The 72,089-nt window shown below is 35.8% G+C and overlaps 1 long non-coding RNA gene across 1 annotated transcript; it reads left to right on the top strand.

The window, feature by feature from the left end:
- The first annotated feature begins 30,717 nt into the window (after window positions 1-30,717).
- LOC143666101 (uncharacterized) lies at window positions 30,718-49,415 on the top strand. Its single transcript, XR_013167394.1, has 3 exons — window positions 30,718-30,894; window positions 49,122-49,172; window positions 49,337-49,415. It is a non-coding gene; the product is annotated as an uncharacterized LOC143666101 (long non-coding RNA).
- Window positions 49,416-72,089: the final 22,674 nt, after the last annotated feature.

Below are 72,089 nucleotides of genomic sequence, written 5' to 3'. Positions count from 1 at the left end.
ATTATAAAAGTGTACTATTAGTGTACTATTTTTTGGGAAGGCCGCGGTGGCTCAGCAGGTAGAGTTCTCGCCTGCCGTACCGGAGATCTGGGTTCAATTCCCCATGCCTGCCCACACAAAAAGAAAAAATGTTTTCCGTCCATTTTAACAAATATGCCACTCTAATATAAGGTGTCAATACTAGGGTGGTATGTTGGAAAAATGTATACACTAATGCAAACAATGGACTATAGTTAGTTGTACATTTATAAAGTTCTTTCATCAGTTGTTTCAAAGGTAACACATTAATACATATTGTTAACAGGGCGGGGTTATGGAAATACTGCATTTTTCACATGATTTTTCTGTAAATCTATAACTTCTCTGATTAAAAAGTTTGAAAAATAATTACTAATTAAAATAAAAATCAATTGGCCAAATAGTGGGGGTTCATTTTTGTACTCTCAATTCTATTCCATTTGTTTATATTTCTGTCCTGTTGCCAGAAGCATGCTATTTCGATTATCCTTAATTGAAATGATAATTAATCCTTTGTAAATGGTTTCAAAATGCATATCTCTGGCCCTGTTCAGACAAGATGATTCAAATTTTCTAGAATTTAGTTATTTGTATATTTCGATGTTTGCACAGAGTTGAGAGACTTTAATTTAGAAATTCCTGCCTTTGATAAATGCACTCCAATTTGTTTCTTTATAAAGTACTTTAACTTACTCTTACTGAATAGTTTAGTTGATCATAAAATTCTTGATTGGCAGCTATTTTCTTCTGACCCTTTGAATGTATTACTTAACCATATTAAGGCTTCCTTCTGCTGTTTTGATTATTGTGTAAAAATACACTTTTTCTCTCCAGTTGCTTTTATGAAATAAAAATATTGAAATATATTACATATGCAGAAAACTACACACACATAAGTTTATAGCTCAGTGAATTTCCACAAACTGAATCCACATAACCAGCTTCCCCATGGAGAAACAATGCATTACAAACTCCTTTGATGTTCTCTTAGGGTTACTAACATCCCTTCCTCCAAATTGTACATTGTTCATCTTTCTAATAAACCTAGATTAGGTTTTTCCTGTTTAAGTATTTATATACATGGAATTATACATTTAGTTAAGCACCTGAGGAAAGAATATATTCTTAATCTTGTTCCTTTTCTTGTAGGTATGAACCCATTCTAAATAGGACCTTCTGAAAACATCATTTTTAATTAAGGTGTGGTCGACATAATCAGGATGTGTCTTAATCTTATTACTGCAGGCCTTATATATAGAAAGCCATGGCAAGCAGCTGGAAGCCAGAAGTCAGCAAGAAGCTGGAAGAGAGATGGCATAGCCATTTGATGAGAAAACCAAGGAGCCCAAGGATGCCAGGAGGAAAAAAAATCGATTTCTAGTTTCTGAAACCATACAGCAATTAATTCCTGTCATTAATCCAAACCACTATGTGGTATTTGTCATAGCAGCCCAGGTAAAAGGGCAGTACACTTTTGTTTCTGGCTTATTTTGCTCAAAATTGAAATGGTTAAGATGTAGGCATATTAATAATGTATTATTTATTCATTCTCCATGATGTATGTTGTGGCACAAACCGGCAGTTTGAAAGTTTTATTATGTACCGTAGAAAGTGATGTTTTGATCCTCATTCCACCTTATGGAGGCAGCTGTTTCTTTTACTATCTATTCAGTACTGTAGGTTGGAAACTTATTTAGATTATTTTCACAGAGGGGTGACACACCCAATTACGGGTATTGACTTTTGATTAGATGTGACTCCGCCCATTCCCAGAGGGTCTTGATTAGCTTACTGGAATCCTTTAAAAGAGGAAACATTTTGGAAAGAGAATCAGAAATGATGGAAATAAGCCTCAGAAACTGAGGAAATGATAGAAATTTCACAGCAGAGCTGATGCAGATGAGAGCAGGTGGGCAGCAGAGCCATGGATGTCTGGAGATGCTTGGAGCCCGGCAGATGTCACAAGGAGATGTTAAGCAAGCCTAAACCTGGAAAGGCAGATGCCAACCACGTGACTACCCAGCTAACAGAGGTTCTCCTAACCCATGGGGCCTTCCTTAATTAAGGCAACCTCTTGCTGGTGCCTTAATTTGGGCATTTTCATTGCTTTTGAACTGTGAAGCAATGAAATATATATTTCAATGTATATTCTATGTAGGATCAAGCTTGTTCAATCTTAGAAATGTTATAGAAGCCATTTCAATTCTGATGTATCACATTCTAGCAACTGGTAAACTAACTTATATATAAATATATTTTGTGACCATGTCAAAATATATTTATCCCCTCTCCTTTTAGTTAAATTTGGGTTCACAATAGTGGTTATGAATATGAGCATTTTTATTTATTTCTGGTAACCTATATATATATATAATTCTGTTGGGATTATATGTAAGAGTTAAATTGTTGGATTACAGGTAAGGCATAGTCAGCCTTAATAGATACTGCAAAAATGTTTCCTAAAAGAGCTGTACCAGTTTAATTCCTTCCAGCAGTTTATATGGATCCCATTTGTTCTGTATTTCACCAACACTTGGAATTTTCACCTTTTTAAATTGTAACCATTGTGATGGTAGTGAGTTTTATTAGATATGGTTTTCATTTGCATTCCCCAATGATAATGCAATTGAGTTTCTTAGTACATGTTTATTGTCCATAGGGATATCTTCTTTGTTAAATGTCTTTTTGCAGCTTTTCAAGGCTTTGAGTCTATTTTGTTGATTGATTTCTATCAAGGTTGTGCCTTTTTTCTGGGATGTTTTCTGAAAATTCTTGACATAACTTCCTTAATGAATATATGAATATATGAGAAAATTCAGGCACTTTTAAGATCTTGCAGTTTCCTTTGCTGTTCTTCAGTGAAACTGCCATGTGTAAATGTTTCAGTCAGTAACTCAAAAGTGGTGACATAAAACAATCTTTTTACAGTGCTGTGCTGGTTGGAAAGGATTCTGCACCTGAAAAAAGCCATGTTTTAATCCTGATCTAATACTGTGGGATCCACCATTTCTTTTAATTTCTATTCAACAATGTAGGTTGGAAATTTGATTAGGTTATCTCCACCACCCATTCCAGGAGGATTAATTCACTGGAATCCTTTAAAAGTAGAAACATTTTGAAGAGAGCCTTGAGGCTGAGAGCACACACAACCAGAGACCTTTGGAGATGAAGAGGGAAAATGCCTCTGGGGGAGCTTCATGAAGCAAGAAACCTGAAGAGAAAGCTAGCAGATATCGCCATGTTCACCACATGTCTTTTCAATTGAGAAATACTGAACTTCATTGGCCTTTCTTGGGTGAAGGTAACTTCTTATTGATGCCTTGATTTGGACATTTTTATAGACGTGCTTTAATTGGGACATTTTCATGGCCTTAGGAGTGTAAATTAGCAACTTAATAAATTCCCCCTTTTAAAAGCCATTCCATTTCTGGTTTATTGCATAGGCTTACAGATTTTATAGGGGTTGTGAATTCAGACAGAGCATAGCAGGGACGCTTGTCATTGCTCTGGAACATGCACTGCAGGAAAGAATTAAAGAGCTGAGAGTTAGAATCATCAGAGACTTCTTCACATATATATACTGTGTCTGGGCTGTGATCACTCTGGCTTGCACAGTTGAGTGGTTCCCCTACATGTGGTCTGTCCATGAAAATGATTCTCAAAGCATGGGGGCTGAGGGACGTCTGAGAGGGAAAGTTCTAACAAATATTTGAAGAGTAGATGAAGCTCTGTGTTCTTCTCTGAGCTAACTACAAAAGTCAAGCAGCAGCATCTCTTCCATATTCTACTGGTTACAAACAAGTCGAAAGACATCTTAGATTCAAGGGGAAGGGAATTACATTTTTCCTCTGGGTGGGAGAGTGGGATGGTCACATAACAGAAAAGCATGTGGAACGTGAGATGTGGTCATCGCCATTTTTGTAAAAATACAATCTGTCATAGGAAGGATTTTTTTGTACTATATGCTGTTTGGAATATATTGTTTTTCCTAAATGGAATGACCAATGGTTTTTATCAATTTCAGGTAATTTTGAGTTATTATTCCTTTTAATATAGATTCACCCCATTTTATCCGCTCTCTTTTTTCACTTTGAGCTCTAAAAGGCAATTTTAGTACTCTCATTTTATCACCGATTATTTTCATCGTCTCTTATTTATTCTTCCTGTAAAATTATGCTGCAAATCTAGATAATTTCTTTAAATCTCAATATGGTATCATTAATTCTCTCTTCAGCTATATCTACTTAATTATTTAACTTGGCCCTAGATATTACTGTTAATGATGATATGATTTACATTTAGGAAGTATAATTTGTTCTTTATCAAATATATCTGGACTTCGGTGATTGTGTTTGTTTCCAAATCATGGGTATGTGTATTGTTTCAAATTCTTACTTATTGCTTCCCTGTGTCTCTGAAGATTTAGGACTATAAGCCACATTTGCTAGGATGTTATCTGTGGAAATCTTGAGAGACTTTCATTAGTGTTGTGCCTTTCCAAAAGAAAGTGACATTTGTATGTGTCGCAATGCTACCTTCCCAGGTTTACTTTAGGCTAATTTCTTACTTTGAGATTTCTTGTAATAAACACACACGTTAAATTCAAACCTCAAAGCAACGTGAAGAAAGAGCAGAATTTACAAGTTTTCATGGATATTTTTCCCATCCACTGTCCAGTACAAACAGAAGTGTTTCTAGTAATACCATCTGCATATTTTTCCAAGCGCCCTTGTGGGTAGCACCGTTGTTTTGCACGGGTCTCAGTTTTAACTCCAAACTGCTATAAACCATAGTTCTTTCCTCCAGTTCTTTGAAAAGTGGTTAAACTGTAAGCCTCTTGGTTCTGATACTTGAAATATCCCCAAGACAGGGGTAGTTTCAGCATCTGTTTACCGCTGTTCTCCAGTACTCAGAGAATTTTCTTTCCATCTTATGAGTTCAACTATTTAAAAATAGTGCTTCTTATATTCAATCCAGAGTTTTTGGTATTTTTAATCAGAATAATTTTCAAGTGTCAAATCTGCTTTAATATCCAAAATGTAAATCCTTCCAAGGAAATGCTTTACCAAACACTTTTTAAATATATTCTTAAAATGCATATTCCATGTAAGATCAAGTTTGTTCAATCTTAGAAATGTTATTCAAGCCTCTGTATAACCAGGTTTTTTTTTAAAAATGAGAGGTTTAATTTTGTTTATTACCTTTAATCATTATTTTAAGCATTTTGAGGTAAAATAATGCTTAAAATAAAATAATGCTCAAAATTAAAAGTAAACAGATTTTAATTTCTCTGAGGACTGTTTGAATATATGCTATCATCAGTGCTTATATTGTTAATTATAGATTTTTATTAAGAAATACAGAGTTCAATTGTAATGATCCTGGGAATCCTATGTAACCATATGGAAGTATTGGTATAGGTGGTATAGCTTTTTACCATGTGTGCTGAACTAAGCACAATAGCACTGAGAAAAACCTACCCGTTATTTCTAGTGGTGATGGCTTGTATGGCAATACCCTAGCCTTGACCCTTTCATAAAAGATATATTAATATTGCCTTGTGAGTAGCCTGCAGAGCTGGGATTCCAGGAAACAAAGAGGGTGTTTTTGATGGCGAGACCCAGTTGGGAAATGTTTCATTCTCCCTCTATAACAAAGCCCATTGACCTTGGTAACCTGGGGCAGTACTAATCCTTTTGGTCTGACATATCTTAGCAGGAATTCACTAGAATCTCTTCATTCTTGATATATTTAGCTGAAAAAATTAGCAAAAGTGCTGAATTTGTATTCTGATTGTGTATGCAGAAGCCGTAAAGATATGAATACCTGAAATAAATCTAAAAGTTTGCTTCTCCCATTCTTTTATTGAGAACTACCTTTCTCTCTGTAGTACTAGAATGAAGAACTGGGAAAAATCTGTGAAAATTATGAAAGTTTGCTTTTCAGTGGAAGGATAACAATTTTAATAACCAAGACTCTTCAAAAATGGAATAAAATGTGGTGAGAGAATTAGATACCTTGTGTTGAATATAGGAAATTGATTTTAGAACAATTGTTTTTTTTTTCAGACTTGAAGAAGGACCTTTCACTTAGCCAAGAACAGATCAAATGAAAGTTCCATTTACAGTCAAGGCCTAAAATATTACTTAGGTATCAATTACTTACTATTGCATAACAAAATACCTTAATACTTGATTTAAAGAAATAAACATGAATAACGTCACACAGAGCTCCTAGATTGACCCTTCCCAATAATTCACATTCTCCAAGATAAACAGCATTCCAACATTTAAGTTTTGTTAATTTTTTAACATAAATTAAATGGAATTATATAGTGTCTACTTTTGTGTATGTGTTTATAACCATCTAAACTATTTTTGCCCAGTTTTTCCATTGCATTTTATGTGTAATGATAATTCATTCATTTTTAATTCTGTATAATATTTATTGTAGGAGCATATTACAATTTACTAACAATTCTAGTGATAATGGATATTTGTGTTGGTTTCCATTTAGCACTATTAGAATTGTGTTCCTGCAATGACTCTTGTTCATTTGTTTTCATACATGTATATATGCACGTATGTATGAGTTTTGAGCATGTTCAGCTTTAAAAGATACTACCAGTTTTCTAAAGTGGTTGTATTAAATTACATTTTCACCTGTAATATGTACAAATTCCTTTTGCTCCATATCTTCAAATTTACTGGCTTTTTTCCAGTTTCTTATCATGTGATTTTTATATTGTTTTTATTTTTGTTTTTGTTATTCTTGGCTGTGTGTGTGTGTGTGTCTATGTGTGGTTATGTGTCCCATTATGGTTTTAATTTGTACTTTTCTGATGTAGGTTGAGCATCATTCAAAAGTTTATTGACCATTTTGATATGTATTTTTTTATATGTGTCTGTTCAATTCTTCTATTTATCTATTTTAGTGATCTGTAATTTCCTTACTGACTTATAGGTGTTTGGTAAAAATATAGTAGACATAAATTCTCTTTGTTTTTATGTATTGCAAATATCTTTTCTCATTTTATAGCTTCCTTTTCTTATCTATTTTTTTTGCACAGATATTCTTATTGTAGTTCAGTTTTTTTTTTTTTTTTTAAGTATTTTGTTTATTTTATTATTTTTTGTTTGTTTGTTTGTTTTTTACATGGGCTGGGGCCGGGAATCGAACCGGGGTCCTCCGGCATGGCAGGCAAGCACTCTTGCCCGCTGAGCCACCGCGGCCCGCCCAGTAGTTCAGTTTTTAAATATTTCTTTCATAGATAGCACTTTGTGTATCACAATTAAGGGACATCTGGATAACTCTGATAATAAATATATACTCCTATATTTTCCTGTAACAGCTTTATTGCTTAGTTTTCAATTTTAGATCCACACACTGCATGAATTTTACTGCACACTTTTCTGTAGAATTAAAATAATTTTTTCATATGGATAGCAACTAAAAAATTACTGTTCCTCCATTCCTTCACAAACTTACTTTTATTATACATTGTTTCCAAATTTGCATTTTTTAATTAATATTTTGTTATTTTCTGTGTATGGGATAGTGTTCTTACATTAAATTTATGCCTAGGTATTTGATGGTTTTTGAACCATTGTAAATGGTAGAATTTGTTTGCTTAATTATTTTATTTATTAATTTAAAAAATTAACAACAAACAAACAAAAAATTAAGATATCATTCCATTCTACACATATAATCAGTAATACTTAATATCATCACATAGTTGCATATTCATCATTTCTTAGAACATTTGCATCGATTTAGAAAAAGAAATAAAATGATAAAAGAGAAAAAAAAAGATTATACAGACCATATGCCTTACCCCTCACTTTCATTTGTCACTAGCATTTCAAACTAAATTCATTTTAACATTTGTTCCCATTATTTATTTTTATTCCATATGTTCTACTCTTCTGTTGATATGGTAGATAAAAGGAGCATCAGACACAAGGTTTTCACAATCACAGAAACACATTGTGAAAGCTATATCATTGTTCAATCATCATCAAGAAACATGACTACTGGAACACAGCTCTACATTTTCAGGCAGTTCCCTCCAGCCTCTCCACTACATCTTGAACAACAAGGTGATATCTACTTAATGCGTAAGAATAACCTCCAGGATAACCTCTCAACTCTGTTTGGAATCTCTCAGCCATTGACACTTTGTCTCATTTCACTCTTACCCGTTTTGATGGAGAAGGTTCTCTCAATCCCTTGATGTTAATTCCCAGCTCATTCTAGGGTTTTTTCTCAATCCCTTGATGCTGAGTCTCAGCTCATTCCAGGATCTCTGTCCCACATTGCCAGGAAGGTCCAAACCCCTGGGAGTCATGTCCCACACAGAGAGGGGGAGGGTGGTGAGACTGCTTGTCGTGTTGGCTGGAGAGAGAGGCCACATCTGAGCAACAAAAGAGGCTCTCTTGGGGGTGACTCTTAAGCCTTAATTATAAGTAGACTTGACCTATCCTTTGTGGGGTTAAGTTTCATATGAACAAACCCTAAGACTGGGTGCTCAGCTTATAGCTTTGGTTGTCCACACTGCTTGTGAGAATATCAAGAATTCAACTTAGGGAAGTTGAGTTTTCCCCCGTTCTCACTATTCCCAGAAGGGGGCTTTGCAAATACTTTTCCAATCACTGATCAAATCACTCTGGGATTCAACGGGGCATCACTCTGGACAAGCCAACAAAATTTCATGTGCTACCTGAGATTCCAAGTAATTATGGCATTCAATCAAACTATCTACATAAGTTATATTAGGAAATGCACTAGTCAAAATATAAATTTGGTAACAAATAAAAATTTTTTGCTTTAGTCTCACAGAAAAGATGACATTTTAAAATATTAATTAGTATCTATTTTCAGCACCCTGCAATAATGACATTCCTTTGTTTTTCCTAATGCAAAAACATTTTTAAAATTTGTACATTGTACATTTCACTATTGTTATACACTCTAACATTCCTAGATTATACCATCTCGATCTTTAACATCTATCTTTCTTTCTTATTTCATTAATGTCCCCAGCCCTCCTCTCTCTGTCATTCTCACATGCAGCTTCATTCAGTGCTTTAACATAATTGTATTACAGTTAGGTAGTATGGTGCTATCCATTTCTGAGTTTTTGTATCCAGTCCTGTTGCACAGTCTGTATCCCTTCAGCTCCAATTACCCACTATCTTACCCTATTTCTATCTCCTGATGGTCTCTGTTAACAATGACATATTCCAAGTTTATTCACTAATGTTGGTTCATATCAGTGAGACCATACCGTATTTGTCCTTTAGTTTTTGGCTAGTCTCACTCAGCATAATGTTCTCAAGGTCCATCCATGTTGTTACATACTTCATAAGTTCATTCTTTCTTAAAGCTGCATAATATTCCATCATATGTATATACCACAGTTTGTTTAGCCATTCGTCTGTTGATGGACATTTTGGCTGTTTCCATCTCTTTGCAATTGTAAATAACGCTACTATAAACATTGGTGTGCAAGTGTCCATTTGTGTCTTTGCCCTTAAGTCCTCTGAGTAGATACCTAGCAGTGGTATTTCTGGGTCATATGGCAATTCTATATTCAGCTTTTTGAGGAACCACCAAACTGCTTTCCACAGTGGTTGCACCATTTGATATTCCCACAGACAGTGAATAAGTGTGCCTCTTTCTCCACATCCTCTCCAGCACTTGTCATTTTCTGATTTGTTGATAGTGGCCATTCTGGTGGGTGTGAGATGATATCTCATTGTGGTTTTGAGTTGCATTTCGCTAATGGCCAGGGACATTGAGCATCTCTTCATGTGCCTTTTGGTCATTTGTATTTCCTCTTCTGAGAAGTGTCTGTTCAAGTCTTTGTCCCATTTTGTAATTGGATTTGGCTATCTTTTTGTTGCTGAGTTGAACACTCTCTTTATAAATTCTGGATACTAGACCTTTATCTGATATGTCATTTCCAAATATTGTCTTCCATTGTGTAGGCTGTCTTTTTACTTTCTTGATGAAGTTCATTGATGCACAAAAGTGTTTAATTTTGAGGAGCTCCCATTTATTTATTTCTCTCTTCAGTGCTCTTGCTTTAGGTGTAAGGTCTATAAAACCATCTCTAACTATAAGATTTATAAGATATCTCCCTACATTTTCTTCTAAATGTTTTATGGTCTTAGACCTAATGTTTAGATCTTTGATCCATTTTGAGTTAACTTTTGTATAGGGTGTGTGATAGGGGTCCTCTTTCGTTCTTTTGCATACGGATATCCAGTTCTGTAGGCACCATTTATTGAAGAGACTGTTTTGTCCCAGGTGAGTTGGCTTGACTGCCTTATCAAAGATCAAATGTCCATAGATGAGAGGGTCTATATCTGAGCACTCTATTCAATTCCATTGGTCGATATATCTATCTTTATGCCAGTACCATGCTGTTTTGACCACTGTGGCTTCATAATATGCCTTAAAGTCAGGCAGCGTGAGACCTCCAGCTTCGCTTTTTTTTTTCAAGATACTTTTAGCAATTTGGGGCACCCTGCCCTTCCAGATAAATTTGCTTATTGGTTTTTCTATTTCTGAAAAGTAAGGTGTTGGGATTTTGATTGGTATTGCATTGAATCTGTAAATCAATTTAGGTAGAATTGACATCTTAACTATATTTAATCTTCCAATCCATGAACACAGTATGCCCTTCTGTCTATTTAGGTCTTCTGTGATTTCTTTTAACAGTTTTTTGTAGTTTTCTTTGTATAGCTCTTTTGTCTCTTTAGTTAAATTTATTCCTAAGTATTTTATTTGTTTAGTTGCAATTGTAAATGCAATTCGTTTCTTGATTCCCGCCTCAGATTATTCATTACTAGTGTATAGAAACACTACAGATTTTTGAATGTTGATCTTGTAACCTGTCACTTTGCTGTACTTGTTTATTAGCTCTAGTAGTTTTGCTGTGGATTTTTCAGGGTTTTTGGCATATAGTATCATATCATCTGCAAATAGTGAGTTTTACTTCTTCCTTTCCAATTTTGATACCTTGTATTTCTTTTTCTTGTCTAATTGCTCTGGCTAGGACTTCTAGCACAATGTTGAATAACAGTGGTGATAGTGGACATCCTTGTTTTGTTCCTGATCTTAGGGGCAAAGTTTTCAGTTTTTCCCCTTGAGGACGATATTAGCTGTGGTTTTTTCATATATTCCCTTTGTCATTTAAGGAAGTTCCCTTGTATTCCTATCCTTTGAAATGTTTTAAACAGGAAAGGATGCTGAATTTTGTGAAATGCCTTCTCTGCATCAATTGAGATGATCATGTGATTTTTCTGTTTTGATTTTTTGATATGGTATATTACATTAATTGAATTTCTTATGTTGAAACTTCCTTGCATACCTGGGATGAATTCTACATGGTCATGATGTATAATTCTTTTAATGTGTTGCTAGATTCAATTTGCTAGAATTTTGTTGAGGATTTTTGCATCTATATTCATTAGAGAGATTGGTCTGTAGTTTTCTTTTTTTGTAATATCTTTGCCTGGTTTTGGTATGAGGGTGATGTTGGCTTCATAGAATGAATTAGGTAGCTTTCCCTCCACTTCAATTATTTTGAAGAGTTTGAGCAGGGTTGGTACTAATTCTTTCTGGAATGTTTGGTAGAATTCACATGTGAAGCCATCTGGTCCTGGATTTTTCTTTTGGAAGCTTTTGAATGACTGATTCAATTTCTTTACTTGTGATTGGTTTGTTGAGGTCATCTATCTCTTCTTGAGTCAAAGTTGGTTGTTCATGCCTTTCTAGGAATTGTCCATTTCATCTACATTGTTGTATTTATTTGCATAAAGTTGTTCATATTATCCTGTTATTGCCTCCTTTATTTCTGTGGTGTCAGTGGTTATGTCTCCTCTTCCATTTCTGATCGTATTTATTTGCATCCCCTCTTTTTTTCTTTTTGTCAATCTTGCTAAGGGCCCATCAATCTTATTGATTTTCTCATAGAACCAACTTCTGGTTTTATTGATTTTCTCAATTGTTTTCATGTTCTCAATTTCATTTATTTCTGCTCTAATCTTTGTTATTTCTTTCCTTTTGCTTGCTTTGGGGTTAGTTTGCTGTTCTTTCTCCAGTTCTTCCAAGTGGACAGTTAATTCCTGAATTTTTGCCTTTTCTTCTTTTTTGATATAGGTATTTAGGGCAATAAATTTCCCTCTTAGCACTGCTTTTGCTACATCCCATAAGTTTTGATATGTTGTGTTTTCATTTTCATTTGCCTCGAGATATTTACTGATTTTTCTTGTAATTTCCTCCGTGACCCACTGGTTGTTTACGAGTGTGCTGTTGAGCCTCCACATATTTGTGAATTTTCTGGCACTCTGCCTATTATTGATTTCCAACTTCATTCCTTTATGATCTGAGAAAATGTTTTGTATGATTTCAATCTTTTTAAATTTGTTGAGACTTGCTTTGTGACCCAGCTTATGGTCTGTCTTTGAGAATGATCCATGAGCACTTGAGAAAAAGGTGTATACTGCTGTTGTGGGGTGTAATGTCCTATAAATATCTGTTAAGTCTAGCTCATTTATTGTAGTATTTAAATTCTCTGTTTCTTTATTGATCTTCTGCCTAGATGTTCTGTCCATTGATGAGAGTGGGGAATAGTTTCCAACTATTATGGTAGGTGTGTCTATTTCTCTTTTCAGTGTTTGCAGTGTGTGCCTCATGTATTTTGGGGCATTCTGGTTTGGTGCATAAATATTTATGATTGTTATTTCTTCATGTTGAATTGTTCCTTTTATTAGTACATCGTATACTTCTTTGTCTCTTTTAACTGTTTTACATTTGAAGTCTAATTTGTTGGATATTAGTACACCTACTCCTGCTCTTTTCTGGTTGTTATTTGCATGAAATATCTTTTCCCAACCTTTCACTTTCAACTTGTGTTTATCTTTGGGTCTAAGATGTATTTCCTGTAGACAGCATATAGAAGGATCCTTTTTTTTAATCCATTCTGCCAGTCTATGTCTTTTGATTGGGGAGTTCAATCCATTAACATTTAGTGTTGTTACTATACGGGTAGTAATTTCTTCTACCATTTTGCCTTTTGTATTTTAGATGTCATATCTAATTTTCCTTCTTTCTACACTCTTCTCCACACCTCTCTCTTCTGTCTTTTCATATCTGTCTCTAGTGCTCCTTTTAGTATTTCCTGCAGAGCTGGTCTCTTGGTCATAAATTCTCTCAGTGATTTTTTTGTCTGAAAATGTTTTAATTTCTCCCTCATTTTTGAAGGACAATTTTGCTGGATATAGAATTCTTGGTTGGCAGTTTTTCTCTTTTAGTAATTTAAATATATCAGCCTACTGTCTTCTGGCCTCCATGGTTTCTGCTGAGAAATCTACGCATAGTCTTATTGGGTTTCCCTTGTACATGATGGATTGCTTTTCTCTTGCTGCTTTCAAGATCCTCTCTTTCTCTTTGACCTCTGACATTCTGACTAGTAAGTGTCTTGGAGAATGTCTGTTTGGATCTATTCTCTTTGGGGTGTGCTGCACTTCTTGGATCTGTGATTTTAGGTCTTTCATAAGAGTTGGGAAATTTTCAGTGATAATTTCTTCCATTAGTTTTTCTCCTCCTTTTCCCTTCTCTTCTCCTTCTGGGATACCCACAACATGTATATTTGTGCGCTTCATATTATCATTCAGTTCTCTGAGTCCCTGCTAATATTTTTCCATTTTTTCCCTATAGTTTTTGTTTCTTCTCGGATTTCAGATATTCCATCCTCCAGTTCACTAATCCTAACCTCTGTCTCTTGAAATCTACCATTGTAGGTTTCCATTGTTTTTTTCATCTCTTCTACTGTATCTTTCATTCCCATAAGTTCTGTGATTTGTTTTTTCAGACTTTCCATTTCTTCTTTTTGTTCATTCCTTGCTTTCTTCATGTCCTCCCTCAATTCATTGATTTGGTTTTTGATGAGGTTTTCCATTTCTGTTTGTATATTCTGAATTAGTTGTTTCAACTCCTGTATCTCATTTGAACTATTGGTTTGTCCTTTGACTGGGCCATATCTTCAATTTTCCTGGTGTGATTTGTTATTTTTTGCTGGTGTTTAGACATTTAATTACCTTAATTAGTTTATTCTGGAGATTGTTTTCACTTATCTTCTTCATTTAGAGAGAGTCTAGTCCTTCTCTCTTGAATCTGGTTTTGTTTTAGTAACTTGCTTGACAAATACAATGTGGTAGATGTGAAATTCTGGGAATTCCAAGGCCAGTCATAAGAAACTTTGAAGTTTCCACCTCTTAATCTTAAACCCAACCATCCTTCTATGAGAAGTCCAAGCCTCATGGCAAGTACACACGCAGATAGTCAGCTCAAAAACCCCATGTGCACTCCCAGGGAGCAGTTGAATCAACTACCAGTATTCTGAGTGAGTCCTTTGGACAACCATCGCAAGTGTGTTTTTGGATGTCCGCAGCACCAGCAAGGGTAGGACATGAGATCTTGTGGAGGGATTAACTAGCTGAGCTCATTTAATCTTTAGAATCATGAGAGATAATGAAGTTCTTTATAGCCACTAGTATTTGGAGTAGTTTGCTTATACAGGAATGGATAACTGAAATGAGCTCTTATGTATTTTGATTTGTTTTGTCTTCCAAATAAACGAACTTCAAAATTTTTCATTTGTATTTTTACCTAATACACACTTTTATGATTACTAAATGAAACTTACTACATTATTATTCTAATCATAAACTATATGTTGTCTGATATTAGTATAGGCACACCAGTTTTGTTCTTTAAAAAGTGTGTTATTGGTTAGTGTGCTGGTTTGAAAGGATTATGTCCATAGAGGAGCCATGGTTTAATCTTGATCCCATCATGTGGAAGCAGCCATTTCTTTTAATCCCTAGTCAGCACTGTAGGTTGGAAACTATTAGGTTATCTCTACAGAGATGTGAAATAAACCAATTATGGGTATTAACCTTTCACTAGAGGGAAATGTGACTCCATCCATTCCAGATGGGTACTGATTAGTTTACTGGAATCCTTTAAAAGAGGAAGCATTTTGGAGAAAGCTTCAGAGTGATGACAGAACTGTGACACAGCCATAGAAACACAAGAGCCATGTAGCTGTAGATCTTTGGAGATGAAGAAGGAAAATGCTTCTTGGGGAACCTCATGAAACAAGAAGCATGGAGAGAGAGTTAGCAGATGTCACCATATTCACCATGTGCCTTGTCATTTGAGAGGGAAACTTTGAACTTCATCTGTCTTTCTTGAGTGAAGGAACCTCTTGGTGTTTAATTTAGAAATTTTTATAGATTTGCTTTAATTGGGACATTTTCATGGCTTTAGAACTGTAAACTTCTAACTTATTAAGTTCTCCTTTTTAAAGGCCATTCCAGTTCTGGTATACTGCATTCTAGCAGCTAGCAAATTAGAACAGTTGCTGTGGGCAGAATATAAGTTTTTGAAATTTCTACTTTTAAATATTTTGTATGCACATATTTAATATATACCTCATGTAAGTAACTTGTTGTATTTTGTTGCATTACCCAGTCTGCCAAATTTTATCTTTTAAATGATGTATCTAGACAGCATACAACAAATTTAATTATTGATATATTTGCATCTAAAAATGACAATCTTATTTATTTTTCAATTTTATTTTATTCCATATGCTTTTTTCTAGTTTATTGCTTCTCTTTTGATTAATCCAATTTTTAATTTCATTTTCTCTCTTTGAATCTCATCAATAGCCATTATTTTTCTGTTTTCTATTACTTTAGAGTTTACAACTGCAATCCAAACTTAAAGTAAAATATAAAGTTGCACTTTTAGATCACACCAGCCAATATGTAATATGGTGTATTTTAATTCTACATTTATTTATAGCTATATAAAACAAAACATTATTATTGTTAACTGTGATTTCCTTTGTTCTGTGTTTCTTCCTGTAATTTATTTTATCATATATTATTCTTTTTCTTCTGCCTTTCATTTGAATCAGTTTTTGTCTGAAAGTGTACTTATTTTGCTTTCCTTTTGCAACATATTTTGGATGGGAGTAGAATTCTAGGTTGGCAGTTATGTTCTAGCAAAACATTGAAGTTACTATTTTATTATCTTCTGATTGCAGTTTTTTTTTTCTGTTGAGAAATAACTATCTGTTTTATAATAGCTTCTTAGAAGAGTACTGGGCTTTTATTGAGTTCCATAACATTATTTTTTTGTGTTTTGTCATTTGTTTTAGTACAATTTGTCTGGGTACAGTTTTTGCTGTGTCTTTTTGTATTTTACAAATTTATTTGAATTTGTGATTTGATGACTGTCATTTACCCTTTGATGCCTGATGTCATTTGCCCTTTTGGGATTTTGATTAAAGGTTTAGTGGAATGCTTCACCAAGTAGCCCAATTTTCATAATGCTGTTTTTAGTATTTTTTTTCCTTTTTAAAAAACTCTGTGCTTCATTCTGGGCATTTTCTAACCTATTTTGCAACTCACTATTTCAGCTGAGTCTAATTTAATAGTAATGCCAGGAAATGAGTTCCTAATTTTACTTACTGTATTTTCTTGTTTTAAAGTTTTCAACTGATTACCTTTCATATATTTCCATTTTACCATTTATATTCTTAATGTATTTATAGCCAATTTAAAATCAATCTGATGTTTTAATCTTCTCTGAGTCTGTTTATATGTTTTTTTCATATTATTTTACATTTTTTTATGTTGGAAGGAGCTGTCAATAATATGGGTTAGGGAGATGGAAGTTGCTGGTATTCTGGAGAGGCTGGGCCCTCTAGATTTCAGGATATTTCTGGTCCAGGGACCTATCTGGAGGTTGTACTTTACTCTAGTGAATGGAACCTTTGCAGAATCTTATATAATGCCCTAGGTGTTCTTTAGGATTGGCTGGAATGGTTTTGATTGGGGTTTGGCAAGTTGTGATAGGTAGCAGCATCTAACTGAAGCTTGTGTAGGAGTGACGTCCAGAGCGGCCTCTGTCTCTATCTGTACTCTCTCTGCCACTGATATTTTGTTATACTTTTTTTCTCCCTTTTGGTCAGGATGGAATTGTTGATCCCACAGGCTGAACTTATTCCCGGAACTCATCTCCCATGTCACCAGGGAGACATTCACCCCTGGTTGTCATGTCCCACGTATTGGGGAGGGCAATGATTTCACTTGCAGAGTTGGGCTTAGAGAGACTGAGGCCACATCTGAGCAACAAAAGAGGTCCTTTGGAAGTAATTCTTAGGCATACCTATAGGTAGACTAAGCTTCTCCACTACCTACATAAGGTTCACAAGAGTCAGCCTCAAGATCAAGGGCTTGACCTATTGATTTGGGTGTTCCTAATGTTAGACACCATATCGGGATTCCCTGATGGTAAAGTTTAATGGTTTCATATATTTTCTCCCATTCTGCAAGGAACTGTGACAACACGTTTTGATTATCTGCTCAGTATATCCTAGGATGTATCCAAGCATTACATTAAGCTATATAGGATTAAAGGATATCTTTCTTATTCTGGGATCCCCGTGTTTCAATTGTTCAAATAAGCTATACAGATAGGTTGAGTTAGATTATATGATACAGAAAATTTAGGTTCTAGACAAAAACACCCTTTCTTCCTTTGGTCTCAAAGAGTATGTGTGATTTTAAAAACGTGTTCTAAATTACTTTAACCCTGCATGATCAGCTCCTTTCTTATCTCATAAACAGCCTCTCAAAATCCAGAAATAATAATTACCATTCCCAACTAAATATGTCTGCCTCAAGAGCTTACAATCTAGGCCCCTGCTTTCTTATAAGCATTTTCTAAATGAGATCATACAATAATTTTTCTTTCATTTCTGGCTTATTTTGCCTCACCAAAATGTGCCACACATTCCTTCACATTGTTGCGTGCCTCGAGAGCTTAGAGCTGGCACAGATACATATGGACATGCAGAAAGAAAACATCCCTAGGAAAGTTGCCTGAAACCAGAAGCCAGAGGACCAGCAGCTGTTAGCCACATGCCTTCCTAGCTGACAGTGGTGTTCTGGATTCATCAGCCTTTCCCACGTCAAGTTATCTCTCCTGGGATGCCTTAGTTTAGACATTTTTATGGCCTCAGAACTGTGAACTGGTAACTTAATAAATTCCCTTTGTAAAAGTTAACCCATTTCTGTATATTGCATTTCCAGCACCATTAACAAACTGAAACGGTAGGCTAGAGACACATCACATTATTCCAATCACAAATCAAGCTGTTTAAAACTCAGTTCCAGTCCTTGTGAGGGCTGGTATATAGTTTGTCTTTATCCTTGGAGTATAATATAACAGAGGACCTGTGATGGTTTAGAACTGTATGGATCCCAGAAAAAACATTGTCTTAAAAATTTTACTCCATCTCTGTGGGTGTGAATCCATTGTAATTAAGAACTTTTTCATGAGGTTACTTCAGTTACGGTGTGGCCCACTTCAATAAATAAATAGGTCTTAATCCTATTACTGGAGTCCTTTATACGGGGGATGAAATGCAGAGACATAGAGAGAAAGCCACAGGAAGCAAGAAGCTTAAATTCACCAGAATCCAGAAGAGGGTGGAGAGGCCAAGGGGAGGCCACCATGTACATTGCCATGTGCCAGGAGAGCTAAGGACCAAGCATCATGGGCAGCCAGTCCCAGATCACCAGTCATTGGAAAGAAATCATCACCTTGACGATGCCCTGATTTGGCCTTTCTTTCAGCCTCAAAACCATGAGCTAATACATTTCCATGGTTCAACCTGACCCATTTCATGAAATTTGCTTAAACAGCCAAGAAAACTAATATACAATGACCCTAGTGAACACTGTGGGAATGGCAGGGCATAAGAGGGTCTACTAATTTGGTCACATCTAAGACACATAAATAATTTATTAAAACAATTATTTAGCACCAAACCATGGGTACTTTATAAGTAATATTCCCTAGATACAAATTATTAGAGCAGTATAAATGAGTACCATGTTTTTACGGATATTAATTAATATGCAACAGTATTTATTTCCATATTTTATGATTGCTGACCAATAAGCTATACATTTTACAATTTAAGTTTAATTACCTTTAAACCCTAATTTTCTATTTTTTACAAAGTTTTTTACTTTGTTAAAAACATGTATAAGAATATTATAAAGATTAAACCTAATTAGAGAAAAATAAATATAAAAAATACATTTAAACAATAGTTCATCTCAGATAAAATCGTATTATAGTAATTTTGTGATTATAAAGGTATTCTTTGTTTTTTATGCATATTTAATAGAGGTGAAAACTAAATTCTCAATGAGATGAAATGGTTGACTGAGTCCATATTTCTTGTTAAAAGTAGGTTGAGGATCATTGTACCTGACAAATACTTCATATGCATTCTACTTAAAGCAAAGTAGTATTATGAACATGATTCTGTAATATGCCAATTCATGCTTACTTACATTGGTAAATAATTTTGAGGGAATAGATAAGTATCATATCTCTAGTGTATTAATATATCATTCCATTATAGCTTTTATCAATACAAAATTACATTTAGGAAAGCAGTAATGAAAGGTGATAAAAAGGTTTTAAAACAATTGAGTACACATGTGAAACTAGCTAATGTAGATATACATATGACTTTTTAATTAAGGAATTTACAGCAGACAGTTCCCTAAAAAGCTCCTCATTTTCCAGAGAAGGAAAATTTTTATAAAGAAATAATAAATGGTTCCTTTGGATATAGAGGTTATCTTTGGTAGATATAGTATTAAATTTCAGCCCTTTTATGTAGATATATAATTAGTTTTATTGTACTTTAAAAAATTTACTTAGATCTTTTTGTGCCTCAGTTGGACTCCAGATTTCTCAATAATAAAGTGACGATGATATATCATTACTTTTTAATGTTTTGTTTTAAGTTAATATGTGTAAAGCAAAAACTGAATAACGTCCCATATTTGTATTATAAATATTATTAATAAAATATATACAGATGTATTTATGGAAATAATCGGAAACTTAACTAGAACTTGATAAAATATAATTTTATTGAATTTTTATAGGAACTTCAGTAATTTAGATATTATAAAAATTCCCCAGAAAACATATTGACATTTCTGAAGACTCTTGCTCAAAATTTTATCTGTGACCAAAGTGAAACACCAAATATGTTGCTAATTGCCAATCTGTATGTTTATATAATGTTTGCCTTACAAGGCACGGCTATGAAACTGTTTTAGAAACACAATAGAATATTCAAGAGAGAGAAAATCTAGTACAAACCCAAAATTACATTTGGCAGAAAACACAGCCAAATTCACAAATAGAACTCTCTGGAAGATCAAAGGTAACAATTGGTGTATATTTTATATCCTGGGCCATATACAAAGATTTTGTAGTTAATTTGAGGTTGTGCATACAGATTTCAAAAGGAGAGAATCAGAGCTTAGTTATTTTCGTTTTGAGAGTTTGGCTTTCTTATGTATTCTATTGTATGGGAGGGGGAAGCTCTCTTTTACATGATGTTATAATTTATGCCCATTTCCATTGCATATTTAAAAGTAATATTTTTCATGACTAAGGTCAAGAAAAAAATCTGAGCTCTGTGATGTATTTGGTATAATAGTTTATCTGGTGAATATTCTAATGTTTTTAAAGGGTAATTTACCTGTCAATCTAGCTCTACACTGGCATACAAATTAGTGCTTATAAAGAAAATATTTAAGTGAAGAAACAGCAGGAGCATTGAAGAAAAGTAGGCAGTCTCTAGATATGGTGCCATTGTATTTTATCATTAAATGGAAACATTTATTCAGAGTCAAAAGATGTTATAATGCATAGATAATCCCTAGGCTCCTCTTAAAACATTTATGAAAATATTTGTGGTCCGTGGGTTTTGATTTCACTTATATGGGACAGAATGATAGCCAGAAAATTCAATTTAAAATAATAGTATTTCACTTCATGAATGCAACTGAATTTTGCATCTGTTAATGATTCATTTTCCCCTTGAGCTGGCTAAGTTACTAGCTCCAAATTATAAACACCAATATAATTACTTCTATTCAGTATTTTACTTTCTTCTGAGTTCTTTAACACGATACCACTCTTTTGTATACTAATAACTAAAATCAATCCTGATTTTATTTTCACACCATCCTATGTGTGGTCTAGCTATCACACAAGAAGAAAATGAGGGTATTTAGAAATCACTGATAATCAGAAGTACTGTGGTTGGTCTCAGTGCCATAATTATGCATAACTCCAAAACATCTGGCAAAGCTTAGGACAAATTAGATTAAGCAGAAAATTCTAATTTGAATGTGTTTGCTTATTTCTCTTCCTGTTGTTGAGAAGTCAAATAACATTTTTCCAAATTCAAATATATATATATATTTCCAAATTCAAATATATATATATATATATATATATATATATATATACACACACACACAAATATATACACACACACACACACACATACTTTTGGAGGAAAGTATTCATTCTTGATGTTTTATACCATTCACAGCTGATCGTGGACTTAACTATGCATATTATCTATGGGAAGTATTAAAGGGAAAAAAAACCTAACATTTAATATCCAACAGTCAAAATACCGAAGTAATACCTATTTTTATTCATCAGGTCACATTGGCATTATGGTATTTGAAATCACGCCTTTGCATTTTAACATAGAGAGTATTTTTCTTCACTACATAGTTGGTGTTTTAGTTTGCTGACACTGCTGAAATGCAATATACCAGAAATGGGTAGGTTTTTATAAAAGGGATTTCTTTAAGTTACAAGTTTACAGGACATAAAAATGTTTAAAGTGAAGCATCCAGATAAGGATAACTTGACTCCAAAATGAAGGTCAATGTCTGCCACGTGCGAAGACACGTGGATGGCGTCGACTGGACCTTGCACCCATTCAATTGTTTTGTGCTTCTGATTGCAGTGGTTTCCTCTCCAAGCATCTCTGGGCCTGTACTTAGCTTCTCGGGGGCAAAACTTTGAGTTCTGGCTTGCTTTGCATCTCATCGGAAGGCACATGGTGATTTCTGCTGGGCTTTGCATCTTGAAACATTCATATCTACGTGTCTGCTCTCTCTGTTGGCACTCAAAGCATCTCCAAATGTCTGAATCTGAGCTTCCTCTAAAATATTTCCCATTTTAAAGGACTCTAGTAAACTAAGCAAAATCCTTGAATGGACAGAGTCACATCTCCCTCTAATCAAAGGATCACACCCACAAGTAGGTGTGTCACATCTCCATGGAAACAGCCTATTCACAAGGTTCGGCCCTGAACAATAATAGGTCTGGCTCAAGACTGGACTAGGAAAAGAACATGGCTTATCTGGGGTACATACAGTTTCAAACTAGCACAATTGGTGTGACTTCTCCAGTAACTATCCTTTGACTTGTTAATTTGGTCAACAACGCTGTGCTTTTCACAGGTCAGCACATAAAAAATACACTGCAGCTTTAATGTCTCTGAAGGGACCTTCTTTCTTCATTGTATAACCACTAGCATTTTGGAAAGTTGAGCAGACAAATTCATCCAGTGTGCACTACTAATCATTTCAGAAATTTCATTGCAGCTGAAACAATTTATATAGTACCACTGAGAGATGTGACAATAGAGATAATATGCTTTTGAAGGCTATAATGCATTCTTTGTATGCATGGTTAAAACTCAGGGTGCCAGAGGAGAGCATGAGAACTGAAACAAAGGGTACCTGCCATTACAAACACACAAAAGGATGTGGAAATGGTTCTACATGGTCTAGTAAATGGATGATACAGTTATTTCATCAAGTTTAAATCTAATTGCTTCAGCCCTTGTTACACTAATGGCAACACTGTTCCTTTTATTGCTAATTCAAGAAGCAATGCTACTGGGTCCATTATGGCAATCCTTTCATGCAAAATGAAACGCTATCTGTGTGCTGTTATAAGACTGGTATGCAGAGTGCAACGGGTTAGAAAACACATGGGAATCTTTCCTTCCATTTCCTCCATTGTAAAGCATATTTGAAACTTTAACAAGCCATGAAACTCAATGAAATACATGTAATATATACTGAGTCAGGAAGGTAGCTAAAATATCAAAGGAAATGATGCTCAACATGCAATATTCTTTGGGGAAATTCATAAGATTGCTGTTTGTTTGTATGTTTGCTGAAGGATACATCTTTCTCTCAGTGATGTGTTTTATTCACTCATAAAAGGCTCTTGGCAAGTGCATTGCCCTAAGGGAACTAATAAATAAGTTTCTGACTTTACAAAAGTCAACTTTCCCTCAAAATGATCGGGGGGATTGTATCTCTTCCCCTATTCTTTTCATTTATTTACTTATAATTGAATCAGGTATGTAAGCATTCAACATATCCTTACAATGTACCTATTCTGTGCCAAGAAAGATGCTAGGTGCTGGGTTTTTAGTAAGGGGTCATAGAGCTAACATTGTTCCTACTCTCATAGGATTTATAATTATTTGGAAATTATTGTCAACTATCTTACAAAACATTGGGATGAGATTGACGCAACAGTATCTTTTTTTAATATTTATATATGTGGTTTGCAGTTATGTGCAGACATGCAGGGAACCACTTTCTCATGTAAATAAAATAAATAGCTACCAGTGACCAGAAATATTTAACACAGTTGATGAATCTGTCTGCTGCTGCCAAAACAACTGTCACCTGGGATAGTAGGATGATTTAAAGTTCTATGGACCCCAGAAAAGCATGTTCTTAAAACTAGTCCATTCCTGTGGATGTGTCATGGTCAGGTTCATGTGTCAACTTTGGGGGGGGGGTGCCCGTTTGTCTGTTGCTATGAGGACATTTCATAGAATTAAATCATGATCACATTGGCTGCATCCATAGCTGATTGCATTTGTAATCAGCCTAGTGGTGTGTCTTCTGCAGTGAGTGATGTCTAATATAATCACTGAAAGGCTTTTAAGGAAGATTCAGAAGAGACAGTCTCTCTTCCTGCTTCAGCCAGCAAGCCTCTCCTGTGGAGTTCATCCAGACTCTTTATCAGAGTCATCAGCTTCATAGTCTGCCTTACAAATTTTGGACTCTATATTCCCATGGTTACATGAGGCACTTTTATGAATTTTACATTTATGGATATTTCCTGCCAATTCTGTTTCTCTGGAGAACCCTAACTAATACAGGTATAAACCTATAATAAGTAGGATCTTCTTATTAGGTTACTTCAGTTAAGATGTGGCAGAGGATGGGTCTTAATCTTTTTGGTGGAGTTCTTTACAAGAGGATGACATTCAGACAAAGAGAGAAACAAGAAGCTGGAAGCAACAAAACCTGAAACAGAAGGGAGAAACAAGCAGAAGCTGCCACGTGCCTTGTCATGCGGCAGAAGAGTTCAGGATCACCAGCAGCTGTTCTGCTGGAAGAAAGTATCATCTTGATGATCTGGACATTTTCAGGGCCCCAGAAATGCACGCTTATAAATGAATTACTTCTCATTGTTAAAAGCCATCCATTTCCGGTATACTGCTTCCAGCAGTCTGGCATAATAGTACAAATTGGAATGGGATGGAGATATATATTCCCAACATCCAAAATTGCATTATAAGTTATAAAATGCCTCCCTGCCTGCCATGTAGATAATTTTATAAATTTGCTCAGGTGTAGTTGAGTTTACACCAATAGTATTTATTGTGCATTAATAAGATTTTATGAGTTGGCACCAAGATGCAATCACCATTTATGTAGTTTTAGGTTTCCTGAGTTTGAAATCATTTTCTCACACAACGGTTTTTGGAACACAAACTTCTTTGAAATGTACTCTCTGCTTACTTTATTCATGGTGGATTAAATAAAGCTTTATGGAAAGGAATCCAACTCTTCTATAGAAAGAAGAGACTGTTACCACCTTATCCCATATCTTACAAGTGCTAATTTTATCAATAATAAAAAGGGCAGTGAGTTTTATAAAAGTTAATAAAGATGGCCAGAAAGAACCATATTGTAATACATTAAATTAAAACTTACAGTGTTCTACAATATAAGGGATATTAATATATATAGCTATATACTATATATGATTACATATCTAGTATTTATAAGGTAATGTCTTCTGTAATAAACGTGACTGATTATGTTTGTAGTCTGAGTAAGGCCTTATTAAGAATAGTAATATAGTTCTTTTACTGTTTCATTGTCTGTGAATGGGAGACATTCAGAAGACATGAACTGGGAGAAATTCAGAAGAGTTTTGAATATTAACTCATTGCTTTGATTCCTTTTTTTACTATAGAAGTTGTGTGTTTATAGCAAAATCATGCATAAAATAAAGAGTTCCCATAAGCCACCCCACTATTAACACTTTGCATTGGGGTGGTACATTTGTGACAGTTGAGGAGAGCGCATTTTTATAATGTATTATTAGCTATATTCCTTGGCTTAATTTAGGGTCCATGATGTTGTGCATCTCCAAGGACTTTTAGAAAAGTTTTCTTCTAGTAATAAATATATATATATATGTACAAACTAAAATTTCACATCTTAGCCACATTCAAACATAAAACTCAGTGTTGTTAGTTACATAGTAGATGTTGGTGATGGTAAGATCCTGTTTTTCAATCATCAACTGAAATTATACTTTGAGTAACTCCTTTACGCAATGCATACAGTAAATGCCTTCAGGGGGTTAATCAGGAATAAATCATGACTATAAGTTGTTTACAATGCAGTAAATGAGAAAAGACAAAATGTAAGTACAAATTGTCAAAATGGGGAAGTGCTTACCCATCACCAAAGTTTAGATATTAAATTACAATGACATCTGAAGTCTCTTGATTCTAGGTCTTGATATGTTAAAATGTAGCTTTGAAGAACTCTCTATTATTAAACATTATTGAGAAAGAAACCTCTAACGTCATGCCTAAAGTTAAAAGTGTGAAAATGTTGTACAATGTAATGACACCAACGTTACAAATTTGATAAGCATACTTACCAAACTTTTGTCAGGTTTCCATATATTGGTTAGTTTCAGTTGGGCTTGCTTGTATTGAGAACGTATTGTGGCTGATGTTAGTGACAGTTTATGAAGCTGCATGAACGTTCTGCATAATATGATATTCAAGTTTATAAGAGAGAAAATTGACTTCTAGCTGATGGAATCAGCTTCATGGAGGACTTGATTTCTGAGTTGCATCTTTTGAAATAGATAGGGTTTGAATCTGTATAGTCAGAGATTTTCTTTTACACAGAAAAGCTAAAAAATACTGCAAAACACCTTTCACTGCAACGCTATATTGAGTAGTGCTTTAAATTCAACTCTGCAGAGCAATGGCGAAACATCTTGATGATAAATGGATCTGTAACTACGTAGATCTACTCCACATATTTGGGAATACGAATACTTTTTACATTAAAGTTTTACATTCTATTTCTATTTTCCAAACAACAAATGCGTGTCTATTCGTCAATCTTATCTATGGAAAGAGCTGTGGTCTCCCTCTGGAGACTCCTTTCCCCCTATTTGTCAAAATAGGGGGGCAAAATAGGGGGCTTAACTGCAGAAGGTATGGGAAACTGAATTCAGTGGGTGTCTTAAGCCAATAGTCATAACATTTGTTTGGGGGGGGGGGTCTTGTTAAAAATCCAGATTGCCAGGCCTAATCCCCAGAGGTCTGATTTAGCTTATGATTCTGATGCGTCTTGTTCACAGATCACATACTACTGGAAAGGCTGGTCTCTTTAATCTCCTATAATAACTCTTGAAGCTCAGTCCTGCACAATCCCAGAGAGTTTTTCACCTTGCATTGATGCCTCTGCTTTTCCAGTTTCGGGCACTGCCACTGGTGGGTGCTGAGGCTTTCTCTTGGAATCTGGAGCATTCTCAGCATACCTGCATGTAAACATATGCTTAACATAGTCACATTATTCACCAAGGCACCACGTTGCTTGGCCTTGAGGACCTCCAAACCAAGACTACAAACTTTTACACACTTGGATTCTTCTGTGTATCTCAATCTGTTTCTTGAGCTGTCACAGTTTCAAATCTAGAAAAATTTCCCCTCCTAGTGAATTTGTTTTTCTGGGACCTGAGGCAGTCATGCAAATATTTCCTCCTTTTACCTAGTGACCTGCTCAGTATCTGAAAGAAATTAGGGGCAGTTAGGTATATCACTGAAAACAATAACAAAATACTAAGACTGTTATTAACAACTATAATTATAGCCTCAAAGTTTGTCTAACACCTTGTTCTAGTCTGCCAAGGCTGCCAGAATGTAACATGCCAGAGGTGGATTGGTTTTTAATAGAAGGCGATTTAATTAGTTAAAAGTATAGCTCTTCAGAGGAAAGGCAGTTAACTTTCATCTGAGGTTCCTTCTTAGGCAGGAAGGCACAGGGTGATCTCTGCTGGCCTTCTCTCAGGCCTCCTGGTTCCAACAACTTTCCCCAGAGTGATTCCTTTCTGCATCTCCAAAGGCCTGGGCTGAGCTGCAAGTTCTGAGATGAGGTATGCTGAGCTGCTTGGGCTATGCTGCGTTGAGCTCTCTCATTTAATCATCCAGACAATTAAATCAAACTTTACTCATTGCAGAAGGCTCTTCCCCTAGCTGACCACCGATGCAATCAGTGACTGATGAGCTTCACATTACAGTGGCTCAGGGCACAACAACAGAACTAGGCACCTTCACCTGGCCAAGTTGACACCTAAACCTAACTACCACACTTTATCTTGGGACAGTGAGATCCTATTTTTGCAACATTAACCTAACTTATAAAGCCATTCACGTGATCACAGGGCCAAGAATATCAACTCTTGGTGATATTTTTATACTTGTATAACACTACTAAATGTGGTGTGTGTGTGTATATGCATATATATGCATATACATACATCTATATAATTCTCTCCCATTAGAAACATTTTATGCAGATAAAGAGCTGATGATAGTAGAGAAATCAATAATAAGAAAACCATCTTTCCTTAGTCTCATGTCAATATTTGTTTTTCATTAAAAGAATATTGTAATAGTTATTTTGAATGATTTGGGGAAACGATCAACATTGGAAATATAATTCATGGATTTAGGTTGTAGTTTGTTTCAATGAGCTGTCCTGTCATAGTTAGGAATAATGATAAACAAGTCCCTATCAATCCTTTATTGCATATATCAGGAGGAAATTGGGCTCTATATGCTACAAAAGAGAATTTCCCTAAAATCAGCATCTTAAAGTCCATATAGAACTGCGCAACTGAAATAAACTTGTGTTCAATAGAATGTAATTTTACAATTCTGAGGGAAAAAAGTGAACAGCTCTATTCCCAAAATACTGTGGCTGCTGTTTTGTAATTTAGCTTTATGATTTATAGTTTGGCCAAAAAGTTTGTATCTGAAATTTTCAGAATATTTTGGGAATGCTACAGTCCTTATAGGAAAATCTAGGAGATTATGGAAACTTGGGGTGATGTATTTGTGGTTTGTTTTCTCAAATGCAGTTTTCTATATTGCTTGTTCTTTAGACAGTAAACAAAGGAGTATGTATCTGAAAAAAGCTTTTAAGCCAATGTCGTGACAGTTCATGATTTTCAATGAATAAAACACCAAGTTTGGCTTTTACATGCTGTAAATGGTGTGTTCATTTATGAGAGTACCCCAGGCTATCTTCTACTGAAAGGTAAGTTATTTAAAGATTTAGAGTTACCTTCACAGGGAAAGGCATTCTAAAGCCCTAGTGGAGTTTTTAAATTCTTTTATTAGTGTCTAAAATAGCATCTTATGATTTATATAGAACTTATAAAAAATAAATGGCTTTTGAACATCAATTGAATCATACTCCTCTCTTTTGTCCTTGAGGAGTTTTTCTGGCTTATTGTAGTAGTGGTAATCATAAAGAATGTGGTAAAAAAATGAAATTCTTTCCTTACTGCAAGTCATTATTCCATTATTTTAAGTTTTCATCCCTTTATCACATTCCAGAATTGAAAGCTTTCTAGTCAATGAAATTTCTCATTTATTTTTCTTGAAGAATTATGACAACTCAAAAAGAAACAGTAGATCTCTATATCTCAAAACTTATTTTGGAAGTTTACAAAGTGGAAAAGTAAAAAAAGTATAAAAGTAAAAAAAAATCATAAGTACACCCCTTTAATTTTTGTAGAAAATTAAAAATAAAGCAAAATAAAGGATAATTTTCATGAAACATCTTTCCCACTTTCATTTATGATTTGCATTTTTAAAGAATGCATTTTAAGCTGGGAAGAAAACACTTGTGTTGCCAGAAATATTATGTATTCAAAACAGAGTGATTGCTAAGGAAAGACTATTGCATGTATCCATCCATCATCTAAGTCAAGAAGTTATAGAATTCCGAAGTATTTCTTACAGACAAACCAGAAGGTTGATAGGATTGCTGATAGAGCCTATTCACTTTCTCACTGAAGTATCTATGAATAAAAACAAAAAAAATAAAATAAAACCTCACAAGCTCTAGCACAAAACTGAGAATAAACCTGTTGCTAAAATTGGAAGGGAATATCCACTCACTGCAAAGCCCATTGTACTGAATGCAGAGTGCAGTTTGGTGGTTTAGGTTTAGTATGCTCTATGGAACAGAACAAAACCTGCCAATCTGAGGAAAATTCAAAAATTCTTATTACCTTCCTCACTGTCTCAGAGATCAGGATTTCCATCAATTATAGCTTCTAGCTATCTTCCCTTTAGACTTTAGAGCAAAGACATTACTTTTTTTGGAGGGATGGGGGCAGGGGCAGGCCCCGGGAAATCAACCCAGGTCTCTGGCATGGCAGGTGAGAATTCTGCCACTGAGCCACTGTTGCATCGCCCTAAGGCATTGCCTTTTGAAGTAGACAAACTTCTCATTCTATTTGAAGTCACGCTCAACCATGTGATAGGAAGACGATTTAATGAAGTCTTCATAAATAAAGCTTTAAAGGTGAAGAGATGAAAGTGTTCTAGTAATTGACACTTTGATATTGTAAATTTTAGTTTATCTCTTTTTAAAAAATAAAAGTAAATAATGGAGGTCGGAGTACATCTTAAATCATCCGAGATAGGTGAAATTACTCAATGGAAATTACAGGAAATAGACTAAGATATGTTAATCAACTAGCCCTCCAGCTCTAAACTTGGGAAAAAGTTTGCTTTTGTTTATTTTGTTTTCTAGACTTCTGAGTCAGAATGAGAGAGACCCAAGAAAAAATCCATACCTGCTGTCTATCAGCAAACTTTTGGTCAGACCATTTCTCTCCTAGTCAAAAGAAGTCAACCACCATGGAGATGATGAAACTTTTTTCTCTGGCATTATATGTGAAGTTAAAGCAAAGAGAAATTCTTAAAAAAAAGAAAGAAACAAAACAGAAGCTGAAAGTAAAACCCAATTAGACAAAATGATAATATGTCAAGATGAAAAGAGAACTGTGGGAAAAAAGGAAAGATTTCAATGATACTAAAAATTGTTATTTATGATAGCATTCATGAAGAGCAGAAATGATTCAGTCACATTATATTAGTCATAAGGACTTAAAAAATGAAGCAAATTCCCCCAAAATGTAAGTTTTGCCAGTTTTAAATTGTGGTGTACCTCAGAAAGGCTATGCTCTTTAATCATGATTCAATATTATTGGGTGGGACCTTTTGTTTAGGTTGTTTCCATGGAGATGTGTCTCCACCCATTCAAGGTGGGTCACTGACCGGAGTCCTTTGAGAGAGAACCAATTTGGAAAAAACTTCAAAGTTGAAACAGATGCTTCTGGGGAAGCTGTTTGAAACCAGAAGTCAAAAGACCAGCAGACGTCAGCCATGTGCCTTCCTAGCTGACAGAGGCGTTTCAGACTCACTGGCCTTTCCGTTCATGTGTCAAGGTATCTTTCCCTGGATACTTTAGTTTGGGCATATTTATGGCCTTTAACCTGTAAACTAGTAACTTAACCAATTCCCTTTATAAAATTCAACCCATTTCTGGTATATTACATTTCCAACAGCATTAACAAACTAAAACATAAGTGAAAAAACAAGGATGTAGACATGACGAGTGAATGTAAATATGATGACTTCCACACATATGGAAATCAAACAGGATTTCACAAGTCAAATCAAAATACAAAGTAGAGAAGAAAGAAACAAATACCATGCTATAATAACTTTATATACAAATTTAATTCTCACAAGTTTTTATGAGAATATAAAATAAACAAATATTTATTTTACAAATAATGATGCTAAAATGATCCAGGGAGGTTAAATCAATTGCTTTGAAAATGTGGATTTTCCAGAGGTCCTATGATAATGTCTACAAGGTGATTTCTTGATACTCTTTCCTCTTTCACCCTACTATTGTCTTCTTGAATAAAAGGGAAGCCTATGGTTTGACTGATGTCATAATAGAACGTAATTGAAAAAAAGTGATTTTTATTATCTTATGAGACACTGTGGGACATGTAAGGGTTTAGGAAATAGTAGTTGCAATTTCTACAGTAATTGAAACACCTAAGCTTTATAATGTCCTTGATGTGAAAGTCTGTCCCAGTGTGGCTGACACCTTGGCTCAGTTCACTTCTTACGTGATCGTGGGTGAGCATACTTTTTCCAGATGCACGTAGTGTAGACAATTGCACTTAATGACTGCATCATCCTTCCTGTCCCTTCTTTGTTTTCCTTTACTCTTTTTTTTTTTTTTTACATGGGCAGGCAGCGGGGATTGAGGAATTGAACCGGGGTCTCCAGCATGGCAGGCAAGAACTGTGCCTTCCTTTACTCTTGGGTGTGAAACGCTGCATTTCTATTGTATTTACATATTTCTTACTCCAACTAATACATGAATTGAGAATACATTTGTTTTGATTTATACTTACTGTTGTTACAATAAACCTTCAAGCAGTTATCTTGGGCACTTATTTGTTGATATACATTAATATACATTTTAGAGGGAAATGGATATTCTATTCATTTCTTTTCTCTTTGGGAGAAAGTATCAACTTTTTAAAACAGTTTAGCTTTTCTAATAATAAACATCTAGCATATTGACATTTTGATACTTTGATTTTTTAATGCATTCTAAAGTGATAGTTCTGCTTTAAAATGTGAAAAAAAATAATTGATTTACTAGAATATTACTAGTTATTTTAAAGGTGAAAAGTCAGCACATGGAATTCATTTGGAAAGGTTGGGAATTCTATTCATGTTTGTTTTTGGTAAGTAAATGACCAGTGTCCCCTTGTTTTTAAATTATTGCCATGTTTAGAGATGAATAGTTGATGAAAGAAGCTAGATTTAGTCACAATGCACATACTCTCAAGAAAACAATACAGTTCTAAAATTTGAAAATAAAACTGAAATGCTATATAATTTTTATATGTTTTTCAGCAGTAAATCTGATATAATACATGAACTTCCTCATGGCACTTTTCTCTTTTGCATTTTATAACCTAGTCTGATGCTCATTTAGATAAATTTAGAAAGCTGATGTCTCATTTTATGCAGGGAGAAGTGTGAGATTAAGTAGAGTAGAAACCTTGCTAATTATCACTTTTCTGATCTACACACCTGATACTTCTTGCAAGAAGCTTTTAGCAAATATTAAAAAGAGGTCCAAAATCAAAGCATTATTTTTATATTGCCAAATTTAAATGGAAATTTGCAAATACTGGACATGTGCTTTCAGTATTATAGCAAATATTTTTTATTATCCATATATATTTATACAGATTATATAATCCTATTAATTAAATGTAATGTTAAGAAATGAATGACTGGAAAACATTTTATGATCTCACTCTATTCTTTCTACTTCTTTCTCCATCACAAATGCATTTCATTGTTTATTCTCAATACATTCTGTACGGCTCTCTAGATGGACTTTTTTTCTAGGAAAATATGCCAAAAATAACCTGCAAGAAACTTAACATGATGGGTGCCTCAAGGCAGCTCTGCCTTTGGTGTTATTTTTGTAAACAGTGTTTAAGCAGAAAAACTAAAGTGAATACATGGGTATTCATCTGACATTAGGAAAAAGATATAAATCTTAAGAACACAAAATTCTATTCTGCATTTCATTACAAGCAACTTAAAAAAATTTGTTTAGATAATTACTTTAGCATTTTAAAAGTTTAATTTTTTATTGTGACATATAGCAGACATGCAGAAAATTGATTAAAGCATAAATTACATCTCAAAGAATTATTACCAAGTAAGTATAAAAACAGAGCCAGCTTCATGCATGTTGCTCCAGAGCCTTAGAAAGGTCTGTGTTTAGTTCAGTACTCTGCTGTCTATCCTGGAATTCACAGTAGGTTTTAAAAAAGGAATCTCACATTTTCGTTTGTGCCAGGTCTCACAAATTATGAAGCCCATCCTGTATACAGGTGAAGTAAAGCATTGCCAGCAACTCAGAAGCCACTTCCATTCTCTCTTTCCTCCTCTCCAAATGTAACCACCGGTCATATTTAATTTTGAATGTAATGCAGTCTAGTTTATGCCTATTTTTGAAAATTGCCTAAGCAATATTTCATGTCTGCTTTTGATATGGATTTTTGTGTTTTCCTGTTGTGATTGCTTGTACCTGAAGATTTTAAAAACATTCATTTTTTTTTTTGTATGCTGTATGGTGGAGTCACATTTCATTAATTTTCCAAGTGAGTATCCCATTATTGTAGCACTATTTGTTGAATTTTTCCCTTTGTTTGTTTTGCTTGTTTTGTTTGCTTTTTTCACTGAGCTACCCTTGAACGCCCTAATGTATAGTACTTTACTTTAGGAATATACCACAATTTAAATTTCTTTTCTTCTTATGATAAATATTTATTGTTTTTACCCAGAATGATTTGAACTGTGAGTAAAGAAGTATTTACAAAGTCCTTTGGGGGAATGGGAAGGAAGGGGGAAATTTTTAACTTTCCCATTTGAAGAATTCCTGATATTCTTGCAAGCAGTGGGGATAACCCAATCAATAGGCTGAACCTTTGATCTTGGGGTTTGCCCCTATGAAACTTATCCTTGTAAATGATAGGCTAAGCTTACTTAAAACTATGCCTAAGTGTCACCGCTGGAGAACCTCTTTTGTTGCTCAGATGTGGCCTTTCTCTCTCTCTCTAAACCAACACGGCAAGCAAACTCAATGGCCTCTCCCCTGTACCCAGAACATGACTCCTAGGGGTAAAACCTCCCTGGCAATGTGGGACAGAAATCCTGGGATGAGCTGGGACATGACATCAAGGGATTGAGAAAACCTTCTCAACCAAACGGGGGAAGAGAGAAATGAGACAAAGTAAAGTGTCAGTGGCTGAGAGATTTCGAACAGAGTTGAGAGGTTATCCTGGAGGTTATTCCTATGTGTTATATAGATATCCCCTTTTCAGTTCATGGTGTATTAGAGTTGCTAGAGGGAAGTACCTGAAACTGTAGAGCTGTGTTCCATAGCCATGTTTTTTTTTTATTTTTTTATTTTTTTATTTTTTTATTAACGGAAAGAAAAAAAAAGAAATTAACACAACATTTAGAAATCATACCATTCTACATATGCACTCAGTAATTCTTAACATCATCACATAGATGCATGATCATTGTTTCTTAGTACATTTGCATCGGTTTAGAGGAACTAGCAACACAACAGAAAAAGATATAAAATGTTAATATAAAGAAAAGAAATAAAAGTAGTAGTAATAGTAAAAAACAACAACAACAAACAAACCAACAAGCAAACAAAAACAAAAAAAAACCCTATAGCTCAGATGCAGCTTCATTCAGTATTTTAACATGATTACTTTACAATTAGGTATTATTGTGCTGTCCATTTTTGAGTTTTTGTATCTAGTCCTGTTGCACAGTCTGTATCCCTTCAGCTTCAATTACCCATTGTCTTACCCTGTTTCTAACTCCTGCTGAACTCTGTTACCAATGACATATTTCAAGTTTATTCTCGAATGTCCGTTCACATCAGTGGGACCATACAGTATTTGTCCTTTAGTTTTTGGCTGGATTCACTCAGCATAATATTCTCTAGGTCCATCCATGTTATTACATGGTTCATAAGTTTATCTTGTCTTAAAGCTGCATAATATTCCATCGTATGTATATACCACAGTTTGTTTAGCCACTCTTCTGTTGATGGAGATTTTGGCTGTTTCCATCTCTTTGCAATTGTAAATAACGCTGCTATAAACATTGGTGTGCAAATGTCCGTTTGTGTCTTTGCCCTTAAGTCCTTTGAGTAGATACCTAGCAATGGTATTGCTGGGTCGTATGGCAATTCTATATTCAGCTTTTTGAGGAACCGCCAAACTGCCTTCCACAGTGGTTGCACCCTTTGACATTCCCACCAACAGTGGATAAGTGTGCCTCTTTCTCCGCATCCTCTCCAGCACTTGTCATTTTCTGTTTTGTTGATAATGGCCATTCTGGTGGGTGTGAGATGATATCTCATTGTGGTTTTGATTTGCATTTCTCTAATGGCCAGGGACATTGAGCATCTCTTCATGTGCCTCTTGGCCATCCGTATTTCTTCTTCTGGTAGGTGTCTGTTTAAGTCTTTTTCCCATTTTGTAATTGGGTTGGCTGTCTTTTTGTTGTTGAGTTGAATAATCTCTTTATAAATTCTGGATACTAGACCTTTATCTGATATGTCATTTCCAAATATTGTCTCCCATTGTGTAGGCTGTCTTTCTACTTTCTTGATGAAGTTCTCTGATGCACAAAAGTGTTTAATTTTGAGGAGCTCCCATTTATTTATTTCCTTCTTCAGCCATGTTTTTTGAAGTTAATTGTATAATAATATAGCTTTTGCAATGAAACCGTGTGATTGTGAAAACCTTGTGCCTGATGCTCCTTTTATCTACAGTATGGACAGATGAATAAAGAATATAGACAAAAATAAATAAATAGGGTGGTGAGGCTGTGGCTCAGTGGCAGAATTCTTGCGTGCCATGCCAGGGACCTGTGTTCAATTCCCAGTGCCTGACCATGCAAAATAAATAAATAAATACATAAATACATAATAAATACATAAATAATAGGGGGAACAAAGGTTAAAATAAGCTGAGTAGATTCAAATACTAGTGGCCAATGTGATGGAGGTGTAAGGATTATGGCAGGCATGAGTTTTCTCTTTTTCCTATTTTCTTTCTTTTGTTGGAGAGATGCAAATGTTAAAAAAGAAATGATCATGGTGATGAATGCACAACTATGCGATGATATTGTAAGCCATTGATTGTACACCTTGTATAAAATATTTGTATGTCAAGAATGTGTGTTTGTTGTGTACGATAAAAATATTTTTAAAAATCTATTATTTTTATAATTATTATCAATACAATTAATACTACTATAAATATTTTTGTTTGACTCCTGGGTGCTCATATGCATGCATGTTTCCTGGGTACATGCATAGAAATGGAATTGTGTGAACAAATATTTGAGATACTGCCAACAAGTTTCCAAAGTACTGTAACCAATTTCTTCTTCCATCAGCAGTGTATAAGATTTCTACTTGATCAAAATCATTGTTAACCCTTGGAATGGTCATATAATTCGCATCTGAGGCATTCTGTTAAATGTGGAGTTGTATCTCTTTTTTGTCTGACTTGTATATCCCTGACTTCTATGGAGATTCTACATTTCTTTTTGGATTATTAATCATCCAGAGAGCCTCTTTTGTAAAGTGTGAATATAACCAACTTTTTGCCTATGTTTCTATTTTGTTGTGTCCATGTTTCCTGTTTTTAAAGTGTTTTATATGTATTTTACACCTTAGTCCCTTATTTTGTATGGCCATTTTCCAAATGACTTTTCTCATTCTGTGAGTTTTAGTTTTCACTCAATGGTGTTTTCAATGAAGAGAAAACTCAAAATTTTGATGAGGTTCAATTTATGAACCCCAGTCATGTAACTTACAGATTTTTACTTTTGATGTTTTCTTTAAGGCATTTTTGTCTTAGTAAGGTCAGGAAAATATTCCTTTTTTGCATAATGTGCCAGTCTATTCAATCCATTATCTTCTAGAAGTTTTATTGTTTTTCCTTTTACAATAAGATATCCAATTCACGTGGATTTTTTAAATGATATGAGTAAGGAGTCAAGTTTTAATTTTTCCATGTAGATATCTGTGCTGGTTTGAAAGGATTTATGTACCCTGGAAAAGCCATGTTTTAATCCTAATCAATCTTGTGGGAGCAACGGTTTCTTCTAATCCCTATTCAGCTTGATAGGTTGGAAGCTTGATTAGGTTATCTACACGGAGATGTGACTCGATCAATCGTGGGTATTAAACTTGATTAGATGGAGACATGTCTCCAGGCATTCTACATGGGTCTTGATTAACTTACTGGAATCCTATAAAAGAAGAAATATCTTGGAGAAAGCTGCAGAACACCAAAGAACCATAAACAGAGAGTCCACCAGCCAGCAACTTTTGGAGATGAAGAAGAAAAATGCCTCCCAGGGAGTTTCATAAAGCAAGAAGCCTGGAGAGGAAGTTAGCAGATGCTGTGTTCACCATGTATCTTTCCACTTGAGGGAGAAACCCTGAACTTCATCAGGATTCTTGAGTTGAGATATCTTTCCTTAGATGCCTTAGATTGGATATTTCTAGAGATGTACTTTAGATGGGACATTTTCATGGCCTTAGAACTATAAACTTGTAAGTTATTAAATTGTTAAAAACTGTTCAGGTTCTGGCATATCACATTTGGCAGCTAGTAAACTAAAATAGTATCTAATTATTGATGTTCTTTTACTGAAATAACCTCCTCCTCATCATCTGCAGTGGTACATTTATTGTTTATTGTCATAAACCTAATGAGTATACATATGTGGCTCTTTATTAAGTTTATTTGATCCATTCATCTATTCTTATACTACTAACATCCTTTCTTAACTCTTACAGCTTTATACAAACTTTGATAAATAGGGGAGAAAGTCCTCCCATGTAATTTTTCTCATTGGCTATTCTTGCCTCTTGTGTTTTCATCTCTTTTACAGTCACCTAGTCAGTCTCCATATAGAATTTATTGGTACTTTGGTGACATTTAAACTATGGATAGATGTGTGGTAAATTGACATATTTATTTTAAGTCCTCAATCAATGAACATGGTATATTCCCTCATATATTTTTGGTTCTTTGGTTATTGTTTATTTCCTTCTAAAAAGGAGGTCTTGCATATCTTTCGTATTATTTTGTGCACATAGATGATACATATGGTATATGATGTTATAAAAAGTACCATATTCTTTATTCTGTTTATATATAGGGATGCGATTGACCTTTCATATTGGCCTAGTATCAGCAATCTGGGAAATGCCAATTATTAGCTCAAAATATTTATTTATAGATTGTGATGAATTTGCTAAATCCATGATTGTACCATAGGGGATAATGAATTTTTTTTTAATATTGCACTGACTAGGACCTCTAACACAGATTAAATAAATGTGGTGATAGTAGCCATTCTTTTCTTATTCTAAATCTCACAAGAAAATATTTAAAATTGTTCATAATTAACTATAGTATTTATCACAAGGGTTTTATAAGAGATTATTTTAGATTAGAATAGTCTTTGATTCTTCATTCCTAAATTTTTAGAGGTTTTTAAATTATCAGAAGTAGATGCTGAATTTGATCACTTTAGTTGCCTTTATTGAGGTTAAACAATTTTCTTATTTATTCTGCTATCGTGGTGAGTTGAGTATATCAATTTTATATTGTTCAGCACACCTTGTATTTCTTACATGAACCTGACTTTGATGTGAAGTTAGTTATCAATCATTTCAATTTAGTAAGATTTACTTTAAACTTTATACATTTTTTTAGTGACACAGGGCCTTAGTCCCTTAGTTATATTGTGTTTATTAGGGTTCTGTGTAAAGATTATCCTGGTTACTTAAAAGAAGTTAGGAAGTGATTGCTATTTTTTCTTTCTCCTTTTCTACTTCTTCATTTGTTTCCGTTTTCTGGAAGAGTTTTTGTACATTTACATTATTGTATTACTACTTAAATTCTGGGTGGAATTCTTCCATGGAGACATTTGTTTTTTGTTGTTGTTTGTTTTGTTTTTCCTGGATGAATGCTATTAAATTTTGTATTGAATTTGGAAGGACAAATATCACATATTTGTTCTTAGTTTTCTATATACTTGCCCTTAGATACATTATCTTCTTTTTATTCTCTCTCAGAATTACTTTACCTTTTTGTACAATTAAAATTTTTCATATGATTGCCTAGTTCATTGATTTAGGGGCACATTCTTTTTTTTCTGGTGTGTTATTTAAGACTATAATTTTTCCTCTGAACATAAACTTAATGCACAAAAACTGATATGCTGTATTTCCATTATTATTCAACTCATAATATTTTTTAGTTTGCATCATGGTTTCTTTTTGACTAATTTTAGTAACGTCTTTTTTACTAAAAAAATTGTCAGTTTTAGTAAAGTCTTAGTACATACATGTAAAGAATATTTGGACTACAATCGTTAGATGGCGTGATTTGAAATGGCAATGTTGTCAATTTTGTTAGTGATGTTTTACAAATAATGTGTTCTGATTTTTATTCTGCTTCTTCTATCAGTTCCCAGGAGAGGTTAAAATCTAGTCTGATAATTTGTATTTGTTTTTTTATTTTCCTTTTAGTTTTGGCCATGTTTAAGAAAACGTGAAACCAGCTAGCCATTTCAGAGAAAGCCAAGATGGGACAGGGAATTATCCAGGAAGGATTTGTGGAAAATCCTTATGTCTGATGGGCATGATCCAAGGCTACTGCATAGAAAGCCAATGAGAGTGCTTTGGGACCTGTGTAAACAGAGCCTCTGCCAGTCTAGACTGGGAGGGTTCACAGAAGGGACACATTGGAGGAAAAATAACTTAAGAGGTAAAACTGTGGAGGCAGAGGTCTGACGTCAAGAAGCCTCGGGACAGGAAAGGGGACACACCCAGGCCTGTGAAGAGGGTGAGTTTGCCCTGAAGGCAGAGGATGGGCCTTCCACCTCATTGCAGTGGAAGAGTCATGCTGCCTCAGGCCTTGGAGAGGGTGAAGCACATTCCTTGGGGTTTGGGGAGAGCCTGGCTGCCACTTCATGTAGACATTGAGTGTGTGCCCCGAAGATGGCAGAGAGCCCGGGTGCAGCCCTGACACTTGGAGAGGGTGGAGCCGAGAAAAGGTGGTCTCCCCAAGGTTGCATTCGGAGAGAGGCAGGCCTCTATGTGGACCTTTGGAAAGGGTGGGACTGCCGCTTTCAGAAGCCCTGAAGATAAATGACTCTCAGACTTTGAAATCTAATGGACTTTGCCCTGAGGGTTTTCAAAACTGTATGGGTCCGGTGACCCCAGTGCTCCTTACTCCCTATGGAAATGGGTATATGTATCCCATGACTGTGCCTCCTTTGTATGTTGGCTGCAAATAACTTGTTATGAGTTTTCAAAGGTCTGGAGACAGAGAAGAATTTGCCTGAGCACCAAACATGCTTGTACCTAATTTTGATGAGACTTTGTACTGGTTTTAATCTGTATTGCATTTGATTGTTACTGAAATGCTTCAAACTTTTCTGATATTGTTATAAAATTAACGTATTTTGTATATTGGGAAAACATGTCTTTTTTGGGGACCAAAGGGTGGAATGTGCTGGTATGAAAGGATGTATGTCCCCTAGAAAAGCCATGTTTTAATCTAAATCCCATTTTATAAAGGCAGACTAATCCCTATTCAATACTATATGTTTGAAACTGTAACCAGGTCTTCTCCCTTGAGATGTGATTTAATCAAGAGTGGTTGTTAAACTGGATTAGGCGATGACATGTCTCCACCCATTTGGATGGGTCTTGATAAGTTTCTGGAGTCCTATAACAGAGGAAACATTTTGGAAAATAAAAATGATTCAGAGATTTGGAGAGAGCAGAACAACATAGCCATGAGAAGAAGAGTCCACCAGCCAGCTGCCTTTGGAGATGAAGAAGGAAAATGCCTCCCGGGGAGCTTTATGAACCAGGAAGCCAGGAGAAGAAGCTAGCAGAAGATCCTATGTTCACCATGCGCCCTTCCAAATGAGAGAGGAACCCTGACTGTGTTCACCATGTGCCTTTCCACCTGAGAGAGAAACCCTGAACTTCATCAGCCTTCTTGAACCAAGGTATTTTTCCCTGGAGGCCTTAGATTAGACATTTCTACAGACTTGTAATTGGGACATTTTCTCAGCCTTAGAACTGTAAACTAGCAATTTATTAAACTTCCCTTTTTAAAAGTCATTCCATTTCTGGTATATTGCATTCCAGCAGCTAGCAAACTAGAACAGTACCTTAAACAATTACACCTTCTTATATTAGTAACATATTTCATGCACAGATAAATAACTCAAAGGAGTGCTTTAAATTCTTGTTTCTTTAGAGGAATATGTGCTGTGTTCAGGGACAAAACGAAGACTTGAATTAATGCTTTTCCCCTGTAGACTCATTTTCCTTGTTTATTGTGTTACCTGGCTCCCCCAAATCATCCATTCCTAATTGGATGTTTTATATCATGTGTAATTTAGTAACACCCATAGCCAGCTGGATAAATAATATTATAAAAGTGGAATATCTAGAGAGAAAAATGTTATAGCCTTAGAATATTATCAAACTTTGTCAGTGTGCATATTTGCTTATTGCTTAGAAGTGTTCTGTTAATGGTTGACAAGGTTTTGAAGGGATTTTAAGTATTGTTAGTGTCTGCTTGGTTTGTTACATCTTCTGTGTGACTGATATTCAAGAAACACCATGTACTCTTTATCAGACAGCAGTCTAAATTTATGCTGAGCTTCAAGAATACTGAACATATGTGCCCAAATACCTTAGGAACAATAGGGGGCCGAAATACAATAAGTTATGCAGCTTCTCCCATCATCTCATGTCTTGATAATAGTGATGAAAAGAACAGCTTTAAAACATTGGACCAATTTGTTCTGGCTCAAATATTTAATACCCCCTCCAAATGCATAGGTTCTTTGAAAGGTAGTTGTGATGGCTTGAAGCTGTATGTACTCCCAGAAAGGCATGTTCTTAATGTTAATCTATTCCTGTGGATGTGAACTCATTTTAAGTGGAATCTTTCAATGAGGATACTTCAGTTAAGGTGTGACCCATCTCTTTCAGGATGGGCCTAAATGAGCTCTTACTGGGGTCCTTATAAGAGAATGTGATTCAGAGAAACAAAGAAAAAGTCATGGAAGCAAAAAGTTGAAATTAAAACAAATAAACAAACAGAAAACCTGGAAGAAAAGGGAGAGACCAGCAGATGCCGCCATGTGCCTGCCATGTGGCAGAGGAGCCAAGAATCTTCACAGCCAGTTTTCAGGAAGAAAGCATTTCTTTGATGATGCCTTGATTTGGACATTTTCCTTAGTATCCAAGCTGTAACCTAATACATTCCTATTGTTAAAAGCCTACCCATTTCACGGTATCTGCTTTCATCAGCCTCACAAACTGAAACAGTGGCAAGCAAGCTTAGCATCATGTTTCAAATAAAATGAAAATATTTACAGGGTGAGGCTTTACCATAAATGTCATATTAGGTATTGTTAAAATATATACGATATTACTTATGGATTTTATCAAACTTTAAGTGGAAACTCAAGATAGCCAATACTAAAATAATAGAACACTGACAGTTAATTATTACCAAATTAGTGTTCTTTGAAATACCAGGATGGTTCATCATGATATCAAAGTGGGTGACATTAAAAAATGTCCTCTTGTGTGGTAGTATTATGATTGGAAAGCAATTGAAAGCCTGGGGAAGAGATGCTTTAAGGATTCAATGAACCGGACTCCATACTATATTCTGTATATGTCTGAGAATCTGATAAATAACAGCTGTTGAATATGTCATTCAGTTATAAGAAAGGAAGCCTTTTTTTTAAAAGTGATGTTTAATAAAAAATGTGTCCAGTAGGCAGTTTAACAAATACTACCTGTTCTAGTTTGCTAGCTGCTGGAATGCAACACACCAGAGACAGATTGGCTTTTAATAAAAAGGGATTTATTCTGTTAGTTCTTCAGAGGAAAGGCAGCTAACTTTCCACTTAGGTTCTTTCTTATGTGGAAGGCACAGGATGGTCTCTGCTGGTCTTCTCTCCAGGCCCCTGGGTTCCAACAATTTTCCCCAGGGTGACTTCCTTCTGCATCTCCAAAGGCCTGGGCTGAGCTGCAAGTGCTGAGATGAGGAATGCCGAGCTGCTAGGGTTCTGCATTGCCCTCTCTGATTTAAGCACCAGCCAATTAAGTCAAATGCCACTCATTGCAGCAGACACTCCTCCTAGCCGACTGCAGATGTAATTAGCAACAGATGAGGTTCATATACCATTGGTTTATGTCCGCAGCAACAAGACTAGGTATGCTCACCTGGCCAAGTTGACAACTGAATCTAACTAACAGACTACCAGAATTTGATCAAGTAGCAACTGTTGAAAAATCAGTGAAAGAAAAAGAGTGTATACTCTACTCATTTCACCACATAACGATGACAATTAAAGTAGCAATGCATTTGCTATAAGAATATTAGCCCCTTGAATGTATGTACACACATCTATGTTGCAGTGTAAAAATGTGAGTTTGCTAATTTTTCAAAGTGGAATGAAATCTGGTTGTATCATAATTTTGATGTCAAACTACTTTTGCTTCCTGTTTACATTTTGCAAGAACAAGAAGTCTCAGCTGGAAAATTGGCCCATAATCACAACCCATTAAGCTTTTACTGATATTGCAATAGAAGTAATGGTTTTTTAATGAGCTTATCCATTTGAGCATTTATATAATTTATTAACTTTTTTCTTTTCCATATTTTTATATTAACTAAAACTTGCATTTAATATTTTTTTCTTTATTGAAACTTTTAGATCCTCAGAATTCAGTAATATCACTATTTTAGGTTACTATTGATAATTTTACTCAATATAAGCAGTACTGGGGTGTTATTGTAGGGCTAGATGTGCTACGAAGGATGACTTGTTGTGAAAACTGGCATCCCACCTGTGGCATGTAACAAAGCTAGGGTTACTGTCTTCAGAAAGGTGCACTTAAAATATTGCTTGTTGCAGGAAAGTGCTCTTGAACATACTATTAACATAATTAGTGAATAAATTGGAAACTCAGAATCTCCATTGTGGGTTAAAAAGAGGTCAGTGAAGACAGAATAGATGCTTTGATTGTATTGGTAATAGTGAAAGCACCATGATAGCCATGAAACTGGGGCTCTGGACGTGGGAATACCCAGTGTTGGTGTCTTGAAGAAGAATGAGGAAGGGTGGGCATGAAGGATCATGGCCAAGGGCAGGCTAGTCTAATCTTTTTCTACAATATACCTTTGCTCCAAAGGATGTAAATAATCAAAATTAAAGGAAAACGGGGGTGCGAGGGTAATTCAGTGATAAATTCTTCTCTACCATGTGGGAGACCTGGGTTCGATTCCCGGCTCATGCACTTCCCCCCAAAACCAACCCACCAACCGAAACAAACACATAAAAATTCAACAAATGCTGTTGCAATAACTGGATACTCACATGGAAAAAGAATGAAATGTGACCCCACCATGCAGCATACAATAAAATAAAATAAAAATTTGAGGAAAAGTTTGTGAAACTCTTGGTTTAGTTTCTCCACGTCATTTGGGAATCAAAGTAGCGATCTTCCAAAAATTATTTTAGTGGTTTTATGACTAAATAATAATGAGTATGGTTATGTATTATGCTTTTGAATTACTTTTACAAATTTCTGTTTTACTTAAAAGAAATACAAGTCATGATGCTATTTTTTAAATATAAAAAAATTTCTGCTGTTTTTTATGTACATGGTACCCAAATTTGAATAAAGATGGCAGATGTTATAAACAGTGCATGTGAAATATAGTGGACTAATTTTTTTGGCAGCAACTAATAAATTAACCAATTCCAGCAGTAGTGCAGCTTTGAAAATAATAGTTACTTTAACTTGTCTTCCTCAAACACTAAAAGAGCTCCTTAGCTTTTCTCAAAGACTTTGAAAACATTCAATAATGCTAGCATGTCTAAAGCAATGGACTACATCTTATTATGTCATTATAACTTTCCTTCTTATATATAAATTGTAGACATTCAAAGTGGACCTAAGATTCCTCCAAGAATCAAAAGTAGAATAAAAAGTAGAAAAAAAAAACTTGAGAGATGTTTGTCTCCAATTTAAATGTCTATATTCTAATGTTCTTTATCCTAAGATTACAAGCATTGCACAAATAGTAAGTTTTATTAAAATTAAAAACAATATGAATCCATATTTTAAGCATGATTTTCTGTAAACCCACAACTTCTCTAATAAAGGAGAAAGTAAAAATTATATATATATATATATATTCATTATATATGTACTTGCTATAAATATATATACCATTTTTCTGTTTTAAAAAGAACTGAAAATTTCCTTGGATGCTATTTCAAAACTTCTTAGTTATGTATATCTGTCTGGAGGTAACTACACATTTTTAAAATAACATCCAAAGAAATTTTCAGTTCTTTCCAAAACAGAAAAAATGTTATAAACACTCATTAACTGCATGACAATTTCTAGTAATGTATGCATCCTGTAAAATAAAGAATATGTGTTAGGTCCCAAAGTGAAGAGCAAATCAGTTCAGTCAGATTTCTGATTTTATACGCAACACTATGATCTGGGTGCTGGCAGCCTCTGGAGCAGAGCTCAAGTGAGGCAGTATAGCTCTCCTATTCATTACTCCCCTTTACACCATTTCTTGGCTGCTGTCTGCAAGAGCAGAGTCATTAGCATGAGACCAAAATTGTGTGAAGAGAGATCTATGCTTTTGTCCTGTGGAAAATCTTTCCAGTACAATCAAATTTGCGCCACGAAGTAATTTCACAGCTTGCGCTGGAGTCACTGACAGCTCACAGCACTGTTGTTATTCAAGGCTAAGCAGATCAGAGAGACATAAACACAAATAACATGCAGTAAGTTATGTCTTCGAAGTGGCAGCCTAATTGTGCATCTTCATTTAGTGAATGGTACAAAACAAATTAAAATTTCCTGACCACTGGAGGCAAAAGCAGTGCTAAGTGAATCAGTTAGATCTAATCCTTGTAGAGTGGAAATGGGCTTAATAAAAACATCACAGAAGGTAAGAAAATAATGAAAATAACACTAATGGACTAGAATACAGAAACACAAATCAGCTTCAGGAGACAAATAAATATCAAATTAAATGATAATAAATATTATTTAAATTTGCCTAAAATTTGGCAAAGTTTCAAAACTTTAACATTTAATGTTGGTGAATATGTAGGACAAGGGCAATCGCTCATACTTCGGGTTGAATATAAATTTCTCCAAAAATATTTTTTAAACTCCTTAAAAATCATAATATATTCTGGCTCACTGATTCCACTTTGATTATTCAAAACAATGGACAATAATGAAAGACACATGTATAAGTTTTTAACAAGATATGACGCAGTTTTATTAAAGTTATGATTTTTATTGTCATTTTAAAATATCCTTAAAAGTTAACATAAAGAAAAATAGACTGTTTTTTTTCTTTTTGGAGTAAAGCTCTGTAATTTTAACATGTGCATAGATTCATATAACCATAACCATAACTGGGTTACAGAACAACTCTATCACGTCTCCAAATTCTCTCATGTTATCCCTTAATATAAACATACTCTTTCCCCCCATACATAATCTCTGGCAGCTATTGATGTTATCATTATATGTTTCCTATTTGAGAATATCTTATACCTGAAAGCACAGAGTATGTAATCTTTTAAGACTGGCTTCTTTCATTCAGCACAAAATCTTTGTGGTTGATCCAAGTTTTTTTGTGAGTATCAAATTTGATTACTTTTTATTTCTGAGCTGTATTTGATTGTCTAGATGTCCCATAGTTTGTTAATTTATTCATCCCTTGAAAGGTTATTTACAGTTTTTGACAATTACAAATAAGGCTGCTATCAACATTTTTTGTGTAGGTTTTAGTAGGGACATAAGCTTTCACATCTGTAGGGTAGATGATACTCTGGAGTTCATAAGGTAAGTATAGGTTTAATTTATTACAGATATCAAACTGTTTGTCAGAGTGTTTGTTCCATTTTATATGCTCACCAGCAATACATGAGAGATGCAGGGTCTCCACGTCCTTGTCAACACTTGGTATTATGAGTATTTTTGTTCGTTTGTTTTTCTTTCAGTCACTGTAATAGATGTATAGCAGTAGTCATCATAGTTTTAATTTTCATTTCCCCACTGGTGAAATCTTTGTTCAGGTCTTTTGCTCACTTTTTATTTGGATTTTTTTCATATTGTTGATTTTTAAGAGAGCTTTATATATGCTACATTTGAGTCCTTTTTCAGATATGTGATTTGCAAATATTTTCTCCAGATTGCTTGCTTTTTTTAGTCTATTGGCAGTGTCTTCTGCAGAACAAAATATTTATGTTTAATAAAGTTCAATTTATCTTTTATTTATTTTATGTACTATCCTGTGATGGCATGTATAGATTTTTGGATGAGAAATTTATTGTAAAAATTTTTCTGTGTGAAGTATTAACACAAGTTCAAATGTCCAACAAAAAGGGATTGGTCAAGGGATTGTAATATGTGTAATTCACATATTACAGATGTGAAAAGATAATGTGCTGACATCATAAATCACAATTTAGAAGGTTGTTTAGAAATACATGCTTTTTTATATTATGAGAGAAAAATATTGTTGCAAAAGTTCTATAAAATATGAGGCCATATTTTAAAATCACAGATAGCTGAATCAACATATATGAATTTGTGCTTATACATATATATATATATATATATAATTCATAAATATATATGATATGTATTTGTGGAGGAGTGTGCACCAAAGTCTTAGTGATTCTTTAACTATTAGAGAAAAATCACCTTAATATTTTTCTGAATTTTCTGATTTTTTACAAAGAAAACATGTTTGTTTAAAATCAGCAAAAGAAATTACTTTTATAGATGATGAATATTTTAGAAATTAATATTTTGACTTTGAGAATTCAATACTTTAAATGCATTTGAGTCACCATTTGTTATTTTATACCTTTTAAGGCTTCTGTACAGGTTAGAAGCATGTATGCTATAATTGGTTAAATGTTGTACCTATATAGTTTACCTATTATTGAATATGGCTATTATTTCCAGGTTTCTTAGTATTGTTTTCATATTTTAATTGAAAAAAAGCTATATAATACTTTTTAAATGAAAATGGTTGCTGTTTATTTTTTATTTTTTATTTTTTTGGTTGCTGTTTATTTTTGAGGCCTGTGCTGAGTGCTTTAGAGGTATTGTCTGATACCTTTGATATTGTCGGTGCTTGCATGTGGGAATAATGGAGGTGGAAGCAAAGCCAGGGCGCTCCAAATGTAAAGTTTAGGTGACTGGGAAAATGCAGAGGCAAGGAATTCAGGAAGAGCTGATTTTGTGAAGGAGAAGCTAAAAGTCTAGACAAATATAGATAAAATTAGAATACTCAGCTGGAACTGCAGACACATGTATCTGTATGAGTAAATGCACATGCAGAGGTACAACAGTACCTCTTGGTGTATATGTGCTCTTACGTGCTAAAATGGGCATGTTAATATAAATTTGCATGCTATTTGTATTTTATTGGAGCGGTTTTAAAGATGTTGGCTCAGTGGGAATATCAGCATCTGATAATTCCTTTTCATAACTTTTTGAAAGACTGATCCAGAAAGACTAAAAATAAGCCCCTAAAAGAGATTCTGAGGATAGACACATGGGTAGTTTTGGTTTTAAAATTTCTTTCTTAGCTCCACAGTTTCTTCACATAAAGAGAGAAACCTTGGTTATTAGAGAAAAATCTTTTTCAAGCTTTTTGGAATCCTTCTGCATTAGTTTAGTCATAGTAGGTGACTTATTCTTTCATGCAACAAATAACGGTTTGGCACCTGTAGGTACCGAGCACAGTAAGGAATGAAGGGATGAAAGAAAGTCTCTACTTCCTTGAGAAACACAAAACCCAGTAAAAGGAACACAGTCTAGTGCTGGGGAAAAATATGTGGGACATCTTGTTTAGGCAACTTTCCTCAAATTTTCTCTTTTCTTTCTCTATAGTCTGATGTTGCAGCTGGAGGAAAGAAGAATGGCCCACTGCCCAATCCTGAGGTAGAGTGCTGTATTTGTTGTCTCCTTTTGAGGAAGATATGGGTGAAAGCCAGTGCAAAATAAACCTCTTTGCTAGTGCCTGGCTAGTGCCTGGCTGCAGGAGGAAAATGACTGATGTACTTGCAATTTTTCCATGCCAGCTTGTTGTTCCATTTTTGATGCAGATATTGAAGAATGTTCTTTTTGGATCTCATGACTTTTCCCATGCTCCTCCAGAAGGCTTTGCTCTCACCCCAAGCAATGTTAAGATTGAGCACCCTCTGGGGTTCCTGGAAGAGGGTGAAAACTGCCTTGTATAAAATCCATAGACTTTGACCCCAGTGACTTCTGTGCCTATAGGACCTGTGAAGAGGAGCCCTTACTGGGCACCGCATGCCTTATTGCAACTGCTGCCATCGCGTTATTCAATGGGAGTAATGCGGAAACTTCCTTGAAGTGATTTCAGCTCGTGGGGATTTATTGGTTTATAAAGCAAACTGACAGCTGGGTGTGCTGCATATAATTTGAGACAAATGCTAAGAGGAAAATGCAGCAGCATTTGGAATAGGCACACAGATTGGTCGGCAAGGCATGTTGGCCACTCTGGAGGACATAGTCTGTGAGAGGTGATGGAGAATGCTTTTGTGAACTCTGTGAAGAAATCCTCAAAGGAAGAGTGACATCTTGATACTCACTAAAGCATAGAAGGGAAGGGGGAATTGGGCTAAACTGACATATAAACAGGTGTGACATTAGGATGGTTCATTTTGATCCCAGGAAGGATCTTCTCTGTCCCGGCAGGGACCTAGTGCTGATAGCCACTGAGCTATGGGAGCCGATTCTGGTTCTTGCAGTCTTTAATGACTGTTGATAGTTTTCCAAGTATCTGCCTTCATTAGAGCACGTGGTCACATCTCCCAGGCAGCAAAGTTTGATCCATTATCAAAAATGGCGATGTGCTGGTTCTGGATGCGCCATGCAGCGCATGGAGCGGGATGAGTTCTCGGACTGGGAGGTGAGTGCCAGCACCTCCCTCTGCAGCCACCACAAGCCCGCGAGGTGCGCTCTGTGCCCTTTGGGGCCCATGGGGGCCTGCCCTGCTCACTGAGGAAGCCTCCGGGCAAGGCTCACGGGGCCCCTGAGTTGCTTTTTTTTTTTTTTTTTTAATTTTTTTATTAATCAAAAAAAAGAAAAGAAATTAACACAACATTTAGAAATCATTCCATTCTACAAATGCACTCAGTAATTCTTAGTATCATCACATAGATGTATGATCATCATTTCTTAGTACATTTGCATCGATTTAGGAAAAGAACTAGCAAAACAGCAGAAAAAGATATAGAATGTTAATATAGAGAAGAGAATTAAAATAATAATACTAATATATATATATATATATATATATATATATATATATATATATATATATAAAGGAAAAAGAAAAAAAACAAAAACAAAAGATACAAACACACAAACAAACAAACAAAAAACCATATTTCAGGTGCAGCTTCATTCAGTGTTCCAACCTAGTTACATTACACTTAGGTATTATTGTGCTGTCCATTTTTGAGTTTTTGTATCTGGTCCTGTTGCACAGTCTGTATCCCTTCAGCTCCAATTACCCATTATCTTACCCCGTTTCTAACTCCTGCTAGTCTCTGTTACCAATGATATATTCCAAGTTGATTCTCGAATGTCGGTTCAGATCAGTGGGATCATACAGTATTTGTCCTTTAGTTTTTGGCTAGACTCACTCAGCATAATGTTCTCTAGGTCCATCCATGTTATTACATGCTTCATAAGTTTAGTCTGTCTTAAAGCTGCATAATATTCCATCGTAGGTATACGCCACAGTTTGTTTAGCCACTCGTCTGTTGATGAACATTTTGGCTGTTTTCATCTCTTTGCAATTGTAGATAATGCTGCTATAAACACTGGTGTGCAAATGTCCGTCTGTGTCTTTGCCCTTAAGTCCCTTGAGTAGATACCTAGCAGTGGTATTGATGGGTCGTAATCCATTCTGCCATTCTATGTCTTTTGATTGGGAAATTCAGTCCACTAACTTTTAGTGTTATTACTGTTTGGATAATATTTTCCTCTACCATTTTGGCTTTTGTATTATATATAATATCATATCTGATTTTCCTTCTTTCTACACTTTACTCCATACCTCTCTCTTCTGTCTTTTCGTATCTGACTCTAGTGCTCCCTTTAGTATTTCTTGCAGAGCTGGTCTCTTGGTCACAAATTCTCTCAGTGACTTTTTTTCTATAAATGTTTTAATTTCTCCTTCATTTTTGAAGGACAATTTTGCTGGATATAGGAGTCTTGGTTGGCAGTTTTTCTCTTTTAGTAATTTAAATATATCATCCCACTGTCTTCTAGCTTCCATGGTTTCTGCTGAGAAATCTACACATAGTCTTATTGGGTTTCCCTTGTATGTGACAGATTGTTTTTCTCTTGCTGCTTTCAAGATCCTCTCTTTCTATTTGACCTCTGACATTCTAACTAGTAAGTGTCTTGGAGAACGCCTATTTGGGTCTATTCTCTTTGGGGTGCGCTGCACTTCTTGGATCTTCAAATTTAGGTATTTCATAAGAGTTGGGAAATTTTCAGTGATAATTTCTTCCATTAGTTTTTCTCCTCCTTTTCCCTTCTCTTCTCCTTCTGGGACACCCACAACACGTATATTTGTGCGCTTCATATTGTCATTCAGTTCCCTGATCCCCTGCTCAAGTTTTTCCATTCTTTTCCCTATAGTTTCTGTTTCTTTTTGGAATTCAGATGTTCCATCCTCCAGTTCACTAATTGTAGCTTCTGTCTCTTTAGATCTACCATTGTAGGTATCCATTGTTTTTTCCATTTTTTCTTCTTTGTCCTTCACTCCCATAAGTTCTGTGATTTGTTTTTTCAGATTTTCTATTTCTTCTTTTTGTTCAGCCCATGTCTTCTTCATGTCCTCCCTCAATTTATTGATTTGGTTTTTGAAGAGTTTTTCCATTTCTGTTCGTATATTCAGCATTAGTTGTCTCAGCTCCTGTATCTCATTTGAACTATTGGTTTGTTCCTTTGACTGGGCCATATCTTCAATTTTCCGAGCGTCATCCATTATTTTCTGCTGGTGTCTGGGCATTTGATCAGATTTCCCTGGGTGTGGGACCCAGCAGGTTGAAAGGTTTTTCTTGAAATCTCTGGGCTCTGTTTTTCTTTTCCTGCCCAGTAGGTGGCGCTCGTGGTGCTCGTCTGTCTGCACGGCAGTCGGCCTGGGAAACTGTGCATGGAGGCGGGGGTCACTGGCCGCGGCTTGGGGGAGTGCCGGTCCAAATTGCCCAGCTGGCCCGAGACGCCAAGCGTGGCAGGAGGGCCCCGCTATCCAATGTTCCCAGTCAGACCGGGGAGCCACGTGCGTGGAGGGGACCCCAGTCGCCAGCCGCCCCGGCCGGGAAAACGCGCGCCCCTCGGGTATCTCACCGCAGCGGATTCTCCCTGCCCATTCAGCCGTTCCAGAATGGGGTACGCTGTCTTTTTGGTCTCTGTTGTGACTCCAGGAGCTGTTTCGTATTGTTTCTGTTTCTTTAGTTGCTTTTCTGGAGGAGGAACTAAGACCCGCGCGTCTTACTAAGCCGCCATCTTCTCCGGAAGTCCTGAGTTGCTTTTTTTAAAACCAGTTTCCCTTACGGTATTTAGTAAAAAAAAAAAAAAAAAAAAAATTTAAAAACGCAATGCAGGTAAAAGGATAGAGTGTGGAGAGAGGAGGTATAGGTTTAACTAACAAATAAATTCTGTTTTCTAGCCTTTCATTTCTTATATGAAATGTATAACACAATTAATTTAAAAGAATTTTTACCTTATTCCCTAATGCTCCACATTGATTTTAGCTGTCATTTTAATTCAGGGGCGTTGATGCTCTTAGAAAGCAATATAGGTGTAGATCACAGCCTCAACCCCCAAACCGTCAGCATGTGACTAATGTAGCCCCCTAATGTAAGCTGTGCAGCTGGCTGCACCAATCATGCATGGCAGTCACTAGAGGTGGAAGCAGCAACATACTGCAGCTGATACCCAGAGACACCTTATTCCCAGATGAGGCCCTAACCTAGTGTCCTATCGCCTTCAAACTATAAATCACCAGCCTTAGAATGAACTTCCAGACTGTACAATTTTCTTAAACTATCTACATGAATCTGCCTCTGTTCTATTCAGTCCGAATAATACATCAGTGCTTCTCTACTGCTCTTTGGAAGCTCGATACAGGAAAAAACCCTTACATATACTCCCCAAACTCAGAGTCCTGAAAATTATTATTTATCCTGAGTTTTTAGACTGCCTTGTCTATCTTTAAAATTAAAACATAGTTGATTTTTAAAAATTTTCCTAAGCGTTTGTGAAAAGGAAATGGCATATTCAAATTTTCAAAATATTGAGTAATATGGATTAAAGCAGAGATAAATGAATGGAAGAACAAAAGAACAATAAAAAGTATCAGTAGAACCAAAAGTTGGTTCTTTGAGAAAATCAATAAAATTGATGGGCCACTAGCAAGACTGACAAAGAAAAAAAGAGAGAGGATGCAAATAAACAAAATCAGAAATGAGAAGGGATGCATTATCACAGACCATGAAGAAATAAAAGAAATCATAAAAGGATACTATGAACAACTACATGCCAACAAACTAGACAACTTAGATGGAATTGAAAAATTCCTGGAGGCACACAAGCAAGCTCCACTGACTCAAGAAGAAATAGAAAATCTCAACAAACCAATCACAAGTAAAGAGATTCAATCAGTCATCAAAAATGTTCCTACAAAGAAAAACCCAGGGACAGATGGCTTCACAGGGGAATTTTATCAAACATTCCATAAAGAACTAATGTGTATCCTGCTCAAACATTTCCAAAAAAATGAGAAAAAAAGAACTCTAACTCATTTTATAAAGTTAATATCATTTTTGTACCAAAACTGGGTAAAGATGCTATAAGAAAGGCGAACTACAGGCTAATCCCCCTAATGAATATAGATGCAAAAATTCTCAATGAAATATTAATAAATTGAATCCAACAGCACATTAAAAGAATTATGCACCATGACCAAGTAGGGTTTATACCAGGAATGCAAGGATGGTTCAACATAAGAAAATCAATTAATGTAAGACAGCACACTAACAAATCAAAAGGGAAACAAATCACATGATCATCTCAATTGATGCTGAAAAAGCATTTGACAAAATTCAGCATCCTTTTCTGATAAAAACATTCCAAAAGATAGGAATCAAAGATAGCTACCTCAATATGATAAAGAGAACATATGAAAAACTGATAGCCAGCATCATACTCAATGGAGAGAGACTGAAAGTCTTCCCCTTAAGATCAGCTACAAGACAAGGATGTCCACTGTCACCACTGTTATTCAACAGTGTGCTAAAAGTTCTAGCTACAGCAATCAGGAAGCACAAAGAAATAAGAGGCATCCAAATTGGAAAGGAAGAAGTAAAACTCTCATTATTTGCAGATGATTTGATTCTATACTTAGAAGATCTTGAGAAATCTACAGTAAAGTTACTTGAGCTAATAAAGAAATTCAGCAAGGTGGCAGGATATACAATTAATGTGCAAAGATCAGTAACATTTCTGTACAGAAGCAATGACCTAGGTGAGGAGTAAGTTAAGGAAAAAATTCCATTCAACAAAGAATTGAGTATTTAGGAATGAACTTAACTAGAGATGGAAAGGACTTGTACACAGAAAACTATATAAGATTGCTAAAAGAAATCAAGGGAGATCTAAATAGGTGGAAAGACATTCTCTGTAAATGGGTAGGAAGGCTAAATATAGTTAAGATATCAATTCTCCCCAAATTGACCTACAGATTCAAAATAGTACCAATCAAAATTCCAACAACGTACTTTGAAGATTTGAAAAAGCTAGCTACTAAATTCATCTGGAAGGGAAAGACACTATGAATAGCTAAAAGCATCTAAAAAAAGAAGAACAAAGTGGGATGATTAACACTCAGTGACTTTTAAGCCTATTATAAAGCCGCAGTGGTCAAAAGAGCATGGTAGTGGCACAAAGACAGAAGCATTGACCAATGGAATCGAATCAAGAATGGAGGAATAGACCGCCAAATCTATGGTCAACTGATTTTTGACAAGATTCCCAAATCCTCTGAATTGGGACAAAATAGTCTTTTCAATAATTGGGCATGGAAGAACTGGATATCAATAGTCAAGAGAATGAAGGAGGACCCCTAGCTTACATCCTACACAAAAATTAAATCAAAGTGAATCAAGCACCTAAATATAAGAACTAGCACCATAAAGCTCCTAGAAGAAAATGCAGGGAAACATCTTCAAGACCTAGTAGTAAGAGATAGCTTTCTAAACTTTACACCCAAAGAACAAGCAACAAAAGAAAAAAAAAAAAAAAAGATAAATGGGAACTTCTCAAAATCAAATGCTTCTGCACCTCAAAAGACTTTGGCAAAAAGGTGAAGAGACAGCCAACTCAATGGGAGAAATTATTTGGAAATCACATTCAGACAAAGGTTTGATTTCCTGTATATGCAAAGAAATCATACAACTCAACAACAAAAGAGCAAATAATCCAATTATAAAATAGGCTAAAGATATGAATAGGCATTTTTCTGAAGAGCAAATACAGATGGCTCAAAAGCGTGTGAAAAGATGTTCATTTTCACTAGCTATAAGGGAATGCAGATAAAGACTACAATGAGATACCACCTCACACCTATTAGAAAGGCTGCTATTAAACAAACAGGAAGCTATAAATGTTGGAGAGGATGTGGAGAAACCGGGACAGTTATGCACTGTTGGTGGGAATGTATAGTGGTGTAGCTACTATGGAAGATTGTTTGATGGTTCCTTAGGAAACTAAATATCGAGTTGTCCTATGACCCAGCAATAGCACTACATGATATATATCCAGAAGAATGAAAGCAATGACACAAACAGACATTTGCACACTGATGCTCATAGCAGCACTGTTCACAATCACCAAAATATGGAAACGAACCAAATGTCCATCAACAGACGAGTGAATCAGCAAAATGTGGTATATACATACTATGGAATATTATGCAACAGTAAGACAAAATGATATCTTGAAGCACATGACCAGATGGATGAGCTTTGAGCACATAATGCTGAGTGAAATTAGCCAGACACAAAAGGATTGATACTGTATGACTCCACTTTTATGACCAGAATAAAGGTATAATCAGAGGCTTATAATACAGAAAATAGGGATCTTAGATATATATAGAAGCTAGAGATGGGTGAACCATTAGCTAATGAGGTTGAACTCCAATGTAAGGGAATGGATAGGAGTGAAGGTGATTCTCTAGTGGGTCTAGAAGTAATATTACCATATTGAAGATGAACAAGATTGAAAGGGATTTTATAGACCTACATGTTCAACTGACTCACACTAGAAACATGAATGAGTTATCATAAGAATTACTTCAAAGATATGATTCTTGTATAAAGAGTGTTTAAGTCCAGGGAACAGGGGAAGACTGCTATTGCATGCTATGAGGTATGTTCAAAAGGAAACCATCAGCACTACCACAGCAACAGCAGGGGTAATTAATAGGGGGAGGGACAAGAGTTAAGAGGAGGTTCAGATTTCCTATTTCATGAAGGTATATTTATTGGTTTTCTGTCTCTTGGGAACAATGCTATTATCTAAAATTGAGAATGTTGATGGACTATGGACTTTGGGTCCTCTACATAATGCCCAATGAACACAGCTGGCTGAAGGATGCACTGATGGAGAAGTAGAATGGTGAACAGTGATGCACACTTATGAACAAAGGTTGTGCTGCTACAAAAAGGAACATGTAGTGAGGCATGCAATGATATGAGTGAAAATGTGAGACATTTGGTGAGACAAAATAAGGCAGAAACCAAAGAATAGCAATGGTATGGTCACCTTTAGAAAATGCTTATAAGAAAACAGGGGCCTAGATTGTTATCTTTTAGAGCAGACACAGTAAGTCCAGAGTGGTGATTATTATTTCTGGATTTTGAGATGCTGTTTTATATATATATAATCTGATATTTAGAGGTAAGAAAAGCCAAACAAGTTGGGGTTAAAGTAATTCAAAACATAAGGGTAAAGAAGACAGTGTCTATATTTTAGGACCATACATACTCTTTGAGACCAATGGAAGAAAGGTTTATGTGATCTGGAACTGCAATTTTCTGTAGTGCACAATCTAATTCAACCTATCTCTATAGCTCACTTGAACAACTGAAACACAGGATGAACAGAATAAGAAAGAATCCCTTTAATCCTGTATAGATTGTTGTAATGCCTGGAAATAACCTAGAGTATATTAAGCAGATAATCAAAAAGTGCTGGCAAAATTTCCTAAGGGAGGTAGAAGGGCTGTGGGACTATTAAACCTTACCATCAGGGAATCCCCTGATACTGTGTCAAACTTTAGGGATACCCAAATCAATAGGCCATGACCTCGATCATGAGGCTTACTCTTGTGAAACTTACATAGGTAGTGGAGAAGCTTAGATTACCTGTAGGCATGCCTAAGAGTTACTTCTGGGAGACCTCTATTGTTGCTCTGATGTGGCCTCAGTCTAAGCCCAACTCTGCAAGTGAAATTATTGCCCTCCCCCCTACATGGGACATGACATCCAGGGGTAAAAGTCTCCCTGGTGATGTGAAAGATAACTCCCCAGGGATAAATCCAGACCTGACACCCTGGGATCAACAATTCCATCCTGACCAATCAGGGGAATAGAAGTGCAATTAATAAAGTAGCAGTGGCAGAGAGAGTTCAAATAGAGTCAAGAGGCCACTCTGGAGGTTGCTCTTATATAAGCTTAAGTAGACCTTGCTACCTATCATAACCTGCCAACCCCCAACCAGGACCATTCCAGCCAATCCTAAAGAATACCTAGAGCAATTTATAAGATCCCACAAGGGTTCCATGCACCAGAGTAGCTTTCCAGAAACCTATAACGTCCAGATGGGTCCCTGGTCCAGATAAATCCTGAAACCTAGCCCAGGCTCTCCAGAACATTAGATAGTTCCATATTCCTAACCCATGTTAGTGACAGACCCTTCCAATATCAAAAATTCGGAATTGACTTAGCCCAAACATCCCCAGAGAGATGTATGCAAAGATCAAAGGTGATGGTGGATTTGTACATGGAAGATGGGACTTAGTAGATGTATATAAATGCTGAATCATTAAATTAATATCTCTTTTAGTCTCTAGTATTTTAGGGCAACTAGTTAAAGTCTGAAATGTATTCTACAACTGATTGTGGTGCTGTGCTTTAAAATTTATACCTTTATTTGTATACATGCTATTGTTCACAAAAAAAAAGAAGGAAAAAAAATGTCGAAAGTCCTCTAGCCTCCTATATTCTGGAGCAGCTAGAAGGAAAAATACAAGAAGATTGTAAGGTAGTCCATGACAAACTCTTGGATCTATCCTGTAACTGCTTTTTGAAAAGTGCTTTGAAAACTATTGCTTTTTTTCTTTGCTTTGTATATATGATATATTGTACAATAAAAAAAGTTTAAAAAGTATTGAGAAATATGTACAGATACAAGCAATTTGTTAACAAAATATGCATTGAATATCAGTTGTGTTCATGGTGATTTACATATTTAATTCCATTTAAAACCTTATAATGTTTTAGATGAGAGCCAAAATGTGAAACTTGGCTAACTTCACACAGTTATTACAAATGTGATGATAAAATATTTCACTAAAAATGTGGTGATTAGACTGTAAAAAAGGAACAGTGGAGTTGTATAGATACATAATCGATTCTCATAGAAACTCTTAAATAGATATATTTATTCAAATTGTTAAAGTCCATAATGATCCTTTATGAGAAATTTGCAATGCACACAACTTTCTAGGATGGTAGAAGCCTTTTGTTAAACAACATTTAATATTCATTATCTGATTAATAGCATATAGAACATAAGCCCTGTTTCCAAAATATCTAGAAGCTCATTTTTATAGTGTGTTTTCTGTCAAGATATTTGATCAGAGTAGGGAATATAGCTGAAAAGATGTATAAAATCCGGAAATATTTTGCTTGTTTATTTAATGCCTATAGGAAATCAAGCATATTCTTATGTATAGCTGGGGGGAAGCATGAAAAAGAGAAATCCTAAAATGACTTATGAGAAGAGTTCCCTGATGAAATGAAATTCTGAGTGAAAAAGGAGAGAAGGAATCTGGGTGAGTTAGAAGGGTAGGACTCATGAAGAAACATTTTTAAAGTGGAGAATCGCTGAAGTTGTGTAATCTTCTTATAATAATGGAGGAGAGATTATCTTCTGCCAGTGTGTGATTTTGAAGTGTGGGTGATTCTGGGTGGGTGAGAACTTGTTAAATATTTTTCAATTTAGAATGACTTGGAGAATATGGCATTCTTTGTGATAACGTCTGTTATCAGTATTCATTTATTTATTGAACAAATATTTATTAAGCATGTTTTATGAATATCCCTTGGTGAACTAAACAGATAAGCTCTTATGGGATCCACATGACAATGTAAGAAATGGATTTTAAGAAGTGCTGAAGAAATATAGAGGATCTGAATTTTATCCATTTATTTTAAACTCAGAAAGTCAGCTAAATTCATCTGCCTGTTAAATTTCAAGTTTCCCTAATCTAGTGGGGAATCCAATGCCTTTGCTAAAATTGACATAACCTCCTAAGGGTGCATATCCATTCCTGGGGTTCAAAGTTTCAGTTTCTGATGAACTTTTTACTTTTGTGTATATCTCACTCCTCCGGTTGTTAAATTTTCCTAGTATCAAATTGACACAAGCAAGAAACTCAATCCTTATCCTTAATTTTGTTCACTGAATACTCGCACAAGGAATTTGTACATGTGGTAGGTTAACTGAAATTTTAAGAAGCCAGAGTACATTCAAAAGCCTACTTAATCTCTTGACCTAATTTCCCTGCAGAGTCTTCCTCCTGCCTTGTTGCAATGTGACATCACTGTTTGTTCCCCCTCTCCTCTATTTCATCCTATCCATTCCCTTTCCTTCTCACTCCCAAATTCTTATTCATCTTTATAATATCATTGTTCACACATCTCCTTATGGGGCCTGTGGAGCAAGCTTATTTATGGGGCAACATGGGAGCACCAGCTCAGACACAACAGAAACTTTCAGAAAATGTCTGCTTTATTACTTACATAGCACAGAGGGACTAAAAGAACAGGCAAAGAGATCCCATCATGGATGGTCTCCTAGAGAAATCAACTGCGTGTAACAGCATTGGTGGATGGCAGCTCAACATGGCCCAGTTCAAGTCAGTGAAGAGAATCTCTGCTTGCTGCTGAAACGAGAAGACTATAGAGAAAGCTAGCAAACATTGCCATGTTTGCCATGTGCCTTTTTAGTTGAGAGAGAAATCCTGCACTTCATCAGCCTTTCTTGAGTGAAGATAACCACTTGCTGCCTTAATTTGGGCATTTTTATAGACTTGCTTTAATTGGGAGAGTTTCATGGCTTTAAAACTGTAAACTTGCAACTTAATAAATTGCCCCTTTTAAAAGCCACTCTCTTTCTGGTATATTGCATTCCAGCAGCTAGCAAACTTGAATAGCCTCTCATCAAGGCCTAGCCTACTCTTCTGCTTAGCTTCCATAACACAGTCCCACCTCCCATCTTAGACATAAAGGCAAAGATGAGTTGGCTACTGGCTTGTGGCTCACAACAATGTTGACAGTAAAGGCTTGAGAACACCAGAAGCTACAGCATATTAGGAAGGCTTCACTATGCATGTTATTACAAGCAGAGTGATCAGATTTGTCTGAAGTAATGGTTGCATCCATGATCTCCTAACCCCCAGGAAGCAGCTGAAGAGATCCCATATAGAATCTGCCTGTACGGTTGTTGGCTTGCTGCTGGATTTTGCTCACATCCTCTTTCATCTCTCCTGAGATATTAATCCAAATATAGCAGAAGGTGTTAGCAATAGCACTTATGCCTTCTTATCAGGCTAGGAGGATGTCTAACTCCATGTGATAGCAAACAGTAGTTTGGCTAGAGAAGCTAATGATTTTTGAGGAGACTGAAGGATTTATGCTGTGAACTCAGCAATGTCAGCCAATGTGGCCAACAGCTTGTGTACCATGTGTTCATTGGTGTTTCCTCTTAGCCAGAATACTAATGATCTGCTGAAAGAGGAAAATTCAGAATCATAGAAACCCCCTACCCCCAGGCAAATTGTGCTTTCCTAATGATAATTAATCATAAAAATGACTGAGTCATTTTCCAGGTTCCTTACATTGGGTGTTGTAACATCCCAACAAGTTGTCCAGGGGTGTGTAGAGGAGTGCACAGTCAAAGGCTGTGCCATTATCTATGTCACAGGGCATAAATGAAGGACTTTTTGATATTATTACCAACATGAACCAGGGAAGATGAGCTCTTTGACTCAGCAAAAAGGGGAAAGAGAGGAAGAGATAAGATAGCAGATCCAGCAGTTCCCTGCCATCGTGATGGCCCAGGTCAGCTGGATGAAGACATTTTCCTTCCAGGTTGCCAGTGGGTCAATTCTGTAGAAAACAGAAGATGGGAACAGTAACTCATCCTGATAGGATGGTCATGAAAACACTTTCCATAGGAGACGCTTTTCTCAGACTATTTGCAGCAACTTATCTTTTTGTATTAGGCCACTCAGCCTGCCTGCCACTTGCCCTGGCCCTCATTCCTCACTGTGCTAGGAAGTAGGAGATGGTTGCATTTTCCTTCCAGGTAACACTTGAGTTCAGCTACCAGATGTCTTGAGTAAGGCAGACAGTTTATACAACAAGTCATCAGGTGTAGACAACTCCTTTTTCACATGGCCATTAAAGTCCTACGTAATGCTGGCTGCTTGTGCGGGGTGGGTGACATGGAAGGTCCATCTAATTCTGTGATTAGAGAAAGCCCAACATTAAGTGAATTTTGCAGTAAAGTGAGGTGCTTGGTCAGAGGAGATGTCATCTAAGTGTCTGAAGGGGTGGTAGAACCTCTTTTCATGGATACCCATGTACATACCACATCCACATGATGAACTGGAAAGACAAGGCTATGGTCTGAATGAGTGTTTAACACAATCAAGGCCTAGGATATAAATAGGGGTGATGGGAGAAGGCCAGTCAATGTAGCTCATTTGCCGTGAGCAGCTCAGTGTGGCCTCTCTGGAATAGCCATTAAATGCCCTTTATGGCCTCTGGATTGTAGTTGACATCTCTCACATTGGTAAGTGGTACACTGGGTCTCTTTTAATGAGAGAGGTACTCTGTGTTCTTGGGACCATAATTTCATGGTGTCAGAACTTCCATGTCCAGTTCAGTGGTGAATCCACCCGGTGGTGGAAACAGTCATGGCAAATTCAGCTCTTTCACAGAAGTCACCAACAGTAACTTCATTGTCTCCAGCCCACCAGGCAGGACTCATCCTCTGCCTCTCTCCTAGGAGACTCTCTTGCCTCATCATATGTAAAAAGCAGTGCAGTGTATTTTTTTTATTATCTAGGTCATTCCAATGATATTGATTGTGATTTAGACCCTTGCCATGTGAATCAACATGAGTGGCATAGATGGTGCCTTTTCACACTGCCATTGCTTCCAGATGTGCCTTCCACATACTTTGATTCATGTTCCCTCCATGAACCTGACCAAACTGCTAAGTCCTTGGTGCAGGTCCATGTGTTAGTAAACAGGTATATTGGGATGCTTGAGTTTGAGTATTCCAAAGCTAAGGAGACTGCTCACAGTAAAGCCTACTGGACACTTTTTACAGTACCAGAAGTGGTATACAGTCTGTCCAAGGCCAAGCCAGCTGCTGCCCAATGGATGCCACATGGCTTCAGTTTGGCCAATCCATCGGTGAACAAATGTTGACCATCTGGTGTGACATCCTTAATTCAGAGTCCACAAGATACCAAAGGAAGGAGGGAAAAACCTTCATTTAGTGTTATAAAAGGTTATTGTTAGAGAAGCCTCAGCCACCTGCTCAGGCAAGTTTATCACTCCCTTGCAGCCTGAAATAAGTACAATCCTCAGTATACCACTTCCATTTGATGATATTCTGTTCTGGGCACTGCCTGAGTGAATGTGCTGATTATATAGGACATAATGGAGATTTATGGGCTCAGGTAGACCTTGGAACTCTCAGTGATTTTTTCAATTTCTGCCAACACCTATTAATGGAGCAGAAGTTGCCTCTCAAAGGGGTAATGGTGTTGGGGCTGCATCTGGGAATCCCTTGGTCCAAAAACCCAAGGGTCTGAGAATTTCTGTTTCTCTCTCCTACTGCCAGAGGGACAAGTCAATGTTTTCCAGATGCCAGAATCTCATAGCTCAACTGGAGATCCAGGCTCTAAAATTCCTAGAAGTAGGGCAACTGAAGCAACCACTTTTACCTCCTACAAGGCCTGTTCCTCCTTCAATCTCCAGTAAAAAGTATCTGCTTTCTGAGTCACCAAAAAAAGGAGTGCCAGAAGGATACTAAGATGAGGAATATGATGGCACCAATATTCAAGTAACACAGTGTAAAGGACTGTGGGCACCAAAGAGAGGTATTTGGCATTTAAGCCCTGATACTCCAGTCACCATGCTCTAATAATCTTTTCTCAATGGTCACACCAGGCTATTAATAAGCAGAGATAATGAAGCAGAAGACAACCCCACTACAAGGTCCTTTATCATTTTGATAGTGTTCTTTTCCACCACCGGGAAGGTGGTATTGTCATTGTTGAGGAATGTAGTGAGGAGGTGAGAGCAATGGGTATATATGGCCTGTCATTTACCCACCATGATGGCCAGAATTTGTGGGGATGGGAAGTGTATCCATACAGTTACCACTGGGATATGCTGTGATGCAAGATATCAAATCCCATAATGCATTCCCCAGGGGGAAACACAGTCACAGGGTAGCCAAAGGTCCAAAGGGACTAATCCACAAGGTATTAGTAAACTCCCATTCCTATACCTGTGTGAAATGTCCAAAACTTCCCAATACTATTCATGTTCCCCACACTTGCGTGTTTCCCTGAATGACAGCGACCTGTGCAACTGTATCCAAAAGCATCATGAAGGTTTCTTCACTGCCCCCAAACTGTACATGTACTGGGGAATAGGACCTTTGGTCCCTGGGGGGTGGTCAAGAATCTTGGTCTCACCCCTAGGCCATTTTTAACTTGTTAAAATCTTGGTAAAAAGTTCCCTCTTGGGGGGTCAGACTCCTTAGAAGGGGCTGAAAGGAGAAGTGGGAGATCTGTAGGAACATGCTCCTTTTCTACTTTCTCTATCTGAGAATTGGAGAGAAGAGGTCAGTCGGGGACAGATCGTCTCTATAGAGCCCAAAGCTTTCCATCTAGTTTATGTTTTCTCCAAAGTTCTTCATTGGAGATTCTCATCTGTGGTGTCCTTTGGGACCCACTTCTCCAGTAACAGCAAGAACATGGCTTGAGTGGGGTCACCAACCCAACCTGTGGGTCTCATGACTCACTGGGTTCACAGGTGTGTGCCTACCAACAGAAGACATCTGAAAATATGAGATTTTATGAAGTGTCTCAAGCAATTATGGGACTGTAGAAGTCCAAATTCCATACGGCAGGCTGTTAGCTGGCAACTGCGATGAAGGCGGTTGATGAACTCTCCAGGAGTGGATGGCTGACTGAAGAAAGAGTGAAAGTTCTCTCTTCTCGCTAAAACTCTTCAGCTGATTGAATTAAACCCAAGTACTTGGGTTCTCTCATTGAGAGAGACACTCCCTTAATTGATCATAGATGTAATCAGCCACAGATACAAACAGCATCCACTAAATGTCCTTGCAGTAATGGTTAGGCCAGTGCTTACCTGACCAGACAACTGGGCACCATCACCTGGCCAAGTTGACACATGAACCTGACCATCACAACACCTTTGATCAGAAAATCTTCAATCATTTCTTACTGAAATTTGAGTGACTTCAGAACTCTTAATAATGGCACAGAAGATCTGGGATGGTCCCTCATGACTGAGAGATCTGTCATGACTCAAACTCTGGCCTTTTAATTTCTGGAAAATATCAAGTTTTACTCTCTTTTGTTCCAACTTTTCTGGATGTTCACAAATGCTCTTCCCTTTGTCTTAGACAATATCCCCATGCTTTTTGTTCTGGTTCCCTCTCTTTATGTCAGTTAAATGGCAACATTTTAGAAAAAAGCCTTTCATGACCTAATCTAAAAATATTTCCCACGCTGCCCAATTTCTGTCTAACAAGCACCTTGCTTGTTACATCCATAGCACTTATAACTTGTAACTGTACAATTATAAGATTATTTCCATTTTTATTGTCTTTTTCCCCAAAGATTATTAGTTTTATAAAGACATGAATTGGAAACTGCATTTTTTTTTTCATTTAACCAGTCTCTCCTTCTTAAAAGGAGACTTTTAAATGAATGCTATTTGTATGTTATTCATTGTGCACTCCCTCAGAGATCCCCAACAGTAGTAATAACAGTCTAATTTTTGAGTAAAATACATTGTAGTGTTTTATGTATGATTCTGTAATCTGTACAATAATATCAAAAGCTTCAGTTTTTATGCTTAATTGTTGCAAAAACTAAGCTTTACCATCAAGACATATGGACAGCCAGTGGGAAAGCTGAAATTCAGAACAAGATCTACTCGATCAGGGTCAAATTGTTAGTTTATGGTCCTTGAAAGGCAAAAGCCTGCCTTTATCTGATTGATACCATGTACTTTCCTTGTACCGTAATAGTAAAAAAATTTACTAGCAATTGAAGTTTCTACCTCCTCTGCACAGTCATCCGTTCTACAGTAGTATCACCATATCAATGTACTATTTCATAACAGACATTTTCACTGTAGCATTGCATTAGAAAATACTAAAATATTAAATGATCTGTGTCTGTATATATAAATGTCACGCAACTGTGAAATTGTTTGGCATTACTCTAATATTTATTGAACTGGTTTTTTTTTTAAATCAATGTTAGGCAGATAAGTTACTTAGAGAAAAAAAGAGTAATCTCTTTTGGATTGATAACTACATTACAGTAAGCAGAATTATGTTACTATTATTTATGTGCCTTTATTTGAATTTATACCTTTATAAGTAAACATTTACCATTGCCATTTTATTAAAAAGAGATAATATATGAAGCAACATGACATGGAACTACTGACTTAATACATATTTTATAAACAAGGACATTTTTATCTCTCTCATCATGCTAGTAAATGGATCTAATGGCATATATTTAATGGTATAAGGTAAGAAGCCCAAGATTTTAAATATACTATATTTTAACCAATTTTAAACAATAAAGACTTACAAGTTTATACTTTATACATGATTTACTTTTTTTTGGAACAGAGAAATAATTATAGCAGCATATTGCTTGTTATGTATATCATAACATTTCTGAATAATAGAATATAGTCATTGAATATTATATGAAAAGGTTATGAAAAAAGTATAGTCTCTCTCTATATATCAAGATATAGTCTTTCTACCTTAACAAGATATTTTCTTTCAAATCTATTGGATAAATATGTATGCATTGTATAGTTTAAAAAACATGTATTTACACTTTTCATGAGGAAACCATTTTTATTTTATTTAGAGCATGTACTTAGAATGACTTAGTCAAGTCTAAATGTATTCATAATATCGCCAAATGTAATACTTATATTCATCCTATTTTTTCTCATGAGCCTTTTTCCAATGACTTTTTACCTAGAAAATGAGAAACATATACCTAAGAAAAGGGATGGCTCTCCGAAATTGCTGAAAAGTATGTAGAACTACAAAACAAAGCGCTTGAAATATATAACACTCCAGAGATTTTATATTTGAAGGCTGAGGTGATGGCATGCAAATTTTGCTGCAACTGACATTTTTCACTTGGAAGTTAACAGATATAAAACTCAAATATTTTGTTACATGACAGAAATAATCTTCTCTACCTACTACTATCACACCAGCTTTGCATCCTGATATTACCAGTTTTATTAATGTTGAGTTTACTTTGCATTTTAACAAGAAAATAAGTGTTTTTGAACAAAATTTTATTAAAGTATACTAAGCATGCAGAAAATTGCACAAATCATTACTAAGTTGAATCATTTAGATTTTTGATATGTGTAGCTGCATACATTTAAATTTTATACAGTTTTAACATAGCTGAATATTTTTAAATATAAAAGAAAAGATAGAACACTTTATAAATGATATTAGTAAACAAATTTGTCAATCAGAAAGCCATTTTACACATAATAACAGTACCACAGTCTTATTCAGTTGTTATAAATAATGAAAAAAATTTCTTTATAGATGAGAAAGTGGTCTCCTGTGATTAATGAGTTGTGATTTCCATCAGCTGTAAGAATATTAAAGCTTTTAAAAATGTATTATTTTGTAAGAGCTTTCTAAATCTCTTAAAAATGATCTTCATGGAAATTATAATACCGGCTAGCATTTATGGATGCATTTTGCATGCCAGGTACAATTCTATGCACTCTGCCTATATTAACTTAATTAAGCAATGTAACAACCATGTGATCTAGTTATTGATGTTAAATTAATTGTACTGGCTAGTGCATGAACAAATATAACTCCAACCTAATCCCAGAGGTGTATGTTCTATGACATTGTACTGCCTTTCTTGGGTCTTGAGAAGTCATTTCTGCTTGACAACTATAATTTTTGATATTTTAATTCAAATGTTGAAAAAAAAACCACCAAAACTTAGACTATGCTTCTAACCTTTTGGACATTTCTTTTAATTCTTCTTTTGTACCAGTTTGGGGAATTCATATAATCTTAGAATTTTGGAGTTGTGAATTGCTTTAGAGATTTTATAACTAGAAAGCTTATTCTATAAATGGTACTGAGACCTAGTGTGGTAAATATCTCAAGCAGATTCAGTAGCAAGGCCTGGAACATGTTTTCCTGATAACAGATGCAGCAACTTTTTGTATTATGGTTGTCATTAAGTTATTGTAATTCTTATTTCATCTGTTTAGGTATGATATATAAATTAAGCAACATTTTGGATCCACAAAGAATAATTCCCCAAAGAACATGGAGAGATGATCAGATATAATTTTATTACTTTGGTCAAATGTAGGGTTCTAGATAAATTTAGCAAGAATTTCTGTACCACATGAGACCATTCTATTAACATAAACATAAAGAACTTAGACATTCCTGGCAATCTTCAGGCCACTTTTTCTTAAAGACTTGTAGTGAATGACATCTGTGGCAAATACAGTCCTTGACCCAGTGATATCTGTCATGGTTAGGTTCATGTGTCAACTTGGCCAAGTGGTGGTACCTGTTTGTCTGGTTGGGCAAGTGCTGGCCTGTCCGTTGCGATGAGGACATTTATAGAATTAAATCATGATCATATCAGCTACATCCACAGCTGATTCCATTTGTAATAAACCAAAGGGGAGTGTCTTCTGCAATGAGTGATGCTTAATCTGTTCACTGGAAGCCTTTTAAGGAAGATTCAGAAGAGACAGGCTCTTCCTGCTTTGACTGGTGAGCCTCTCCTGTGGAGTTCGTCCAGACCCTCTATCGGAATCGTCGGCTTCACAGCCTGCCCTGCGGATTTTGGACTCTGCGTTCCCACGGTCATGTGAGACACTCTTATAAATATTATATTTATGAGTGTTCCCTGTTGATTCTGTTTCTCTAGAGAACCCTAACTAATACAATATCCAATTACATGCTCTATCTCTATTTTCAGAACAATGGAAGTGTTTTCCAGAGGAAATGATGTCTATGATTTTCAACCCTTCCTCTGCAAGAAAGAACAGAAGTAAGGATCATAGATATGTAACTGATCTCTAACTGTTCCTGTTATCATTAAAACTAAGTGAATGTTCATTTGTTTCAGAAGTTCTTTTCCATAGAGAAATCCATTAAATGTTCTCCTTGGCAAGTTGCATTTGAGAGCCAAAAAAATATAAAAATGTTGCAGAGTGATTGCAGTCATGGTTTAGAAAGACTACAATAATAGAATTTTTTTAAAACTCCACATGGAATAACTTTCTTTTATATTATACATATGGGAAACAACTAGGGTTCATCAAATGAGGTAGAACACGCAATAAAAATCCTTCTTTGCTTATTAGAATCTGAAAATCAATACTAATTTTCATACATTGCAAACATGACTGCATTATATTACCTCAAGTGATAATTAACATTAGACAGTTTGAGTAATTTTTAGCATTAAGCTGTAAACAAGACTTTAATCAGTGAGACTTCACAGAATGGCAAAACAACTATGTTTTTAACTAGAATAAAAGAAAAATATGACTTTAAGGTGAGTTTATAGGATTCATATATTATATGGAGACTTCATCAATACAGCTTTAACTGTGAATTTGATGAGGACCAGAATTTCACCTATTTTAGTCACTGCTGAAATGCAAGCACCTGCAATGATATCGGCATATAGGAGCAACTTGAGCATTATTTGTTGAATGAATGAATAATGAACTTAGCTGCTGTGTCAGTAATTAAAAAAAAAGGGATGGAATCTTCTATGTAAGATATTTTTCCTTGAAATTTTGAGGCGTAAAATATAACTTTTTGTTTTAATCCTGTATATTAGAAACAAATACCATGAGTACAAATAGTAGTAAAACAGATGAACATTTTAATGCAACACGGGCATGAAACTCATCTTCTAAAAATGTTAATAAATATATGAAGATAATAAAAAGTAATGAAATGGGAAGAGAATAAAAAATAAAGAAATTTAACTTTAACTCTCTTCTTGTCAATATTAAGAAGGGAAACAATACCCTACACAGGTGAAATTACGAGAAAATAAAAGCATTCTAGTTTGCTAGGTTGCTAAAATACAAATACCATGAAATGAGTTGAATTCAACAGTGGGGATGTATTAGTTTACAAGCTTTTATTTCTGAGGCCATGAAAATGTCCAGTTCTAGGCATCATCAAGATGATACCTTCTTCCTGAAGACAGGCTACTGGTGATTGGACTCCTCTGTCTCATGGCAGGGCACGTGGGGGCATCTGCTGGTCTCTCCCTTCTCTTCTGGGTTTCATTGCTCTTAGCTTCTTGCTTTCGAGGCTTTCTCTCTGCTCCTGTGGCTTTCTCCCTGAGCTTCCATGTCTTTCTGTGTCTGAATTTAAATCTTTTATGAAGAATTATAGTAAGAGGATTAAGACCCTCTTTAATGAGGTGGGTTCCTTCTTAACTTAAAATCTTACTCACCAAAAGATCCTACTTACAATGAGTTTCTTTCCCCAGGAATAGAATAAATTTAAGAACATGATTTTCTGGGGTCTGTGCAGCTTCAAGCCATCATGCTTCACCTTCTGAACCCCCAAAATATATGTTCTTTTCATATGCAAAAAACATGCATTCCATTACAGGCTCACAAGAGCCTGAACCCCCAAAATATATGTTCTTTTCATATGCAAAAAACATGCATTCCATTACAGGCTCACAAGAGCCTTAAATCATATCAGTGACAGCATCAAGTATAAAGTTCATCAAAATAAGTTAAAGATGTCCTCTGTCCTGGGCACAATTTCCCTATGGCTGTGTACCTGTGTAACATTGAACGAGTTATCTGTTTCTAAAATACATAGGAGGGACAGTCGTAGAATGAACATTCCCATTGCCATTGGGAGAAACTGGAAGGAAAACAGGGGCATGGGTCCCAAACATTTCCAAACCCTGCAGGGCACACTTCATTTGATATCAAGTTCTGAGAATCATCTTTGGAATGACACCTTGCCCTCAGGGCATGATGGAGTGGCAGGCTGACCCTTTGCAAGTGTTTATGCAATGGTCACCTTCTCCACTACCCCCTCGTCAAGCAGCTTGGGGTGGCAGCCAAACTCTAGACCCCACTCTCCTCAAGCATCAGAGCAATAGCTGGACTCTGCAATCTTGGGCACAGCACTGGGTTCTCTGAGAATGGCTGAACAGACTCACATATCTCTGGGGAATGTGCTCCACCTTCTCTGAAGGCTGGGGCAGCAGCACCCTTCTTGAGCAATGGGGCAGAATACACACTCTGAAAGCTCTGGGGCATATGCAAGCTTTCCTCAAACATGGATGGGTCTGTTTGCTTTATCCAAGAAGATGCCTTTGCTGAAGACCTCAGTTTCCATGGTTCTGCCTTTGAAATGATTTTTCCTTCAATATATCCCTTTTCTGCCCCTTTTAGTCCATTCATACAGATCTCATACACACACAAAAAAACAAAAACAAAAACTTGGTTTTGCAGTAGTATGCAGCCAATAAAACTTTCCAAAAACTTTCCTGGATAACTGCATTTCTTATCTTGATTTACAATGAAATAACTGAGAGGATCCATGTTCATTTAAAACCCGCACATGGGGCAGTATTCTCCGGAGATTCCTTTGGTGGAAGCTTAGAATTTCCCCCTCTCCTGGGACCAAAATTTATTTTAGTCTGCTAGGCCACCAAAATGCATTATGTCAGAAATGGGATGGCATGTAACACTGGAAATTTGTTAGTTTACAAGCTTATATTTCTGAGGCCATGCAAATGTCTAATCTAGCCATCATAAAGATGACATCTTCTCCCTGGAGGCTGGCTGCTGGTGGCCCTGGACTCCTTTGTCTCATGGCATTGCAGTGCTGCTGGTCTCTCCCTTCTCTTCTGGGTTTTGTTGCTTCCGTCTTCTTGCTTTGTGCCATTCTCTGTGCTGTGTCTTCCATTCCGAGTCTGAATTTCATTCCCTGATAAAGAACTCCAGTAAAAGGATTAAGATTAACCTTAAATGAGGTGCGTAACATTTTAAATTAGGATCCTACTCACCAAAAGATCCTGCTTACAATAGGTCCATACCCACAGGAATGGATTAAATTTAAGAACATGATATTCTATGTACATAC

The sequence above is a fragment of the Tamandua tetradactyla genome, chromosome 22 (assembly GCF_023851605.1).
Source record: "Tamandua tetradactyla isolate mTamTet1 chromosome 22, mTamTet1.pri, whole genome shotgun sequence".
NCBI classification, from domain to species: domain Eukaryota; kingdom Metazoa; phylum Chordata; class Mammalia; order Pilosa; family Myrmecophagidae; genus Tamandua; species Tamandua tetradactyla.
The sequence above is the reverse complement of the archived record's forward strand: the minus strand, read 5'-3'. Positions and strand labels throughout refer to the sequence as shown.